Here is a 72,089-nt window from a genome sequence, read left to right as displayed (position 1 = left end):
TAAAGACCAAATGATAGTATAGCAACACCACTTTGTCAGATATAATATATGAATGGTATGCATTTAAACACTACAGACAGAATGCATGATGAAATATACGCTCTAAGAAAGGCAACTGCAAATTACAAATTAATAATTTTCCTTTTTTGATGGTAGTCTGAACAGTGACTGATTCTTTTCTGCAGCAACGGATCTGATGAACGAATAGAAAGAGTGTGCACATTTGTACACTACGTGCACTATTATCAATGTATTTTCCTGCACCGCACAGTTGCAGTACCATTATATGTAATCCACTACTACTAATCACATGTACCGCACTACGACACCACTACTAACCACATTTAGTGCACTACTACATTAGTATGAATGTATTTTCCTCATTGTCACACAGTTATAGTGATATGACCTTACATGTGATCTACATGCATTTACTGAGTAGAGCATGACAGCTCTGCCTCTGAAAGGAATCTCTATTTTTGAAATAGAGATAAAGTTATGAAGGCACTCGCGTGAGGTGCATCAAAATTATGCCATTTCACAAGGCATCGTCGTGAAACAACCGTGAATCTGTAAAACATGTCTGCATATCCCAGCACTTGCAGGTAAGGAAAAATGAAGTAATGCATATGTCATGGACAAAATGTGTTACTGTAAGCAGCATTACAAATAAATGTGTAATATTATACAAATGGCAATGCTGTCATTGTTGGCCAAATGTGTTTGAGGCTTATGTGTTAGTCATACAGCAAACTGGTCCACATTCAGGGTCTGCTCTCATCATTTCAGTTGCCATCAGAAGAGGAGGACAAGCAGCCATTACACAGTGTTAGGGCTCCCTCTGCTTGTCGTGTGCTGCATTACAATGTTATCTACTGCCTGGAAACAATTGCCCAACACTACCCAGGGCCACATGCCCACATGTTATTAAATTAGCTAAATTATTTTGCCAAGTTATTAAATTAGCTTTTGTTAATGCGCAGTGGACTTGCTCATTGCTCTGCTCATTACCAGTTGCCCGTCAGTGAAATTAGGGCCCACTGCCAGGGTTGGATTAAAGGTAATTGTACTTATTTTAAGGTACAATAAGCAAACCACTTGCTAATGATCTATGATAACTTCATCTATAAGGCTGCCATGTCATGATGAAATACTATAAAAGGTTCAATAATTACTTCTATTTTCATCCATTTGTTTATTTCCTCATAGAGGTATTCAGAAAACAACGTAGGTCATTATCAAAATCATTATTACAGGATAGGGATGACGTCATTATGAGGTTGATATCATGATGCCTATAAAGTTTCAGCTGGCCTGGTTTTCATGGAAACTGTAATCCCAAAACAACTGCTGCCTGTTCTGTAGTGTACTGTAAAAGTTAACAATTGTGCTGCATGTTCCAACCCAAAAAGCACAATCGATATTTCATGCACTGCAGTGAACAGCTTCCTTCCGCCTGCCTGCCCTGAACAGCTCTTGGAAAGTCAATCATCTTTTTCATCATCAACTGTCTGTGATCTATCCACCTTGTGACTGTCATCCTTTGTCCATTAGCAAAAGAACACACTCTGGATTTGTTTATTGTATTACCTATGAGGATATGAGAAATGTTGTGAATCATCAGTGTTATCCCGTAGAGTTGAAAGGTCACTGTTACAACAACAGGAGTGAGAGGGAGCTACTGATGAGTGTTTATGTCGTGCTATTGGTTGTCAGGTGGAATTACAGGACCTTTCGAGGGTGTCAACAGTGAAGGTCTGACAGCACCCAATTCTGAAACAGTCCCATGCTGGGCCAGGGCCACAACTATTAATCATCTGCAATGTGATCTAAGTAGTGTTCTATTATGTGATCTAAGTAGTGTTCTAATATGTGATCTAAGTAGTGTTCTAACATGTGATCTAAGTAGTGTTCTAATATGTGATCTAAGTAGTGTTCTAACATGTGATCTAAGTAGTGTTCTAATATGTGGTCTAAGTAGTGTTCTATTATGTGATCTAAGTAGTGTTCTAACATGTAAGTAGTGTTCTAATATGTGATCTAAGTAGTGTTCTAACATGTGATCTAAGTAGTGTTCTAATATGTAAGTAGCGTTCTAATATGTGATCTAAGTAGTGTTCTAACATGGTAGTAGTGTTCTAATATGTGATCTAAGTAGTATTCTAATATGTGATCTAAGTAGTGTTCAAATGTGTGATCTAAGTAGTGTTCCTATGTGTGATCTAAGTAGTGTTCTAATATGTGATCTAAGTAGTATTCTAATATGTGATCTAAGTAGTGTTCAAATGTGTGATCTAAGTAGTGTTCCTATGTGTAATCTAAGTAGTGTTCCTATATGTGATCTAAGTAGTATTTTTCATGTACTTTTGGTGAAGCTATGTATACTTATGGGAAGAAACATGCAATGTGCAGCTGGAACACTTTGGACTGAGTAACATCAAAGGAACTGACATGAATGAAAATGTCATCACATTTGCATGTAATGATGTGATCAGACAGATCATTAAAGCTTTTTTTATGAAGTTTACTCATGATAAACTCAATACTGCAATTTTTTAGCTAATTATAGGTTGAACTGTAAAGAAAACCTGCAAAATATGAAACGTTTCAATATGACAGTTGTCTGGTCTTTAGTGTTGGCGCTTACAAATTGCTCATCAAATAAGAGACCTCTAGTGGTGAAAACTGGAAACACAGACTATGTGCAACTTGATAGGAATTGCCAGGTACTGTCCCTGAAACAATTTCACAAAATTGAATTTAATACACCTCTTTTAACATTGTGTTTTTGTGTGTGTGCAGTAATCACATTAGTGGCAGAGCTTCCCTTCTTGCATTATTTTAACAAATTATGAAAACCTTTCTGTTAGTTAGACTAATAACAAATGACTTCTCTTCATCAAGTGAAAACTAAGCTCTTAGTTTTGTACATATTTTTCAGTTCATATTTTACATTGTTGACAGTCAAAGTTTGCTGCAATACAAATACTTAGTGCTGGGCTTGCTATTTTGGTGACAGCAGAAATATTTGTAACAAAAACCAAACCAAAAACAAACAAATGAATAAATAAATAAATACGTGGTGTTCTATGAATTTCAGTCTGTTTTGTGAAATGCATCAACACATAAAATGACATTGTGCTGTTAGAGGGGGAAAAAATCTTGATTTAACTGTGGGGGCATTTTGACTCACAGTTCACAGTGACGTGATGAGGCTGGCACAGGGATCTGAAGTGATTATTACTGCAGTGTGTGTGTGTGTGTGTGTGTGTGTGTGTGTGTGCCTCTGGTCCTCTCAATCCATTTGCCTAGACGTGGGGAGGCATTCATGGACTGCCCGACATAACAGACATACCTGAGCGTGTGTGGTTTTTTTTCCCTTTTCATTTGAATGGATGTGAGATATGCATCTACAGAATTAGCACATATGCATCAGCGGCCGCTGTAGCTGCTGTCGCTCAGATATTCTATATTACTGTAAACATTTGTGCCTGCCTTAATGAAATGTCGGGCTTTTTCTCATTTTGTCATCTGACAGCTACTCTCTCTCTCTCTCTCCCTCTCTCTCTGTGTGTGTTTGCATGTCAGAATCAGAATCAGAAATCAGAATCAGAAAGGTTTTTACTGCCAAGTAGGTTTTCACCTACGAGGATTTTTTTGTGGTACGTTGGTGCAAACAATAAACATACACAATACACAATAAATACAATTAACAATACACATATTAAGTTACAGCAGGAGTGTGCAAAAAAGGGATTAGAGTCCGTGTTGGGGGGCGGGGGTCCCGGGCCTTGTTGATGAGGCCAACCGCAGACGGGAAGAAGCTGCTCAGGTGGCGTGAGGTTTTGGTCCTGATGGACCGCAGCCTTCTGCCGGAGGGGAGTGGTACAAGGAGTTTGTGTCCAGGGTGGGAGGGATCAGCCATAATCTTCCCTGCACGCCTCAGGGTCCTGGATGCATACAAATCCTGGAGAGATGGCAAATTGCAGCCAATCACCTTCTCCGCAGAACGAATGACACGCTGCAGTCATGTATGTGTGTTTGTGCATGTGTGTGTGTGTTTGTGTGTGTGTGTGTGTGTTTGTGTATGTGTGTGTGTGTTTCTGTGTATTGTGTGTGCAAGGTTGTGCCTTGTGTAATTTCATTGGTCCCCTTTAACTGAATGTGAAGGGATATGGAATTTGTTTCACATAGTTGAGGATTAATATGCTCTGTAAAACCAAACATTTTCCCAGAATTCTCTCTCTCCTTCATATTTAAATGAAACCACAACACACTTCTGTCCCCATGAAAAGCCTCTACCACAATGCTTACAGTCTCCTGGATAAAGACTTCTCGGAATTCCATGGTAATCACACGTATGGATATGGGCTTTGGCAAACTATACAGACCAGCAATTTTTTTCATACACAAGGCAAATTCAAAATGCCTTACAGAAACATTTGCATAAGCATGAAAAGACACTATAGAAATACTATGTGTTTAATTAAAATGACTTAATTGATTATTATAAAGTACAATAAAGTAAGAAAAAACATACTTTTAAGATGAAAAGTATAAAAGAATTGACTGGGTGTGTAAAAGTGGTCAACAGATTTTTCTCATTGCCACTTGGCTGTCAGTTAAATTAGGGCCCACTACTGTGTTTGGATTTAATTCAAGGCATAAGGAGCAAACCTGCTAATGATCTATGAGAACTCATCTATAAGGCTGCCTTGTCATGAGGAAATACTATACAACTTTCAATAATTACTTCCATTTTCATCCATTAGTTTGTTTGCTCGTAGAGAAATATATCCAGAAAACAATGTAGTTCATTATCAAATTCATTATGAGTTTGAAATCATGACTGCTATAAAGTTTCAGCTGGCCTGGTTCTCATGGAAACTGTAATTCTGTAACAAAACAATGATTGCCTGTTCTGTTGTGCACTGTAAAACGTTCACAGACATGCTGCCTGTTTCAACCCAAAAGCACTGTCATGAACTGTCAACAGTTCTTGGAATGCCAACCATCTTTTTCATCATGAGTACTAGATAAAATAATATAATAATGTGAAGATTAGAAGATGACTTCTTCTTTTCCACTGACACAACGCAAGTCCTGAGCCCTTACTAAGTAAATAAAATATGCCTATTTGTATATGTAAGTCTATAACATTATGTACACACTGTATAAACTACATCCCTACCCACTATGAGGATAACTGCACTAGCATTGCAGGGGTCAAACTGAGGTCATACTGTTCACAAGCCTTCATCCCAACAATAGCACACATTCCATCAGTGAGGAAAAGCCGTAAAGTGAGTCATAATCTCTGCTACTTATGATGTAGGAAGAATAAGATGGGTGTTTTAGATGTAAAATGGGTTCCTCAGTGTGTATCCAAAGAGGAACCTTTAATGTTATGGAACCTGTCGTAAGGTCCTCTTCAGCTTTCTAGCTGTCTCCTTCATGTTCTCCAGTTTTAGAGATCTCACTTAGTCTTAGGTACAGTCCACAATTCTGGCGAAAGGTTGTTTTAGTCATTTATTTATTTATATTTGAGCAAATGTAATTACGCCTCTCCCTTCTGTGCTCCTGAAGCAATGTGTTGATTGGCTGGAATAGTGTATGGCTCAGTCCAACCAGTTCAATCAACTTTGTTTTGTTCCTCTGTGTACAACCAAGTCTTTTTGAGCACACACACAGAATCCTAGAGATTTCCATAGTCCTATTCTATATCTCTGTAGCTAATCTGTGTGGGCCTAATATTCTTTTTTAACAAGAGAAAGTCAAGTTCACTTTTAAGGTAATACTGAGAGATTTTTCAAAAACGGTAACCCTTTAATGAGTTATCTTGCATTTAAAAGTGGCCACAGGGGCAGTCCATAGGCGGATGAGATTATTTGTATTTGTTCCTCTTCTACTGGACGGCATCGGAGAACTGAGAGCAGACTGCTCTCGGAAGCCGTGCTGTGCTATCAGCATGGACACGCACCGTGTGGAGCTGACCCAGGAGGCTGGTGACTGTACAGTGTAGCTCGCTGGATGACGAGGGTGTGACCAGAGCCTCAGTGAGCCCTCGTGGCCGACCATCACAAACTCCACGACACAAACTTGATGCACAGTCCGGTGTGTGGGTTATTGGAGTTGTACGGGAACAGCAACCCGACATGAATCCTCCTCTCAGTCTGGCTGACAGTCGACTGACTATTCAGCCTCAGAAGTCCTTGGGCAGCAAAGGAGATAAGGACAAAGGGGTTGAGAACCCAAGCCCGACTGTCAAGCAAAAGCACCCACCACAGGGAAAGGAAGCTAAGCAGCTGTTGAAATTTTGCAATTATGGGGTGGCAGGGTGGGTATGGGCTGAGGGGTAATGGAATCTGTTTATACCCACTCTCCCTTATACAGATGGTTCTGCACTCTTCTGCATACTTCTGCCATCAATAATAACGAATAAATCCTTAAGCACACACAGAATGGACATCTAGAGAGCAATTTGCGTATTGGACTAGAATATTGGAATGCACCTTTAAAAGTGCATCACTGTGCCTCGACTGAAGCCTTGTGTGTCACTGAAGACTGTGAACGTCTGTAAATGTTTTCCCTGCTTACAAAACTAAAAAGAGAGGAATAGATGTGGTGTACGGGGGAAAACACAGTAATAGGAGAAGGATTTATTTTTACTTCAACCCATAACAAAGAGTCAAGCCATGCACAGGGCTAGGCATAAGCAGACGTCTAATAATAGCAATGGCCAAAAACTGCAAGGTCAGACTGTCGTAGCTGAATTTTAAAGACCAAATTATACCACTTTGTCAGATACAATATATGAATGGTATGTATTTAAACACTACAGAAAATATGCATGTTGAAATATGAGCTCTAAGAAAGGCCACTGCAAATTACAAATTAATACATTTCCTTTTTGATGGCAATGTCTGAACAATCTGATGACAAGAGCGTGCATCTGTACACTACGTGCACTATTATCAATATATTGCACTACGACACTAATACTAATCACATGTAATGCACTACGACACCACTACCAATCACATGTAGTGCACTACGACACCACTATAACAGACATGCTCTCCAGGTACAAACCCAGTAGATCCCTGAGGTCTTCTGGCACTGAACTTTTAACAATTCCAAAAGCCAGGACAAAGAGACATGGAGAAGCAGGTTTTAGTTTCTATTCCCCCAGCCGTTGGAATACTCTGCCAGAATACCTAAGAATGGCTGAAACGGTGGAAACCTTTAAACGTGCCCCTAACTAGGGTTGGGTACCAGTGGCGGCTCCTGAAAAAATTCTCAGGGGGGGCAATTTTTTTTATAATGATTAAGGCGACCCATTCAGTAGGTACATTAGGTTAGCTGATTAACTCATACAGCAATACCTTTTTGTCCACTATTGGCAGCACACAACAGTAATATGTCCCCTCTTGCTACATAGCTAGAGTAGTAAGTTACAGGTGGAAAGCTATGGAAGAAAGTTGCATCCAGGAGCCTTCATAAGCAAACATGATGTGGCTCCACATTAAATTATCCCACTTTTTCATTATCCACGTGTCTCAAATGTTGTATGATGTAACATAGCTTAACAGGACACATGATATGTCCAGTAACATCATAAAGAAGGGGTAACATAAGTCAAAACCAACAATATTTATTGACTGATCTTGAAAGTATTGGCTTACAAAAGCAAAATAAGTCATCACATAAAAAATTATTCAGTGTTAGTGCAAGAAGCGAACTGTGAAACACACTGTGAAACCAATGAAAAGTGACAGTGGTATATGAAATACAGACCGCGTTAGCCACTTCACGACCGCGATTTTCTTTCGTTCCAATTCTTGGATGTAGGATTTCCCTCCCTTTGTAGAAACCTGTTGAATGGATACATTTGGTCTAGGAAGTCCTAATTGTTTTGTTGTCAATTTATCTTCATTAGTACGCAGACTAAAAAGGAGTTTCTGTCAAAGTGGGAACTTAACAGGGCAGCCATCTGTCGCTACATGATGGTAGTCCTTTGGGGGATAGTAGTCCCTCACATTGCGCATGCTCAGACACAAACGGTTTACGACATAAGGCTCAACATCAACATCAACATATCTGGCTTGTCTTAACGCATAATGTAGGTTTATTTAACGTAATATTTAATAATGTTGTAAACGGTTTAAACGTCAACATATGGGGCTTGTCTTAACGCATAATGTGGGTATATTTAATGTTATATTTAATTATGTTGTAAACGGCTAACAGCATAAGGCTCTACGTCAACATATGAAACGAAACTGGGGAGAGACTTTTTGATCCTCCACCTCATCTGTTTTGTCCACTGTGACATCTTCTTTGTTTTTAAATAAATGGTCATGTTTTCAAAAAACTGCCTTTCGTCGCTTTTCTCCATGATTGAAAACGGATCTGTCGTTGTGACGCATGCGCGCGCGGCTTCGCTGTCGACAGCAGTCGACAGTGTCGCAAAATGACGCATGCGCAATGTGAGGGACGACTATCCCCCAAAGGACTACCATCGTGTAGCGACACCATCTTGACAGAATATGCCTCCTTCGAGCTGTATGACGTTCGTATAGGCTTTTACGTCCATTACTTATGTCCATTACTTATGACGCGAAGGGGCCATTTGAAGCACGACTTTAGGCTGACCGAACGACTGTTACTTGATTCGACAATGACATACAGAGGCAGATCAGACGGTCTAGTGGTAGAATCCGACAGAAAAAAAATGATTACATTTTAATTTACATGTCGTCATTTATGCAACTTACAAGGATATTGCGTTTATACATCAGGAGGTTTTTTTTTTTTTTTTTTTTCTTTTCCCCTAGGCAGTGCGTCGCCCCAATCGCCCTTTGGACAAGCCGCCCCTGTTAGGTACCGAGAACCATATATGGAACCGGTTCCAATACAACCGGTACCTACCCGGACCGAAATGCAACGCAGATTTCGGTGCCTGAGCCAATTGAACACGGTCGCTAGGCAGATTCCGTGGGGCACATGTAAAACTGCCCCAGCTCCCAATGTAAACTTTGTCCTGTGTCGCTCACGCTCATTGGTGTTTTCATAGCAACAGTCTTATGACAGTGAAGAGCAGGCAGCATTTCACAGAGCAAGCACAAACAGAACTAGTGTCGCTACACAATGGTAGTCCTTTGGGGGATAGTAGTCCCTCACATTGCGCATGCGTCATTTTGCGACCCTGTCGACAGCGAAGCCGCGCATGCGTCACAACGACAGATCCGTTTTCAATCATGGAGAAAAGCGACGAAAGGCAGTTTTTTGAAAACATGACCATTTATTTAAAAACAAAGAAGATGTCACAGTGGACAAAACAGATGAGGTGGAGGATCAAAAAGTCTCTCCCCAGTTTCGTTTCATATGTTGACGGAGAGCCTTATGCTGTTAGCCGTTTACAACATAATTAAATATAACATTAAATATACCCACATTATGCGTTAAGACAAGCCCCATATCTTGACGTTTAAACCGTTTACAACATTATTAAATATTACGTTAAATAAACCTACATTATGCGTTAAGACAAGCCAGATATGTTGATGTTGATGTTGAGCCTTATGCTGTAAACCGTTTTGTTGTCTGAGCATGCGCGATTATGTTGAGCCTTATGCCATAAACCGTTTGTGTCTGAGCATGCGCAATGTGAGGGACTACTATCCCCCAAAGGACTACCATCGTGTAGCGACAACTAGCCATCAACCTGTTAACAGAGAAAATACCGAAAGGTAAACGGTCAAAAGTGTGGCTGTATTTCGCACAAAAAGATTAAAACATCGTGACGTGCAGCAAATGCAACAAAACAATTGCGTGAAAAGAGGGGAGAGAAGGCAAGAGTCAAAGGCAGATCAGCAACCGAAGACTGAAAAATAAACGGAGATAACAGCTAAACTTCACTACGGTAGTCTCTTAAAGGGACAGTACACATTTTCTCGTACTCAGTGTGTTCAAGTAACAAGATTAACTATAAACAAGATAGAAAAGATAGGTATAAACAAATCATAAAATGGTGAAATTTCATGAAATAAATGCAAACAAAATAATACATTTTTGACTCCAAAGGCAAATACGCTCATATTTTTGCAAAAGAAGTTTGAAGCTGTTTTTTGTATTTATTTATATGTATTTAAGTATACTATAAACTGTTGTTTACAGTTAATATAATGTTCATAGTTTGAAGTTAAAAAGTTTGAAGCTGTAGTTGGAAGCCAAGTGTTTTGTATGTATTTATATTTATAATATACTTTAAACAGTTAATATATTGTTCAATTTGAAGAAAAAAATTTGCCTTGGCAATAAAAAAAGCCTTTCTTTAATGTTGTCAATCGTCGCTTTGTGCTTTAAAAAAAAAAAGTATCGGTTCTGGCACCGTTTAGGCACCGGTATCGTTTTAAAAGTATCGGTTTAGCACCGGTATCGGAAAAAACCCAAACGATACCTATCCCTACACACTCGCCCATCACTCGCTGTAATATTTATCTGTTTATTTATCTCTGGGAAATCTGTGTCTATTTACAAGTGTTTATAACCCTGAACATATAACACATTATTATTTCCCTGAAGAAATTAATTTCAGCACATGGAACTTCAATCCAAGAAGGAGCATCTTCCTGGCATTCATGGTTGTTCGAATGCAACTATGAAGTGTGGCTACATCCACTGCAATCACAAATGGTAGCTCCTCAATAAACCTAATGGAAAACCTAGTGATAGAAGACCAGAAACTGGACACACTCAGCTAAGAATTTAGCATTTCCCAACTCAGGCAGCCATGAAGTGTCACATTCTATGTCTTTTATTTTGTTTTCATCATGTGTCTTTGTTTAATTCCTTGTTTAACCATGTGTTTCTGATGTTCATTGTGTCTCTATTCACGTTCCTTGTTTCACTTCCTGGTTTCTTTGTTCCTGTTTATTGATTCATTGGTTTCACCTGTCTCTTGTTTTCTTATTTAGTCCTGTGTCTTTAAACCCTTGGTCAATGTTTGTGTCTCCACACTGTGTTTCCCATTTGTGCGTCCTGTTTTGGTCCTGTTAAGTTATAAACAAGAGTCAGGAGACTGGATGTGTAGATCTGAAGTGTGCGCTGAGAAAGATGTTTTCAAGGCCCCTACTCCTATCATTTGGGGTATTTGTGGCCAATCAGAATTAGTTTCACAGAATTACTTTTGGCTTTTGGTCTAACATCAGTCAGTCTAGGTGTCACTGCTCCTGCTTCACACACTGAACTGCTCCTTGTTTACAAATAAAAAACACCTAAACAGTTTTTTTTATGTTATTGGTGAGATGCACACTATCAATTCACTATACAGCGATATGAGCACAATTGACTTACTATGCAGCAAAGCCAACACTTATACTTATTTTAACCATCATGTGCATTCCACCCAATGCTAAGTGCTAAGAAATACCCATTACATAGCTTATCGTCTCACTAGGGCACTCCTAGATGAGCTCACAGACAATGATTACACAGCCATGGGGCACTCCCAGCTGGTCAAATGTTTACAAATCAGTGATACAAACGCACAAATGATGTGATTGATAAAATCATTTGGTGAGGTATACAATCAGACAGTAAAATTAATGTAGCAGTGGTATAATCTGAACAGTGTGGATTGCAGCTAAACTTAAACAAGGCACCATAAGTCTTGGCCGGACCTCAGGCTCCCGGAGATATGATATGATACTTTTGACCAGAATCATAAAACCTTCCCTAGACTAACTCTGAGGGAGGGTGCACTTGCATGTGAGGGCTAATACTCTATTTCCCCTAAGTTATCTACTATTGGATTGCATTGATCAACATACAATGTACAGTAGTTCAAAATCAAACAGTGCAAATAGGTTTAGTCAATGTAATGCAAAATCAAACAGTAGAAATAGGTTTAATAAAAAAAATCACAGTGTTCAAAGTCAGTGTTTTAGTAATTAAGTTGGATAGGCCCATCACATCATCACATCACACCATCAGAATAATACATCATTTTCAACACACAACGGTGTAAGGCGATGTGGGTTATCTTTATGTGTGAGTGCAAGTATGTAGCAAACAGTAGGTGACACATAAAAATCCCCCGGTCAGAGTGCTGCCACTGTACTGCTGAGTGCTTTGTCAGCGAGATGTTTTGCTGTTTCAGTGTACAAGCTGCACAGCAACCAGGGGTGGAACTTCAAAGCCGCAGGGTTTGGTGAGGTCTGTTGGCGGTTGGGTATTAAAAAGACTTTGAGTATTCCATTGCACCCCCTTAGTGAAAGTTTGGTTTTACCTCACTCTGGCAACCTAGCTCGCCATTCTCACCAGCCGCTGGTAAAGTGGCTGGAATCTGCATCTGTCCCTCTTCATATGGGCATACTGGACAGCAGGTCATGAGTCAACAAAGTGCACCATGGCAGCCCTTATGTTTGAATGTCAGCTCCAGACCCTGGTGGACTTAGTGCTCAGTCCTCCTCCACAACGGAGGTAGAGGACATGGTAACCTGCGAGAGTGGCAGCAGGAGGTGCAGGAGCTGGCCAGTTGCACACTGACAGAGGCTCGGGCTCACCAGAAGTGAGCCTGTGACCCCCATTGCTGGCCGGGGAGAGGGCTTCACGCCAAGGCTTCGAGACAAGGTATGGGTGTTTTGTTTTGAGTGTAAAAAGGGGATTTCTCCTTAATTGACAAGCCAGTGGGTCAGGCCAGGTACTGTGTTACTCAGACCGTCTGAGGTGATGTATTGACACGTCACATCAGACGGAGAACACCAGTGGTGCTCCCCTGAAACACTCTGGAACCCAACCCTGGGGCCCTAAAGGAACAGTGAGACTGTGGCTACTCCGCCAAACCCTGTTTCCCCAGCAAACAACAGCGACGCCTGTGGGGTGTCCAACACGTCAGAAACAACTCCCACAGCACCTCAGAGACTTTGTGTAGAATGTCATTTTATCAGCATGATGGGGGCTGTGGAGCGTGTGATTGGGAATGTGTGTTCCGGGTACGTTTCCTGATTGTGTTTCCTGATTTCCAAATTCCTGATTGTTCCATAATTCTTTGTGTTCTCTGTCGATGTTCATTTTGTGATTAATGTTTGAATTTGGAATGTATTTGTTCACCCTTTTTTCTGTTCATGTCTGTTAGCGCTTATTCAATGCATTGTGTGTAGTTTCCTTTATGTGTTAATGGCTTTGCCTACCCTAACACTGTAAATTGTGTTTGCATATAAGACACCTGCCATCCAGTCCTTTCTGTATCAGTTGATTATGCCTAATAAATGACATCATACCAAACATACCCCCGACTCTTGACATCATCGCTGCTATGTTGTGGCCTATAGAGAGTGGCAGTAATAATAGTAGCTCACTTTTTGACATGAAAATCTTATCCATCACTGCCCTGCTAAAAAACAGATAGCACAGTCAAGCATTCACTGGTGTTATGGTGTTCGCAGGACCATGCAGAGTTATGCTGGAAGAGAAGCATTTATTGATGTTTAGGCGTAAAGGCACAGTCCATGATTCTAAACCCATACACTTTTTGGCAAAGTCATTGAATTTCTCCTCACGGTCCTCTAGCTGTCTATTTAGCGTATGCCTTTAGCAAAACCGAAACTGAATCATGGACTCCATCTTTAATTTCAGGTTTAGGATTTTTGCAAACATCTTCTATCCAAAGAAACGTACAAAATCCAAAATCACATTCAGAATTCAGAATCGTATGTTTTGAACACTTAGAATGCAATAAAAAATGCTACAATATATACAGCATACCGCATAGAGTGGGCTGTAGGTTATGCGGCTCTATCCACCTCACAGCCAACTGTTGAGTGAGCTGTGCTGGGCTTTGACCAGCTTTGACTAGCACTGTCCAGAAAAGGCTGTGTTACACATGGGCCTGCTATATACTTTTATGTTAGTGGTGGTTTGACCTATCTTAGAAAAACTGCATGGCCTTACTAGTCTCCCTGCATAACTGAACATAACATAAGCCATCAACAAACCACATGTTTTTCCTTAATACATTTTTTTCTTTTTTTAGATACCAAGATGTGTTTGTTAATATGTTTTGGTAACAGATGGGTTTTAAATACATTTCATTCGTTTTTACCTACACTTTCATCTGCCCATAGAGTTCATTTTAATGTAATCAAATCTCAAATCCAAATGTGATCCAAATCTTGCTCAACTAATCCAGCCAGCAAGGGAGTTCTGTGCCTACAGTTACAATTAGCTTATTACTTTGGTTTAGTGTTTTTTTCTTTGCACTTTTATAAGTGCACAAACTCAGGTCATGGCAGTATGCTTGTAGGCTACTGTATCTTTATGTTGTAGAAGGAATTTTAATTGACAAAACATTGCATGAACTTGTACATTTTTATTTTTATTCTGGAAAATATGAATACATAAATAAATAAATCTGAATTTGTTGGCCAACTGTCTCCACTAGAGAGTTCCACTGGATAGAATTTGAGTAATGACTGAAACAGAAGGAGAAGGTTTTGGAAAATGAATATTCTTCAACAAAGAGAACTGATAGCTAATATCCCAGATGCATAGCCTACTGTAGCCCACATTACAGATATGAGTCTGTGTCACAGACCTAGGCCTACTTATGCTTGGATAAAGTTGGGGCCTCTACCACCCCATGTATTTGGGAAAAGTTGGAATTTACGTCAAAACTGTATGTTGAAAAGTGTTGTTTAACTGATAAATCAACAGCTTTGCATGCTGTTATGATGCTCTCAGCCTACTTATTTCCACAAATGTGGTTCTTTCCTTTCGTGACTCAATTATAGTCTAACCTATATGAATGGAAACAAGACAGGGTGAAGTCTATTCTGGCTTGCATGTTCCCCCCCCGACAGAATTGCTAAATATGTTTTTTTTTGGCTGGAGCCAACCAATGACCAGAGCACCAAATGAACACTATTTCCTGGGAAACTTTACGGTCGTGCCTCCGCGGAGCAGATTCCGTGTATTATTTGATGCATTGTAGCTAGCTAGTCAGGCGCTGCGAACTGGGAACCTGCCCTTGCATGATGGCGGATGAGCATTTTTACAGGACAGACCGCCACATACACCCTGCAAGAAGGGAAACGGTGCCCGGAGAGGCGTGTTTTGTGTATCCTGCTTGAAGTGAAGCACCCGGAGACGTTCCGGAAGAACACAAGGTTGCAGGCAAATTCATTGAGAGAATTTTGAAATCCAAATGCTCCTTCACTGCCGACAGCGCCGTCACCCCAAGGTTTGAGGAGGAGGTTTCGAGGGATCCAGCGACACAACCCGAATGAGCCGCATCATTTTGGGAGGGAACGACACACGGTACTTACTTGGGATTGACTGATTTTTTAGAAATCTCCAATTTAGAAATTTCCTCTGGCCACACACTCACGTAATCAGTCGAAAGGGTTGTTTCTGAACGAATTCATGTTCGGTAAGCTTGCACCAAGCTAACGTTAATTCAGCCTGTTTCGTTGGTAACGAGGGAAATGTTAAAACCTGTGTTGAAAGCTAATCTGTTGAATTTTTAAAGGATTGTTGTAGTTAAAGTTTCAATAACCATTTGTAGTTTGTTTGGCACGTCACCGAGTGCTCAGTGTATTCCCCGATGCTGTCTTGTACTGCCTTTGAAATGAAGTTGAATGTTCAGAGAAATGTTCGGGACGGAAAAAACATGAAGGGTAGGGACGAATCTGAAAACACAAAACCCACAAGCAGCCATGTTTGGAGAATTTTCACAGAATTTCTGACTAATTCGTCATTTGAGGCAGCAAGGTGTTCGTCTGTGGTATATTAGCCCTGACATATGTTTACTTGCTCAGAGTGCTGGTACAGTTTGAACATTTCTGCTTGACACGTCTATATTTTTTTGGACAAATTGTGTACAGAACGTCTCCTAGTTTGTTTTAGTTTAGAACTTTGCGCCACCTGTCGGCGGATATTCTTTCGAAATTAAGAAATTACAATTAATTTGATTGTCGAATTTAAATGAAATGTACAATCGAGTCTGTAATGATTTAGAAAGAAGCCAGTTTGCTTGAGGGTCTTAATGTTGAAGATTCCCTCATCAGTTGAAATCTACACCCAGCTATATCGGTGTTTTTCTTTTTTTTTGTGTTTTTTTTTTTTTTTTGCTGAAGGAGGTAAAAAAAGAACTGCATTAAGAATGTGCTTTGTTTGTTTTTAATTAATTTTGTGTTATTCATGTCAGGCTTTAAAGTACACAATGCATTTAATGACCATATTTCTGATGTGATGTGCATGTCATCACGATGATTTGAATATGATGTGTTGAAATATCCTGTTCTCTTTGGAGCTATTGATTTTTTCCCACCCTCATCTACCCGATGAAATGATAATAGCTTGCTGCATTCTACACACCAGTCATCATGTTTCTGAAAAGCTATGGAAGCCACAATTTTAAACCTTTTTCTGTTGCTGATACATTGTGGTGGAATCTGTTTGGTTACCTCATTCTAGATTTCATTTAGGCTCCTCATTGTTGGGAAATTTACAAAAGGAAGGACACTCCTATACAGTTTAGGCTCATGCACAGGATGTGGGCTTGTTACCAAATTCTCTTCTAAATTTCCTTAGAAAAACAGTACAGTGAGTGTCCGCTTTATTTTCTTCCCTTGTGTGTTTTGAGAAAGCGAAGACAGTGCAGATACAGTCCTACATTTTATAAAATGACATGCTGGCAAACCTCTTTTGTGCTGAATCTCAAAACAAAAAATGAAATGTACTGACCAAACTTAATATGCCTACCAACAACAGCCCTACCATATGCGGTGAAGGGCCTTTTTGTCGGCATCAGCAGTTTCTATGATAGGGAGGGGGGGGGGGGGGGTGTGTGTGTGTAACAATCCTAGATGATTTCACCGTTGTTTACATTAGTCTTTCGTTCACACAAAACAATTTCCCGTTGGGGGAGGCTGCATTTTTTTATTTTCAGTCAGCAATCCGATCTGGCGAAGCCTGTTGTCATTTTTTGTGGTGACCTTCTCCATCTGCTTGAATTTCAAAGGTTGGCTTCAAATTTTTTTCTCTGCCGCAGTCGAATATGAATTTGAACTTTGACCTCTCCTGGTTCAGCTCTCTGCTGGCAAACTTGCTGCAGATATTGGAAAATTAAATCAAAGCTGGAATTATTTTTATATAGGCTGAGATGTGGAGGCAAGAGATTGTGAAAAACGTTGAAATGTTGGGTGGAGACAGAATATTTGGTCAAGATTGTGCTGCGTGATGTATTTTTTTTTTTCATAGGACATATTTATATTGCCTGCAAGTGTTTATTTCTGCAGCTTGGCATTATGAAAGTTGTCATGAAAGATAAAGGTGTATTGCCACAAATCATTTACAGACGTGTGCAACCTTTTTGTGCAAGAAGAAAGAAGAGAAGTTTATGCTCAGGTATAAGGTTCCTTTTAGCATAAAGTTGCCATCATTTTGTTTTCCTTCCTAGTAAATGATTCACTGGAATTGCCTGCTATCGGAGAGAAACCATTTAAAATCGTTTCTGTTAAAACGAGGAAGGCAGGAAGACTCCTGTTTTAATAAACACTGCGCTGAATTTAGACTCCTCCTGACGTTTTATTTTTGCCCACAGTAACATACAAAATTGCCTGTGTGCCTTTTTTTTTTATTATTATTATTTCTTTTTTTTTACACATTAATGTAAATGTATGACTTCTGCTGTGGAAAATGTTTCCGCCTTAAAGGAGAAAACACAAAATGGTTGAGTCTGTGACAAAGTGTGGAATTCAGTATGCACCACTTTGGAAATAGATGCCTGACTGTGTGTGGCATTCTTGGCTGTCCCAGAAGAATAGTCATTGTTTGTAACATGGTTGCAAAATTAGGCCTCAGTTGTGAATTACCCCATCCTGGGGAAGAAAGAGAGTTGTGTAATTTGTATAGTTTATTTCAGTGGCGAGCAGTTTCTTTTGTGTAATCGCCTCAGTAGAAAAGGAGACTGCGAAATTGGCACCAATTTGAAACATTCTGTTGAAAGCTTGACATTGACCGAATGGTGTAGGCCCAAGCTAAAAGAAACAGATCCTGAAGTAGTAGGACTGTTCCCTAGGGAAACATGTTGAAGTAAGAGAGTAGCTAAAAATACTGCCTTCATGTTCTTCAGCATGAAGACAAAAGGATTTTTTTTTTACTTTAGATTTTGACCATGGATGTTTGTTTTTAAGCTCAAGGACACCATTTACATAGAATACACCATGTTTAGGCATTTGGCTTGTTGTGGAGGGCAGGCAAGCAGAGCTAGGGTGTTCGCTCTCTCTCCACTGGAAGTGTTGTCAGTGCCTGCTGGAGACTGTGATATCTCTTACCGTGAGGGAAAAGCACCTAGCTTACACTGGAAATTTCTGCCCCCGACCCCCCCCTCCACCTTCTCCGTAAATTCTTGAAACTTTCCACGAGTGTACATTTCTGCTGTGAACTTCCAATGCTCCCAGCCGTGTTTTAGTGTAGCATGAGGTTAAATGGCTAATTTTATCCCCATCAAACTCTCTCCCTCTCTTCAGATCTTGCTCTCCGGCTCCGGATCCACGGGAAAGGCGGTGGAGGCAGACCGAACGGAGCTCTGACCAGACTCTTTCCCTCAGGCTCGGACAACGGAGAGGTAGGCCTCCTCGCCTTCCACTCACGCAACACTGAGAAGGAAGCCTCCAGTCAGGCCGAAATTTCATTTCCTGTTTTATTAACCGGGAAAGAGGAGGAGGAGGAGGAGGAGGAGGAGGAGGGGGAGGAGGGGAAGAGGGGGGGAAGAGAGGATGATGTCATTCCAGCTACCTAATGTCTGTTGTGTTTTAATAGGAAACCATAACTCTTATCTCTGGCCTGTTTAAAATTAACTTTCTTCTCGAGTCACCGCCTGTCTGTGCGTGTTTGTGTGTGTTGGTGTCGGTGTATGCGACCTTTTTGCCAACTTTTTGCCAACTTCCCTCTCTTCTGCCACAGTCTCTCACAGAAGATTTCTTTCTTTTTTACTTTTCTTTTCTTTCTTTCTTCCCCCTCCTCCGCCACCACTAGTCCTCCTGCGTATCTTATTCCCTTCTCTCTTTCTCTGAGACTCTCTGTCCGTGATGGATGGTTGATTTGATGCTCATAATTTTCAGATCTGATGATATGGCGTCAAGCCTGTAATATGAAGGATATGAGTATGCTGGCCCTGAGCATGTTTTCTCTGCTGTGTGTATGTGTGTGTGTGTGTGTGTGTGTGTGTATAATGTGTTGGACTGACTATAGAAATATGCCTTTCTGGTCTGCCTTTTTTTCTTTCTCTGGTGATATCAAATTAAACCTTTGTTGGTTTCATGAATTTATGTATGAACCGAAAGAATTGCTGCTGAAAACAGATGCTGAAACACCCGCCCAAACTAACCCATAACCCAGTCTCTAAAAGTTCAGGCTTTCTAAAAATGAAAACGTGCAGGTTAAGGTATTATTTATGAATAGTGTGTGTATGTGTGTGTGCATATGCACATGTGTGCCTGTGTGTGTGTGTGTTTGTGGAGGCATTGTAAGGCAGAGAAGTCGCCCTTTAGTTTAATGGATCTATGCATCACAATAGGGCAGGTCTAGCCTGCTCCCACTGCACAGCAATTTTGATTTTCATCAAAAATTTAATCTGGCAGTGTTCGAGGGCTTAGCGGCCGACCGGATGCTGCCCTGAATTTCTAATTTTAGGCTGCTCTTTCAGGATTTATTTTTGTATAATTCAAGTCTGCGTTTCGTTTCAATATCTTTATCCCCCCCCCCCCCCCCCCCCCCACACTTTATTAAAATTTAATTCACATTTGCATATAAATTGAAAAAGGTTTTATGGAGATTGCAGTGCCTTTGGATTGGAATTTTTAAGACAAAAAAAGAGAAAAATAGGATTTTTTTTCTGGGATGTATATTTATTTGTATTATTGCCACCGACAATTTTCTAAAGCAATCATTGGGATGTAGGAAAAAAAAAATGTTGAGGCTATTATTGAAAATGAGAAATGCTGTAATCACCTTAAGCCTTGTGGTATGTTATAATGATAGTGCCCCATTTAGTAAAGAAATGTTTGCAAGTCATTACCCGTACTTGCATTATATGTACACTGTATAGAATATGCAGATTTAGCACGTATACACATTGTCACATCATGTTTCCAGTTAGAATGCCTTCGCATGAGGAACATGAAGAAGTATGTGTTTGCTATATAAATCAAGCTAGAAAGTATTTGAACCTTTACCTTTGTGTTGTTGTTTTATTTTAGACTTGCAAGCAATACAGCAAAAACATTTTTAGATATGAGAAAACTCTGTTCAACAAAGAAAAATTGAGCTATTCTCGTCTTTGATGTGTAGTGCTAAACAGAGATGAGGTGGACCCTCTTTGGTAGAACCAGGACCCTCTCGCCTAATTGGGAGTGAGTAGGAAACATTTGCCTCCCAACAACCTACCAGAAATGTACCGTGTCTGCATGTGCAAAGTTCAGTGTGATTTATCTCTCCGAAGACAATTAGCCACATAATTTAGTCTCTTGAGACTCGAAAGAGAAGCCCATTATCAGTATTTTACTCAGGGTAGCAACAATGCCCTGCTCTTCTTATGGCCGTCTGAGTAAATGTGTTCCTCCCCCTTCTCATTATTGGAAAAGGTGTTGGGTCTATGATTTAACGTTTTTATATTGGACCAGTATGAAGCGTAATCGGTGGGTTCAGTATATACCCATTTGGCCGTTGATTGATTGCTTTCATCTCTTTTGAAATTGTAGAAGGAGAGAGGGAGGCAGAGATCAATAGCCCTTGGCAATTGTTTTTTTTATAATATATATTTATAATCATCCAACCTGTGCAGTTAGTCAAAATTGAGTTATAAAACGGATATGTCCAGTTCTGAAATATGATTGGTTGAGCCATATTTATTTTATTAAGTCTGTTAAATTCATATGTGATAAACTCACACATATGTGACCACACATAAATTGGATTTAATGCAGCAAGAACTGCTGGCTTTTGCAGTTGTGTTGCTAGGCAACTGAAAGCTACACCAGATGAGTTTGTTTGTAGGTTACCGTTATTGATAAGTATGAATGAATATATTGATTGAACATCGGCCTATTTTGTCAGATTGCTTTGAAAATATATATTTTTTATATATAAAAAGTCGATGCCATGCCCTTCAGTTAGATTATCATAGGTAGGGTTTTGAAAACATTTTACTTGTAAAACTTGATGAAATATACAGCAAAGTACAGTGAATTTGGTCATAATGTCAATTGGACTTTAAAAAAAAAAAAAATGCACATTTCTTCTTTAGATGTCAAAAGTACGTATTAGCCTATTGCATAAGTCCTAACCTTAGACTTATAACCGTAACCTTAACCCCTAAAAGGACGTATAGGCCTACTGCAGTTGTTAGTCAGATAGGTGAGTTAGACGGCTAAAAAAGTGAAGCACTATTATCTTCATAGCTTTACAAACATAAATATCCAGTATGTGACTTCTGTCAGGATCCATTTCTTCTTTGTGGTGGGAAGTTTGTTGTTGCTCGCTGTGACGTTGCCTTATATTCAGCAACCGAATGCAATGCTTGTAGCTTAGCCTACCTCATACACTACTGCCTAAATAAAACAAGACTGCATTGCCCTTGTTTGGAAAGGGAGCGTTTTTGTGTGTAGATCGTGAAAAATCAATTTTAATAATAAGTCCTTAGAAGCTGGGATGAATGCCTGTGCTGGATGATCCACAAATACATTCAGAACTTCACACACAAAATTTACGAATGACATTTCACAACAAATGCACACGCAAAGAATGATGTAATTGTACAAATTTTGAAGTATATGATTACAAATCAACATTCATTTGTACAAATCCTAGTACGGTTAGTCAAATGAGAACTTAACAAGTCAAAAGTAAGCAGTTCTGTCTGTCTGTTGTGGATCATGATGCGTGCATTTACAAATGACTGAGACATTTTTCTCTCCATAAAAAAACCTTCACATGTGCACATACACAAAAAACTGACAAGCTCCAGTTTTGTCTCATCTGTCCAAAGGACATTCTCCCAGAAGCCCTGTGGCTTGTCAATATGCATTTTGGCAAATTCCAGTCTCGCTTTTATATGATTTGCTTTCAACCAACAGTGGTGTCCTCCTCGGTCGACTTTGGCTCAAACAGCGACGTATGGTGCGATCTGACACTGATGTACCTTGACCTTGGAGTTCACCTCTAATTTCGTTGGAAGTTGTTCTGGGCTCTTTGGTTACCATTCGTATTATCAGTCTCTTCAATTTGTCATACATTTTCCTCTTGCGGCCACATCCAGGGAGGTTGGCTACAGTCCCCTGGACCTTAAACTTCTGAATAATATGTGCAACTGTAGTCACAGGAATATCAAGCTGCTTGGAGATGGTCTTATAGCCTTTACCTTTAACATGCTTGTCTATAATTTTCTTTCTAATCTCCTGAAACAACTCTGTCCTTAGCTTTCTGTGGTCCATGTTCAGTGTGGTACACATCATGATACCAAACACCACAGTGACTACTTTTCACCCTTTAAAAAGGCAGACTGACTGATTACAAGTTTGAAGACACCTGTAATGCTAATTAAAGGACACACCTTAGTTTAACATGTCCCTATGGTCAAATTATTTTCAATCTTTTCTAGGGGTACCATCATTTTTGTCCAGGCCAGTTTGATTCTTTTTTTTTTTTTAATTATTCTGTTGAACCACAATTCAAAAGCAATGTCTGATTTTCATTAGTTAACTTTCAGTACATTTTTATTTATTATTACTTTTGTCAGTTTCAAGTTATTTCAGCGACCATTGTGGCTTTTTCTTCCTTTAGCGTAAGGGTACCAACAATTTTGTCCACGTCTGTATGTGGTGCCACTGTGTTGACAACGTTGACTGCGACTGTTTGGACAGAACGCGCTAATTCACCGAACAAATACTTTCATATTAATTTCCCACCACTTGTTAGTCATGTCATCCATTCATATCGATGTGAATCAATCAATACTAATACAACTTTAACTGTGTAGTAACTTGAACAACTTTATGTTCAATCTGTTTATTACCACGTAATCCAACAATACAGTTTCATGCAGGTAGCTTTATCCAACTGCTAGCATGCAGGTAAACTTCCAACTCACACCCAGACCAACCACCCACTCCAGACTACTGCTGCCACCTAGTGGCTTGAATGCTAAAATAGTAAATACACTTTACTACAAACTGTGATGTGTTTTTGTTTCATTTCACAACGTATTTACTGTATAATCAACGATAGCAGGTGCCCGCTTGTAAACAGTACACATTTTATTTGCTTAAAACACACAGCAGTACTGTCAAATCAGAAAGCAAATCAGCTGTCAATCGGCTGTTACCTGACCAAATACCTTTCAAACTCGGTGATAGAATGAAGAACAAATTAGTTGTGAATACTATCAAATCGGATGAAGTGTGGTCTGCGACGGCCACAAGTAAATTATTGCGACATTTCTAACATACAACTCAGAACGAAGAGAACACAGCCAGTAGTAGCCTAATCTAATAAAGAGTTGCCTAATCTATTAACAAGGTCATGGATTGGTGGCTTAAGACAGGAACTATGAAAAGAAAACTAAATGAGAAAGCCTCTGACATAGACAAGGAGAAAGTGGTTCAGCCTCATTGGGCATTATCTCGCCGCGGAGTTGCATTCAGAACACTGTGTTTTTCTCCCGCTGAGACAGCAAGATGATAACTAGGCTATATTCTGTGTTGTGTGACGTTGGATAATGACAGCTCTTAATTATGAAAAGTTGACTACTAGGATGGCTGTATTAATGCTAGCTAGCCTACTGTTGGTAGTGAAATACTGCGGTCAGTATGCGCATTGTTGTGTTTTGTGATGTCTGTCTGAGTGTGTGATGGGAGTATGAGGCTGTGAGCGAACTATAGTTTGTAACATAACCAAGTCACGCATGGAGCAGGGTTCCAGGTGCTTTGCCTTGCGCATTGTCATATCTATAACTAGCCTACTGGTACGTACAAAAGGAGAGCCCACCCGCGAAAATCATGTGTGCGCTAACAATTGTCTGGCGCCAGGTCTTGGGTAGGAGGCATGTTGTTCCGGGGATATTTACCGTAATTTCTGGACTATAAGCCGCTACTTTTTTCCCATGCTTTGAACCTCGCGGCTTAAACAATGACGCGGCTAATTTATGGATTATGATACCTGATACGGTGGCTTTGTGGAGCTAGGATGCTAGCATGGATGCAGCCGCATGGATGCTTAGCTCCACGCGATTTCTCAGTATCTCTCAATAACTTAACTAATGTCAAAATAACCACAGTCTACCGGCATAGACAGAACACAACTCAAAACACTTTAGAAAATAAAAGTTTACTACAATACAAATCCAGTCTTCAAGTTGTTTAGCTCACTGGTTTCAAACTAGTGTCTTTCTTCTATCTCTCTGTCTTCAATCTAACGTTCTAGCTTCTGATTGACTCTTGCAACTGTGCTCTCTTAAAGCAACAGTGCACTTATCGTAACTGGCAAAACTAATAATATGCATCACTATTGTATTACTTTTGATATTAATTTTAGCCTGTGTAAAGTTCATTTGTTTCAATGTACCGGTAGGCACCTGCGGCTTATAGACATGTGCGGCTTATTTATGTTAAAAATAATTATTTTTGAAAAATTCAGTGGGTGAGGCTTATATTCAGGTGCGCTCAATAGTCCGGAAATTACGGTAGTTAAATGGTCCGCGAATTTTTTTTTTATTGGCTAAGTGGTCCTTGGTCTGAAAAAGTTTGAGAAACACTGCTTTATAGACAATAACGATCATACACTCCCATTGCACTCAAACAACCACACTCAAACGAGGAGATATTGTATCAATTAGCCTATTAAGTATTGTATTTATTGATTGCACAGAGTTCAACGTTACAGCAACATAACTTTGCTCCGGTCGCTAAATCTGATATATCCGTGTGCATCATCGCTCTTGCTCTCTGCCACACCCACCCTGTAACCTACGTGTTTATACATTATAGAAGCAAGACCATTATATTCTTATAAATCACGGAAGCGTGGTATATTTGTTATGGCTTTTTATTAAACACTAAAACACAACACAACACAGGCTTTATGCCCTGGTGCAAGTTACCACGAACAGACTGTGCTACCGTCACCCACCTGTATAACCTCTGTCCCAACTAGGGATGAGAATTGATAAGATTTTAACGATTCCGATGCCTTATCGATTCCTGCTTATCGATTCGATTCCTTATCGATTCTTTTATTGATTCTTATTGGGCAAGGGGTGAAAAAAGAGCACAAACGGGTTTATTTACATTAATTTTCTTTTATATAATTTTCTATAATGCTGCACACACCATATACAGTATGTATATACACATTAAAAACAATTGAAATAACCAAAAACATTTATACATATTCCTCTTGAACTTAAAATAAAACTTACATAACTTAAATAAAATGTATTCTGTTTAATTTAAACATGTTCCTAGAAATGAACCTAACGAAAATCTGGAGCATCTACCGTAGTAAAAGGGTGCAAACCTTTCACCACAAACTTAGTCACTGCTCGGTGACATTCGTTGATCCTCTCCTCGGTAATTTTATTTTTCCCTGCCTCGAAGAAAGGATGGGCTAGAGGTGTACATGACGTGCTAGCTGTAGCCTGTGACCCAGACAGACTACCAGCCTCTGAACCGGTCTGACTCTGAACGTCATCAGCTAAATTGGATGGAAATGGAGATTATCTATATAGTGAAAGCTGGTTTACACAATGAAACAAATGGCACTAACAAAATCGCTGAATTTGCTGAGCTGACATAAAGCCACATTAAGAGGGGAGGCAAACACTACCTCTGCCTCAATGTAGGGGGCTGAAAATGGAAGATTCTATAGCCAAGCTAGCGTAGCTATGCTAAGTTTAATAATGGATTAAAAGACGATATGCTCAGTTTAATAATGGGTTGACACGAAAACGCGAACGTTTGCTGATAACACACGCCCTCCGATAATTAACACCGTTACGATCAAACATTTCTCAAAACTGGACTTTCAATCCAAACGTGAAATGATCAATAATGGGAGACCAATGCCGGAGCTAAAATGTATGCTTCAAACGAAGGGACAGAAGATAACTTGATCGACTACACACAATAAAGGCAAATTGCTTCACACAGTGAGTGGTTGTGATCACTTTTGAAGAGTTCCCCTTGACAGAAAGAGATGAAGCGCCGACATTAGCTGAGCTGCTGCATGCATCGAAGACATGACATTCCTGTAATTTAATTCCATGCTGTGTGTTCAAATGCTTATTCATATTTGTTGTATTTCCTCCCTTCAACGAAATAGACTTTTTACACAGGTTACAAGTGGCGTAGGTGTCATTTTTGTCGTGTGAAATAGAGCCAAACTTTAGAACGCTTCTGCCTAGTTGCCATGTTTGCTGCAGTCTGAAGAAGAAAGAGGAAACTAAAGAAGTTCGCGCATGCGCAACGCCACAAAGGACCGATAGAGAACCGTTAAAGAATTTGGCTGACGATTCCAAACAATCGGTTCACTAGGAACTCGGTTCTAAAAAACTCGGTTCTAAAAAAGAACCGGTTCTCGATTCTCATCCCTAGTCCCAACACAGAACAACGACATGTACTTAGAACGGTAAGGAACATATAGGGAACATTGTTGAGCGCTAGTGCATCACATAGAGTATAACAGTATGCGCCCGCCGCACGGCATTATGGGGCGACTATGCCGGCACGTTACAATATTAACATTAGATGGGGGACCGGGATGAAAATGTGACCTGGAATCATAGTGCGAAAATAGACCTGTCAGAGAAGGAACACCTGGCGATTCTCTCGCCTTTTATCTTTCACCTTTGAATTATGTAACTTATAAACACGTCGGCCGGCAGAAACAAACAGACAACGCGATGGGCAACCCAAGAGGCAACACTCATTTCTGGACCGATGAACAGACGCGATTCATGCTCAATCAACTGTTGTGTTGCTGTTGGTAGCATAGACATATATATTAGGGATGCACCGATACCACTTTTTTACAAACCGATACGAGTACGAGTATTTTTATTTGTGTACTTGCCGATACCGAGTACCGATACCGATACTTCTTAGATTTGGTCTCCATGAAAGTGCAATTAATTTGGAGGTAGATTTTATTTTATCCTCTGCAGATTATGTCAAGCCTATAGTACAAAATTAACAGAAGGCTATCCCAAGCCAAAAATAAACAGAGCTTTCTGGTTTTAAAACACAAAAAAAGCCTTTAAACAGACAACATCATCACATTAGACAAAATGCTAATATAACCAGATAAAGGCAATTCAATTTGCTGCATAGTTAACAACACAGTCTGCTTAACAAAAAGTGAACAGAACTATTACTGGATTAGCACAAGAGCACATTTCAGTTACAAAAGGATCAGAAGAATCTCCTGCTCAAGTACACAAACAATCACTTAACCTATGTGGCGCAGTCTTTCTCTCTACCTCTCTCTCTCTCTGTGTGCGTGCAAGTTTTTTTCTTTTGCAAGACGTCAGTTAAGATTGGTTGCTTCGGTCTTGCGCCACTAGCATCAGTGAACTCTGTGTACTTAGCACTATGGTGCGTCTTCAGATGTTTAATTGCTTTTGTTAAACAAAGTACTTTCCTTTCCGCCCCTCGACACCGTAGCAGTGCAGATCTTACACTGTGCCTTACTCCTGTCGTCGTCATTTATCTTAAAATGAGCCCAAATCACCGTTAAGGCAGCACAACGGAATTGCTAATCGCTAACGAGATGCTAGCAGCTAAATTTAGCGAAACCTGTATACTGAAATACTTTGACACTATGACAAACTTTCCTAACACAGTCAAACATCAAGCAAATGCAACACAAGACGGCAAATAAGCTACTTACTAGTCTGGCAGAGAGTGGTAGGACAGGTAGGACAATAAATCACATTTTGTGTCCGCATAGCCCCGCCAGTTTGATGCAGTGAAATACTGATGAGTGGTATCGGTGCTTGGTATCGGCAATTCAAAAACGAGTACGAGTACGAGTATTTTAACGAAGTATCGGTATCGGTGCATCCCTAATATATATGTCTATGGTTGGTAGTGGTGAACATAGACATAGTATATAGTATAGTATATAGTAGGGCTGAACGATTTGGGAAAATAATCTAATTGCGATTTTTTTTTACCAAAATATTGCGATTGCGATTTAATATGCGATTTTTTTTTTTTATCCTCTTTTTTTCCCCAACAAAACGTAATGAATGATTTAAATATGACCAACACAATATTAGATACATTTAGTGTAAAATCTTCTTTCCCACATTTAAAATTTTTATTTAACTGCTCATTACAGAAACAAGAACAACAAATCGGTGTCAAAAAAGTCATTTTAAGTATGAACACTAGGCATGCACTTAAACACTGTGTGCAAAATGTATCATCTTAAAAAAAAAAAGACCAGGTTTTTTAATCGCGAACGTTGCGGTTAGAAAATCGCGTTCTATCATATCGCGATTAAATCGCAAATGCAATTAATCGTTCAGCCCTAGTATATAGTATACTTTGTCTATGGTGGTGAAGAGGTCAAGCGGAAACGGCTGTATCACCACTAGTTGTAATGAAAACAGCGCCACCTATCGTATCGGATATGACATGCTTTCGGCCAATGATTCGATTTATTCACTGCCATGTATATTGGGATAATAGCAGTTGCCCCAAAAGATAGCATAGTCCGACTAAGCAAAGATTCGAATTATACCATCATGTAAACACACTGATTGTGAAGTTCTACATTGGTAATGTAAATGATTAGTTGTAGTTTGTTTGGTTTGCCCAGACTACACAAGACTACAACATTGCATTGCTGAGAAACTTAACAGTGGTCTGTTTTGTGCAGGTAAATGTTAATGAACACACACACACACACACACATTCTTTATTTGTTGTTTGATTTGCAGCACTATGTAAATGAATTTGACCTTGTGTCCTGCTCATATTGAGTTAATTTGAGAGGGCTGTAATTGTGTTAGACAGAGGGCATTCAGAGAACGAGAGCGAGGCCAAATTAAGCTGATTTAAACCAAACCAAACCGATTCTGAACAACCCTGTGTCCAAACCTTTCTGTCTGGTGTCCTACATGGGCCTCGTACTCTCCCATACCATACCTGTTCAACATGGGCCTCATACTCTCCCATACCATACCATACCTGTTCAACATGGGCCTCATACTCTCCCATACCATACCATGACTGTTCAACATGGGCCTCATACTCTACCCTCCCATACCTGTTCAACATGGGCCTCCTACTCTCCCATACCATACCTGTTCAACATGGGCCTCCTACTCTCCCATACCATACCATGACTGTTCAACGTGGGCGCAAAGCTATATGTTCCTGTAGCTTTATTGTAGATTGTATTTGAATCACTGCCGTTTTCGTACAAATTGTTGTTGCATTTCAACCACTGTGACGCAGATTGTTTTTCCCCACTAAACACTACACTCACATTCACATCTCTCTCTCTCACACACACACACACACACACACACACACACACACACACACACACACACACACACACACACTCACACACACAGACACACACTCTCTCTGCCAGAGACCTGCATTATTTTTGTTATGTTTAGTTTTTTGTTTTGTTTGTTTTTTTAAAGCACACTGTCAGCACACAACTCCCCAGCCCTCCCAGAGTTCCCTGTACCCATGATATCAACATCCTCAGATTCATTAGGCGAAACCCTTAGTGTAGCGTCCAGAGAATAAATGTGTGATGAAGGATTGTATCGATCCCTAATACCAGGGATCTTTGCCAAAGCTCAAACACCCTCCCCTTCTGAGTCTTTTTCCCATGCCGAAAGAGGGAAGGTCTCCCTTTGCTCAATTCAATTCATTAGAGATTTGTTTTTGTTGTTTTTGTTTGGCTATGTCGTACTTTGGCTCCTCATAAAAAAGCACTTACACTAGACTACACGAAAAGCACTACCTCTAGTGTCCTTTCCCAAATTGAAAAGCTTGAATTCAGAGAAACATTTGTGGCAATGTGAGATCTCATCTCGTCTGAAATTTGCTGTATGTCCAGCCAAAATGTATACCAAACTTTATTTCTTACTAATGAACAAGCCATCTCTCTCTCTCTGCCTCTCTGCCCCTTCCTCTCTCTCTCTCTCTCTCTCTCTCTCTCTCTCTGTTTCTCTCTCCTCCCTTACACTATTGTCTTTTCTTTCTCTCTCTCTGTAATATTAGAGCCAGTTTTGCTCTTAAAAGTGTCTGTATCTACATGATTAACTGAATGTATTTATTATAATGTTTTTAGTGACTTGGAGTCTTTCATCAAAATGTGGGGGATTGAGGAATGTATTTGCAAGGTCAATGAAGAGGGTGTGCTGGGTTGATTGATCCTCAATTGATAAATCCGAAGATTTTTTTTCTATGTGGGTGGGGTGGTTTTTAAATTTTTTTCTTTTTGGTTTGGTTATTAGTATGTCTTGTTTTTATTATTTGAGTGTTTTTTCCTTTTTTACTGTTAATAAAGTAAAGTCTCTCTCTTTCTCCCTTCTTCTCTCTCTCTCTCTCTCTCTCTCTCTCTCTCTCTCTCTCTGTAGCTGGACCAGTAGCAGCTCTGGCTGAACGTGTCCGGAGCCATGAGTGCTCAGGAGGTTCCCAACCCTGGACTGGACCAGGGGGAGGCCATAAGCACCCAGGACACCCCCATCCCTTCTCCCTCCCCGTCCGCCGTCAAGACCGAGCCTGGCACCACCGAGCCTGGCACCACCTCCGTAGCGCCCGCCAGCAACGGCAAAGTCAGCGAGGGCAACACGCCGGCCGAGATCTGCGTGGTCATCGGAGGGTCGCGGAGCTCTCAGGCTCAGGGTATGGCCGTGGACTCTGTGCTATGTGCTGTGTCACCTGGGCTATCTGCTCATAATAAACTGCACATATTAAAGGTGCAGTCCTTGATTATAATCCATTACACTTTTTGTCGAATTCTCCTCAAGTTCCTCTTGCCGTCTGTCCAGTGTGTACGAGTATGTATTCTTACATTTGTCTACGTTCCTATACAGAGCACAGATATAAATACTTAATAATTAGCCTTTGTCGGCGTTCTATCAGTTTCTCCTACCCAACTGTTTCTGGTATGCGAGTTAGATAGGACAGCAAAAAATAATAGAACACCTCCCCACTGCAGCCTTAAAGTTTACCTAATGTTGCCATGAAGTTCAGTTTGTGGAGAATTTCTATGAGTACGAGTATATGGGCACAGTAGCGGTGATTCCACTATCGGGCCAGTGCGAGCCAGGGCTAGGTTAGCTAGGCTAATGGCCTGGGGCCTTAAACCGCGAGAACAAAAAACATTTTGTTGTTCTACTGTTGGGCCTATAGCCCTGCAGAATTGGCCCATAACATGCTGCCTTGGTGTAAACATCACCCATTTCACAGTCAAGTGGGAAGTTAAAGTTGAGGTTTCATGCAATAAAGTCTGGATGCCAGGCACCAACGACCTACAGCAAGATAAGTTAGAAGAAGGTATATAATGGAAACCGGAGTGCCCATTTCTTATCGTCGCTTTGTGGAATGTACAGTTAACACTCAAATAAAGCATATCCCCATCATGGGTAAACAGACCAATCAGACTCCTCTATTCATTAAAACTGTCACATACTGGAATAGTTTAGCAATCCACATCCAAGACGTGGCTCTACTATAAGCCAGCTATTGGCATAGTTCACGTTAGGTAGCAAGCTAGTCTCAATTGATTAAATTGTTGCATAAGTGAAGTTAACGTTAGCCTGTGTTGAAAGTACACAATCGTTCATTGCAATGAATTAGCTTCAACAAACATGGTAATTTGATGTTAAATAGACATCCATACATATTTTGTTGAGTTGAGTCAGCTGAGTTGTGTACTGAAATATGTTGAAATTAGATCCATAAATCATTACACACTCTGTCGCACCATTTCAATAGCGTATAGCTGTTTCATGTTTGCAACACGGGGCAAGCACACTTTAATTTGTTCATTTCTAACCATAAGTTGTAAATGGTAGTAGTCTGGTAGTTGTGCAAATCGAAATTTGTCTGCTTTTATGTTACTGTATGTTCAACGTCATTAACAATTAATTAAGCATTATAAAATAGAAATAGAAAACGCAAACACAAGGTTATTCATAACATGGCTTGGACAGCAGTGACTTGCGTAGGCTAACAAATAATTGTTCTTTGCAATAAATGAGCGTTTATGGTCATCCAATCTGAATTTGATGGTAATTAAACATCCATACATGTTGTGTTATGGGCCATCTGTGTTTTGTGCTGAACTATATTGAGATTTGATCCACCAGTGTTATGCTTCATGACATGCACTGTGTGCATAGCCTTCCCGTGTCAAGTCAAGTTGAAAAAGACTTGGGTTGTAATTTATGCGTACCCTGTGTTAGATTTTGGTGAATTTCATATACCAAGCCATATCAGACAGACCCCCACTCTCAGTTTGAATAACACCAGGGGTCTGGAGCCGGAGCCATCAGACTTGGTTCTTGGCTTTTGTATGTTTTGGAGCAGAGCAATTAGACTTCATTTGTTGGCTTTTGGGTACAGCCACGACAAGATGGTTGGAGCCAGACATATTAGCATATGACCCCAGAAACACCCACCCTCCTCCCATATGTTTGCCATTGTTTTTACCTTAAATAACCAACGTATTTCTGTAAGATTATTGAAGGATTCAAAAAATTCAAACCAGGTATTCTCGTGACCCGTTATTGGAACGTCCGAGTTAACTGGGCAAACGCGTCATATAAAACTGAAAAACCCAAGTGCCTTAATGCCTCCAAGCTAACTTGAACCAACGTTGGCGTTTCATCAAGGATTCGCCAAGAACAGCCTACTCTTTCACCTAGTAGTCATTAGATTAGATTAGATTCAACTTTATTGTCATTGCACAGAGTACAGGTACTGAGGCAACGAAATGCAGTTAGTATCTAACCAGAAGTGCAAAGCAGAAGAGTGCAGAGTATGTGCAAATTGTAATATAAATATAGATAAATAGGGTATATACAGTATGACATAAGATATAAGTGGTATGAGCAGTAAGAACATGAGCAACAATAAAGGTGATTAGTGCAGATGTGAAATAGATATATGTAAAGTGCAGGTGAAGTACAGGTGAAGGTGGCAGTAGAAGTTATAAAGTTATAAATGAGGTAGGAGACATAAGATATAAGTACGATGAGTATGGATATGACAACAATTTAACATAAATAGATATATACAATGAACAATTTAGTGCAAATGTTAGGTGTGTGGCAGTCAGGCCAGGGTAGAGAAAGCCGTCATGCAACTCGAAATGTCTTAACTTTTATGCCCATCAACCGAGTCAGAAAGGACACCGATCAAAAGTATTACAATCTTGGTTGTTCAGCCTCATCATATTGGGAAGTTTTTACTGTCGTGATGATCTAAATTACCAGTAAATGGCATTCCTCTAGAAACACAAAGCCGTGTTAACAATTCCACATTGGTCTATTCCAAGACATTGTTTTTAATGAGATTGCTCAAGCCAGACGTCTTAATGAGCAAAAACTATCTTCTACAATTTCCTCATTATGACACTTAAACAGAGACCTAGAACCCTGTCTGTGGGTGTCGCTTGTGTATTTGTGTGTGTTTTTCAATGCACACACACACAGAGCACATTTCATTAAAGGAGGTGAATTCTGTGGTATCCAGGGTAGATGGCAGAAGGTAATAAGAACCGCTAGCCTTAAGATGGTTGCTCATAACAAATGTAATGGAACACACAACAATTCTTGGAAACGGCAGTTTGCTCCCACACATGAATTTATAAAAGATGCATATTTAGTTTTTCCTGGAAACTATAGTGTATACAGTGTAATATAATGACTGTGTGGTAGCTCAGTGCAGAATATACTCGTTGAGAGTGTTTGGTGTTTGGCTAAGTCACAGTGATGATGGTTAGAGACCTCTTAAAACCACTTCACCTTTGCATAGCACTGAAAGGTGTAACATGCAGCAGAATTGTGTTGGTTTATTAGTTTGGTGTTTGGTACACGTTTTTCTGGGAGAAGAGAGATGCAAACAGATGTGTTGTAAAATGCCTGAAATAAAAGATTTTTGAATTCACAGGAATGTTAAAATACCTTTGCACAGGTGATTCATCTCGGTCTCTGGAGGGGCATTAGGTTCTAGTTTCAGGACTGCAGAAAGATTAACTACTTACGTTGAAATGCAGGCAGATAAAACCACCATATGTTCAATCTTTTGGCTGATTTCTATGACCTAAGTATCTACCCGTGAAGCCCAGATTTCGCTCACTAGCTGTACTCAAGGGACATATAAAGAAAGTAGGGGGAAAGTTTGTGTTCTTGTTTTTGTTTTCTTTTTCTTTTTTATTCTCCTTTTGTTGTTGGATCACTACACTGCACATGGACATGGCAGTCTGAACCCTGGCTACCCGGCCACAGATTCACAACTCCCAGTATGAGAGATGGCAGCCCGTCTGTGAAACAGCATGTTAGCTCATGCAGGGAAAATGCTAAATGCTAAACTCTAGCAGCTCCTTGGCATGTCTGCTGTGGTTGCCTGGGTTACTCACTAAACCAGTTGGCCTCAGTGAGCTCCCCCTAAAGGGACTATCTGGCCTCAAAAGGCAAACAGGAATTGCTTTTAGAATGACGTCATCATAGTAATATAAAAGAAGCACCCTTTATGTACCCTAACAGTAAAGACAAAATATCCTCACAGACTTCCTCTTTTGGTTTGTTTTTGTTTTACACAGAATTGTATAAAGTTACAAGCACAACAGTGGCTAATGGCATTCTCAGCAGATCTGAATCCTGTAAATGCTGATCGTGATGACTGTTTCCCCATTCGGGGAATTTAGCATTCCTCACGAGTCAGCGATTAGTGGGTTGGTGTTAGGGTGATGTAGTGGCTGCGGTGCACATTGCTCTGCCATCTCAATACATGAGTTTAAGTAATTCAGTTTTAAGTAACTAAACTTAACATTTTCTGACAAGTGATTTTAATACCCCAACAGCGCAAGCGATCATTTTTACGGCACAAATCGGCACAAACAAACTGCAAAACTTGTATTAATTGTATTTTAATTTAAAAATGGTAAATCGATTAGTTAGTCATCAAGGAATGATGGCACGTCTATTTTGAAAATCTCCTAACGTATTGCTATGCAAACTAATTTGGCATCGACGGGTAAACTGGGAAAGGACACCCAGTGTCCAATAGCCGCTTAGCAAGACGGAGGTGATGGGGAGAAAAAGAAAAAAAACTGTCGACAAGCAGGCTAGGTTCACAGTTGGTTACCATGGTAACTGACCCAAAGTTTGAGTTCCCTTTCTGTGGAATGGAAAATCCAGTTTCCCCAATTTCAGAGTTAACAAAGTCAGAGTTTTAACTAAACCGGGATTTTGGAATACCCCCCCTGGTCTATTAGATAAACTGGACTTTGAATAGATTAGCTGTACAAGTATTTTACTGTATTTATGTGTTATTCTCTGCAGGTTCTTATGTGTGTGGGATCTGTGGGAAGAAGTACAAGTACTACAACTGCTTTCAGACTCATGTTCGCGCGCACAGAGGTGAGAAGCATACACTGCCACACAATAACCACAGCTGTCTCACAGCATCCATCAGAGGCATGTTCACCTTTCACAGGGAAGAACAAGAACAGATGTGCCCGTCCAACACAAGTTGGGCCCAGGTGCTGAACACAGGTAAAGGTGAGCTCGAAGAAAAAAACGGAACCATTGTGATCAAGAGCGCATCATCAACGGAGAGCATTGTAGAAAACACAACGGCAGTGAGCCGTAGTAGCAGGATGCCGGATTGCATTAATTACCTCCAAGCGTACCGTGTTGTTATGCACTGGTGAAAAAAAACTACTTTCTTTTGTTTTTTTTAGCAGACCAACTTTTCAGGTCCTGAAACAATTTATTTTTGGTCGAAATGCTCCGAATGTCTCCAAAATTGGTGGGCAAACCAGAACGAAACCCATTCCCTGTCGGTAGAAAAGGGGTAAAAGTGATCAAGTGCCTGTTATGAGCCAGTATAATGTTGTTGTTGTTGTTGTCGTCATCCATCATGCAGGTTATAAAGTAAAATACATTTCTCTCCCTGCAGAGTCTGAAAGTGCCTCTGGAGAAGGCGCATCCCCACCTGCAAACAGTAAGTATGTGAGCGCTGAGGATCTGTGGTCCATATTTCACCATCTAATTACAGACAGTATACTCTATAGTAAGACAGGGAGACAGTGTGAAGATTGAGCATCTCTGGATATTATCACTGGTACACCATGAATGAGAGAATCAGGCCTTCATATTTACTTACTTCATTCCTTTGTTTAGGGTTGGTCCTTCACCAGATATAGGCATACATATAGAGTGGGGAAAATAAGTATTTGAACCCCTGCCGATTTCGCAAGTTTGGCCACTTGCAAAGAAATGTGTGATCTATAATTGTAATAGTAGGTGTATTTTAACAGTGAGAAACAGATTATCAACAAAAAAATCCAGAAAACTGCATTTTATAACATTTATGACTTAATTTGCATTTGATGCAGAAAATAAGTATTTGAACCCCTAGCAAAACATGACTTAGTACTTGGTGGAATAACCCTTGTTGGCAAGCACAGACGTCAGACTTTTCTTGTAGTTGGTCACCAGGTTTACACACATCTCAGGAGGGATTTTGGTCCACTCCTCTTTGCAGATCCTCTCCAAATCCTTAAGGTTGCGTTTTCAATATGAGGGAATGAGGTTCAAACCCAATATTCCACGTTACATGGCCCCATCCATAGTCCCCTCGATGCAGTGGAGTCGTCCTGTACCCTTGGCAGAGAAACAGCCCCAAAGCATAATGTTTCCACCTCCATGCTTGACGGTGGGGATGGTGTCATATTCAGCATTCTTCCCCCTCCAAACGCGGCAAGTCGAGTTGATGCCAAAGAGCTTGATTTTGGTCTCATCTGACCACATCCTGTCTCCCAATCCTCCTTAGAATCATTTAAGTGTTCATTGGCAAACTTCAGACGGCCCTGTACATGTGCTTCCTTGAGGAGGGGGACCTTGCGAGTGCTGCAGTACTTTAAACCATTACGGCGTAGTGTGTTGCCAATGGTTTTCTTGGTGACTGTGGTCCCAGCTGCCTTGAGATCATTCACAAGCTCCCCCTGTGTAGTTCTGGGGTTATTCTGCACCTTTCGGATGATCACCGATACCGCACGAGGGGATATCTTGCTTGGAGCCCCAGACCTAGAGCGATTGACAGTTGTTTGGTGTTGCTTCCATTTACGAATAATCGCACCAATAGTTGTCTGCTTCTCACCAAGTTGCTTGCCGATGGTTTTGTAACCCATTCCAGCCTTGTGCAGGTCTACAATCTTATCTCTGACGTCCTTGGTCAACTCTTTGGTCTTGACCATGGTGGTGAGGTTGAAGGTGTGAAGTATGATTCTTTGGACAGGTTTCTTTTATACACGTCACTGGTTGAGATCAGGTGTACCTTGTTAGGCCTAATGAGGACTAATCTGTGTGCTTCTTGGGCACATAACTGGTCATTGGGAGCCAGAATTCTTGCTGTTTGCTTGGGGGTTCAAATACTTATTTTCTGCATCAAATACTTATTTTCTGCAACAAATACAAATAAAGTCATAAATGTTATAAAATGCAGTTTTCTGGATTTTTTTGTTGATATTCTATTCATCACTGTTAAAATACACCTACCATTACAATTATAGATCACACATTTCTTTGCAAGTGGCCAAACTTGCGAAATCGGCAGGGGTTCAAATACTTATTTTCCCCACTGTAGTTATTATTTGTCTGTAGGGTAGCGTTACTAGGAAAACAACTTCAAACGTGTCATTAAAATGGCTCATTTAGGGCCATTTCAAAATCATTTTTAAAGAGGTAAAATCTCCAGCTGTTATAGCTAGGAATTTAAAAAAGGTCAAAACGATTTTGTAGTTTCTGCCAATGCCAGCAGCTACATTTTGTTTTGCAGATCTGGGCTCACGGTGTGAGAGGCAGATTTTTTTGTGTGTGTGTGTGTTTCTGGTGGGTCATTATGTTATCGATTAGTAATTACCTTGTTCTTTGAACGCAGACTCCTTCCGCTACACGTGTGACGTCTGTGGGAAAAAATACAAGTACTACAGCTGCTTTCAGGAACATCGTGACCTGCATGCCGTGGATGGTATGGACCACCTCCCCCTGCGCTTGGAAAACACACACCAATTTGTGTCCTGAGATGTCATGGTGAACCTGACCTGAGCCCCCCTGCTTCTCCTAGCTCTCTAGTCTCTAATGGAGGACAAATCAGTCTGCCAGTCAATTACAAAACTATTTGAAATATAGTTGTGTTGTTTTCAGTAATTAGTCATTCTTTCATGTTTTCCTTTAAAACCAATCACATTTATATTTGGAAACAAATCACTCAAAAATAGATTGCAAATAAGGTTGTTGGTTTTAGTTTTTTTTTTTTTGGGGTGTGGGTGAGGGGTTGATGTGTTTATTTTGAACAGTAGTAGTTACACTAGCTACACAAATACACACATCTCTGACATCAGCCTCTTTGCTTTAGAGCAGGGGTTTTCAACTGGTTTTGTCCCATGGACCACCATTCTGACTAGAAAGTCATTTGCGGCCCACTGATGTGCCTGCACGCGCGTGCGTGTTTGTAACCGCCGCTGCCACGCCCCCTCCCCCTGCACAGATATTCTGCCTATAACACTTAAATATGTGAAATTATCAGGGTACATCGCTAGCCGCTGCCACGCCCCCTCCCCCTGCACAGATATTCTCCCTATAAGACGATATTTTCACGATATTCAAGAGTAATCTGGAAATGTTTTGAAATATCAAAGCGAATTTATACAAATAAAAATATTCAATGGTAAACTGATCAACATAGGCTTATGTCGCGGACCCCCTGCAATGCCGTCGCTGACCACCAGGGGGCCACGGACCCCCTGTTGAAAACCCCTGCTTTAGAGGACATCAGCTGTTATTCCAAAATCCAACAATCTTCAGTGCCTTTGTATAATGATATACCTTATGCTTTATATGATGAAAACCTGTGCAATGAAGTGTTTAGGCTGAATCCTTTGTCTCGCGTTTGGCTGTCTGAACAGAATAATTGCAGGAGTCTTGCAGCAGGTCTTTTGTGACTTATTCTTTTGTTGTGCCTTTTGTGAATTTCATCAGACCCGTATGACCACGTCATGCCAGTGGAAGAGCCAAAGGACGAGGTGGAGGGCTACCAGAAGATCGGACCGAGTAAGAGCAGACTTTAGAGACATTAGCTCTCGGGCTGTTGCAGTATTGAAAGGAGGGCTTCCAGTACAGACCAGACATTGGTAGCCAGGAAAGGGACATTGTTAATTCACGTCCATTGGGTGGATTTGTGAACTTTTTACATCCTCTGTCATCAGACACTTGGAAAGCTAGATTCGCTCACCGAGTGGATCAGGCCTTTGTCATTCACGGTCTCGTGGGCAGACATTGCCGTTATGACACCGCACAGAATTTGAGCATGGTGACCACCACTCATTCCTCTGTGCTGGACAATCAATCATAATGACATAGTCTTTAAAGAATCAAATTTAAAATGACTGAGCCAGAATAGGTGCAATGGTTTGTCATCAGCTTTATAATCTAGTCATCTTCTTCACTCTCTCCTGCAGAAACTGGGAGCTACACCTGTGAGTTTTGTGGAAAACAGTACAAGTACTTCAACCCCTACCAGGAACATGTCGCCCTGCACACTCCCCTAAGTAGGTTGTCCACTCCAGTGCCGATGAGAAAATGGCCTCTTCTGATTGGTTGATGTGAATCTCTGTTCTCTCTGATTGGTCGATGGGAATCTCTCTTGATTGGTTGATGTGAATCTCTATTCTCTCTTTGATTGATTGGTGTGAATGCTCCATCTCTCTGATTGGTTTGTGTGAATCCCTTTGGCAAAGGTGCTATGTTTCTCTTTTCAACAGATCATTCATTTGACCTGCAGTCACCTCGTTCCCAACAGAAGAAGAATGTCAACAAATACACCTCAAACAAGTCTGATCGTGGGCCTTTAGGTAAGACATAGGTGTATACATAAGTGAATACTCTACAGATGTATACATAAGTGTATACTCTACAGGTGTATACTCTAAAGGTGTATGACATAGGTGTGTACTCTGTAGGTGGGAGTACATTTTACAGGTATGTGTAGGTGTGTACTCTAGAGGTGTGTACGTAGGAGTGTACTCTACAGGTGTACAGTATACATAGGTGTGTATGCTACAGTGTATAGTGCAAATAGTTTCAGAAGTTTTCTGGGCTCTGATCTTATTGAGGACATTTACATGCGGCCAATGCATTGGATTTGTTCTATACATTTTTACTAAAAGTGCTTGTGATCTCACATGTGGAAGAAAAGAAAATACCAAGATATTTATTGTGTATTGCAATTCAGCTGAAGAATCCTCATCGCCGATATGGTCCATAATGCCCAGCCCTAACAGACACAGAGACACACACACAGAGACACACAGACACATACCCTGGTACCCTGATCTTAGGAAGAATTCATATGTTTAATTCATATGTGAATATTCTGGTCTCAGCTGACCATATACTAATTAACTTCACCTTCTCAGTTTCTTAGAGAGAAGCCTCAGTGTTATCAGTGAGCTCCTTTGAAATAATGAAAATGATGTGAAGTTTTTAGATGAACTAGGACTGGAAAGTCTCTGGAGTATTCATGTGAGCCACATCTTTTGCATCAGCCTCCATTGTTCATGTCTGGTTGGTAGATGAATGACATGATGACAATGCCAGTAATTATCAAGCTCGTTAACAACGAATGGCAAGCATAAATAGACGTCTTCACATTACTGGGTGCATTATTATAAAAAACGGCATCGTTCTTCTCTTGAAATGTGGAAATTCGTTTTTTTGAGGGAGGGGGTTTAGACCCAGAGTACCCTACTTTTGTAATGTGTAATGGCGATGCATTAGCCCCCTAACAGATAGGAAATATAACTGAAACAAAAGACTTCTATCCATGTGTTTTGCATTTCTGAAAAGGAAAATGGCAAGAAAATTCAGGGATTGAATTGATGTTCCACTTGTTGGGTGTGTGTGTGTGTGTGTGTGCGTACGCACGTGTGCACGCGCTGAAATGCCTGGTTTTGTGATCTATTTAAAAAGTGGCACAGACTTGAAGTAGGTCAGGGCGGCTGCTTGTCTGTGTCATGGCCAACTCTCATCAAAAGACCACCTCACATTTTGAACTAATTTCTGTAACCCTTCAGTGATGCCAACCTCTCATCGTTTCCTACCCAGTAATGTGTGCTGTGCTAAGTGTCTACTCTCCCTGCCTCTTTCTTGGCAAGGAGAGTCCAATCACCTCATCTAATTTCTTGCTCAATCTCTGTTCCAGAAAGTTCCTTCGTTCTAAAAATGGAGGGAAAAATTAACCCGTCCGCAGTGGATGGCAACAACTCCCACAACTCAAGCGGTGAGTTTTTATTTTTGCCGTATGGTTTGACACAGTGATGCTTGATGATTTATATGAAAGGTCACTCTCCATTTTTGTCATATAGTTTAAATATGGAGTGTGTTTTACTCGTCCTCTTTTGTTAGCATTTCAAGCCCTCTCCTGATTTCATGAAGTCCTCTCAAATTAGTTTGAAGCTACTAATGAACATTCCTCCATGTGATGGATGATCTGTGGTCGATGATGTTTCGCATTCTAAAATTGTTCTTGAAAGTGAGCATTACACTTCAGCTTTCAGTGGATATTCTGAATAATGTAAGTGTGTCAGAAAAGTTATTCTATTTCTCACCCTGTTGTCTCAGTTGAATGACCCACAATTACCCAGCTCTCAAAAAATGCACCAACCTGGTTTAACCTTACCATTGGTGTTCGCATTTTTCCTTTCCAACAAAGGTTGACCAAAGTATTCAGGTTATTTCTTTCCGCATAGTTTCCAAAACCCACTTTGTGTCCTTTTTACACTCCTAGTCTGTTCCGTATAGGAGATGACCAGAGGCTGTTCCGTATAGGAGATGACCGTCATTGATTTTGGTCATATCAGGGCCACGTGTGTCCTAGAATCAGCGGTCACCAGAGGTGATCCCCTGCCTGTGCTGGTAAATAAAAGGCCTTGGGTTGGACTGTAAAGTCATCCCTGCGTAGTGATTCAGAAGCGGCCGCACTGGCACAGTTAGGTCCCTCCGATGTGAGAATAGCCGTGCCGTGAGGGGCTGTGGATGGAGTTTCCTGCTGAATAAATCAAGCTAACATGTCGATCTGTAAGAGTAAGAGGACACTCTGAAGCAGAATGATGCTCTCCCCTCACAGGTCCCGGCAGTCCACTGATGACCGGGCCCTTCAGCGCCACTCAGAGTGAGTATGAGCCTTCCTCCTCTACACACACACACACACACACACACAACAAACACACACACACACCAACCACACACCCACACCATTTTTTCATTCCCCCACTTTTTATTTTTTTTTGCTCTTGCTGTTTTTTTTTTATTTGATTATTTACGTTGTTTTTTTGTATTATTGTTTCTGAACACGTCTTCATTTGTCCTTCCTGTCTCGATAGCCTGATACACTGCATCGTGACATAAATAAAAGGTGTGTGTGTGTGTAGTCAGGAAGTGTGGGGGGGTGGTTTGGGAGTAATCCGTGGAGAGACACGAGAACAGACAGAGCTATTAAGACGACCTCAAAGACTCCTGAACGCGGACAAAAGCCGAGCAGTCGGCCGTAGCAATCCTGTGTTCTCGATTAAGCATTAACCATTGTGCCAAATGGGCAAGACGAACCAAGCCGTAAAGCGACTACATGGCTCCGTGAGCGATTGCATTTCCCTTTTGTTTCCTCTGAGATGCCTGAGCCTTTTTTCTGAAAGCTTGAGTGGATGGGAGACGAGTAGCCCATCCACAGTTGGTTAACACAGTTAGTCAGAGGCACAGACCTACATTTGTAAATTGTTTCACGGCGCAGAGCAAGAGTAGGCGGACCAGCCTCTTAGACTGCTGCTTCTGCTGCGTAGGAGTTTGTGTGTGTGTGTGTGTGTGTGTGTTTGTGTCGCTGTGTTCTGAGCGAGAACGTGGCCCTTTTGTTCTTGTTTAGAGCCGTACACATGCGGAGCCTGTGGCATCCAGTTCCAGTTCTACAACAACCTGATGGAACACATGCAGTCCCACGCCGGTGAGTGAGCTGTGCAAAGATGTTCATACAGAGCTCATACAGAACACACACACACATAGAGAGAAACTTACATACAGTCCCATGCTGGTGAGTGAGCTATGTTATGCTGATGGACTTATACAGAGCGCACATACCCATACATGCATGCGCACACACACGTCACACACACACACACACACACACACACACAGAGAGAGACTTACATACAGTCCCATGCTGGTGAGCGAGCTATGCTATGCCGATGGACTAATACAGAGTACACATACCCATACATGCATGCACACACACTCACACTCACTCACACACACACAGTCCCACGCCAGTGAGTGAATGGTGCAGAGACGCTGAGACAAAAGTTGTCCATACCAGTCAGCCATACCAAAACTCTCCTCCCTTCAGTTCAGTTACAACAGGTGTGTTGTGTGTCAACACAGGTGAGCCTTGCGGGTAACCCTCCCACACTCCACCGCCACTATGTTGGAGAGAGTGAGTGTGTGTGTGTGTGTGTGTGTGTGTGTGTGTGACTGCGTGTCATCAAAATCACATACAAATCCACACGGCCACATACACAGTCCGATGCCGATGACCTAATGCAGAAGACACACACACGCGCACACGCGTAGCCACAGTGTCATGCATATGTCCTGACAATCTAGTTCATAAACAGCCCTATCTCTTTAAGCCTCTCATAAGGTCCATACATACATACACACACACACACCCACACCCACATGTGTGTGTGTGCCTGCCCTGGCAATCTAGTTCATAAACAGCCCTATCTCTTTAAGCCTCTCATAAGGTCCATACATACATACACACACACACACCCACACCCACATGTGTGTGTGTGCCTGCCCTGGCAATGTAGTTCTCAAACAGCCCCATCTCTTTTAAGCCTCTCATAAGGTCCATACATGATGGAGGTGCAGCTATTCACTGCCCTATATAGGAGCTGTTAGTATGGGTATATCTGACTTGGAGGCAAACCTGTGGTAACTCTGCTAGTGTTCAGGGAGGTGTGAGGAGTCCTTCTGTAAAGGCCATACTAAGGCATGTACGTGTGTCAATTGCCACAGGCAGTGTTAGGTGAAACGATGAAGGTTAAACTTGAGGTGTGTGTGTGAGAAATCAGAGAACACACTTTGTTGTAACCCGAGAGCTATACTCAGTAGCTTGCTTAAAGGCATACTCATGACTCATTACTCAAAGTCACCTTCAGTTAAACCCTGTAAGGATGACTCTGCATACTAAATAATCCACAAGCATCTAGGAGAACTCTTTTCCTAGATCAATCCCTGGATTGGTATTTTCCCGGGCTCTCTGGAATTATTTAACAAATGTAAATCTAAGGTTGTTTTCCTCCCGGGCACCGGAGATTTTAATCCCTGCCCTTCACCATGATGGGTGGTCATCATGTACATTTTCTGCATCTTATAAGTTATACTAACAGCTTTATTTTTTTCATAAGATTTGTCTTTTTTTAATAAGTTTAAGTTTTTTGCTCTTTGTTAGTTCTTGTCATTAATTTACACATATGCTGTGTATGTGTGTGTATATTTCTCATGTATGTGTGTGTGTGTGTGTGTGTGTGTGTGTGTGTGTGTGTGTGTGTGTGTACATTCTCTTGTCTCTACACAGCGGACAATGAGAACCACACCAAAGCGGAATCTCCTAAGAGCGCTGCCCCAGTGGCTCAGGACCAGCTGTGGAAGCCTCCTCAGCCCGCACAGAGGAACCACACAGCCCCTCGTGAGTGTACACACACACACACACACACACTCACTTGCTCTCTCTCACACACACACACACACCACTCTTCAGTGCTCTGTGTTTATAGTGGTTATTCATCAGCATGAGTGTACAGTCACGGCTGGCTATTAGCGAAACACTCAGGCACTTTTTAGTATCTTGTGTTTCTGCTGATTGTCAGCGCTAGCTAGCATTATTGTTCAGATTGTGCTGCCCATCAGCTGAACACACACAATCCGTTTTTAGATCTGCATTACTGTTGGTGATTAGTCAGCACTAGCCATTGGGACTGTTTGAGCAGCCCATCACCCGAAGGCACACGATGAGTTAGTAGATATCTGAACACTCACAGTAACGCACAGAGAAGCACAGTCACTGTGTTAGGATAGGTTAGGTCATATGGTGGCACTGACTGAAAGGTTGAGCTTCAGTGATACCTGTTACCTGATTGGTTGAAAAGACAGGAGCGCTGACCAGAGGATGGCTCGCGGTCGGCCTATAGTGACTGTCCAGTAAGAGCAGGCCATCTGAAAATGGGTCACCTTAGTCCTGTGTTACTGGCCACTCACAATAACTAAAGCTGACCGTTTTAAATAAGTTGTCATCAAAGTAAACATCTTAGGCTTTCTGTATTTCACTTTACTGTCAGTCATTCTGGCAGCCTTCTTGGTGGTCTGCACTTAAATCTATTATTCATGCTGTGACTGTGGCTGATGGAAAGTAGATTAACTGGTCATGGTGTGACTCCGTGGTTAGACGGAGGCATGGCGTGTTCTTACATTGGCCATTATTGAACATGGAAACAAAGGTTTTTTTGTTCAGTTGAATGCTGTAGTTGGAGAAATCCTTACTTTTTTGAATAGAATAGTAATGCCCTTGACATCTGAATAGTAATGTCCCGACCTCTGAATAGTAATGCCCCCGACCTCTGAATAGAAATGCCCCGACCTCTGAATAGAAATGCCCCGACCTCTGAATAGAAATGCCCCCAACCTCTGAATAGTAATACCCCCGACATCTGAATAGAAATGCCCCCAACCTCTGAATAGTAATGCCCCCGACATCTGAATAGAAATGCCCCCAACCTCTGAATAGAAATGCCACTGTTCCGTCAGTCACTCTGTATAGGGTCTTCATTCCTCCATGTTTGTCTGGTTTTGTTGCAGCAGATTTTGATGTTTGTTTCTTTCCCTTTTGTCTCTTCTGCCTTGATTCCTTTCTGATCCTCTCTCTATCCTTCCCTCCCCCTCTGTCTCTTTTTGCCTCTTCCCTCCCTCTTTCTCTTTCCCCTTCTAACCCCTTCCCCTCCTTGGTCCTCTTGAACTCATCCATCCTCCTCATCCACCCTCTCTCTCTCCCTCCCTTTTTCTCTCTCGCTCTCTCTCTTTCTTCTTCTATCCTCTTGAACTCATCCATCCTCCCCACCCTCTTTCTCTCTCTCTTTCCTCCCTCTCTCTCTTTCTTCTTCTATCCTCTTGAACTCATCCATCCTCCCCACCCTTTCTCTCTCTCTCTCTTTCTCTCTCTCTCTCTTGCTCTCTCACTCTCTTGCTCTCTCACTCTAGCAGAGAACAGACTGTTACCAGAGAAGGAGCGTCAGCAGGTGTCTGAGCGCCTGCTGAGACTGATGTGTGCCGACCTGGGCCTACTGAGCGCGCTCAACAGCAAGGACTTCCTGAAGTTGGCCCAGACGCTGGTGGACACGGGCGCGCGGCACGGCGCCTACAACCTGCGCGACGCCCTGGGCCCCGACCTCAGCCTCCTGGCCCTCCGGCAGCTGCCGCGCATGTACAACCAGGTGAAGGTGAAAGTGACGTGCGCCCTGGGCTCCTGCGCCTCCCAAGGCATCGCCGTCACCTGCCACTCCCAGGCGACGGGGCCGGACGCCTGCTACGTCCTCACTGCCTACCAGGTGGAGGGGGGCCGCCCCCGGCGCTACGTGCTGGGCGTGAAGGAGGCGGCGCTGAGGGAGGGGCCTGAGCAGGTGCACCACTGGGTGCAGAACGTGCTGTCGGAGTTCGTCATGTCCGAGATGCGCACGGTGTACGTGACGGAGGGCCGCGTGTGGGCCTCTGCCCAGGCCTTCAGCGGCCGTGGTGGTGGAGGCGTGAGTCTGCGCTGCGCCGGGTGCTCTCTGGGAGCCGTGGTGCAGGCGGTGCTGGGCCGACGCAGCCTGCAGGCCCGAGGCCTCCACGAACTGGGCGAGCTCCTGGCCACTTGCCGGGACATCGCCAGCACCACCAACTTCCTGCACGGAGGAGGAGGAGGAGGGGGTGCGGGCGGAGGAAGCGGGGCGGGAGGGGATGGGAAACCCTCCGAGGAGCCCCCGCCGAGCCCGCCGTGCTGGGACACGACCGCCGAGGCTCTGCTCAAGGTCCACGAGAACTTCGAGGCGATCTGCGAGGCGTACGGGCGCTCGAAGAGCACGGCGCCGCTGCTGCAGGGCCTCAACAAGCACCTGCTGGGCACGCTGGCATGCCTGCTGGCGCCACTGCGGCAGGCCGCGCTGGAGCTGGGCAGCGAACGCCGGCCCACCCTGCAGCAGGTGCTGCCCGTCTACCTGCGCCTGGAGAAGCTCTTCACGGCCAAGGCGGGCGAGGCGGGCACCGGCAGCAAGCTGTGCCACTACTTCCTGGAGGCGCTGAAGGAGCACTTCAAGGTGGAGCGCGCCCACCAAGTTGCCATGGTGCTGGACCCGCAGCTCAAGCTGCGCCCGGCACTCGCCTACCAGCACGACGACATCATGATCCGCGTGTGCGAGATGGCCGCTGTCATAAAGGAGCCCGGGGAACGAGCTGGTGGGGGAGGAGGAGGAGGATCCAGAGGAGGTGTTGCAGCGGGCGCTGGAGGAGGTGGGGCAGGTGGAGGGGGAGGAGGAGGAGGAGGAGGAGGAGGAGGAGGAGGTGCGGGCGCTGAGGACGGGGACTGCGACGGGTCTCCGGTGGCGAAGCGTTGCCGCCTGGGAGTGGACGGGGCAGGGGCAGACGGGGCGGAGGAGGCACGGGTCAAGAAGGAGCTGTTCCAGTACCTGGCAGAACCGCTGTTCCACGCCACGCCAGACCTGTTCCAGTACTGGAGCACCGCCGTGGACAAGTTCCCCAGGCTGGCACGTCTGGCACTGTGGCTGCTGGCGGTGCCCGCCGTGGGGGTGCGCAGCGAGTGCGTCAGCATGTGCCAGCAGAGCCTGGCACTGAAGAGGAAGAAGCAGGTGACCGCAGAGGAGATGAACAAGCTGGTGTTCCTCAAGGCCAACACTGCCTGACCATGCAACCAGACACAGCAGCATCTCTCCGCCCTCCTCCCTCCATCTCTCCCTCTCATCATGACCTCAGTCTGTTGCATCATGACTGTTCCAGTGTTACACAGACTGCCACTGAGGGGCCAGGCTCACGAAAGCAGCAGACAGGTCTCAGATCTGCCTGGATCCCCTCTGACCACAAACTCTGTTTGATTAAAGACTTGACAGTCTACAGTGGGGCCCTCCACAAGACAATTGTGGTACATGACCTAATTTTAGGTCACTAAGTCACTTTTAACAGAAGAAACACTTTTGAGAACTTTCGTTTCCTTACGGTATCATAATCTCTTATTGTTTACCAGCCTTTGGATCATATGTTTGGGTTTAAAGTATGTGTACGAAAAGAACGCCCGTGCTGGGCGTGTTTCTGGCATTTCTGGCTTTCTCGAGACGTTCACCAGCCCCTCCCCAGGGGCTGCCCTAACAGAAGTACTGCACTGAGCTTTACTAGGCCTCGTCCTGGCCCAGGGCACTTACTGTAGATACAGGAGGATGGCTAACCTATACCTCACAGCTTCTCGTGGGTCTCTGACCCAGGAGTCCACTGTCTCTCAGTTCCAAAACCTCTCTGAGTTTGTAATCTTGTAAATACACTTGCGGATGTGGATGAATCGTGTTTTTGTTTCAATACGAAAAACAAGCCAAGTTTGTAAAGTTTGAGTCGACAGGACACTATGAGGGTTTTAGCTATTAGTTAGCACCAACTGAAACAATGAAGCAAAACAGGACATTGGGAAGAGATCAGGAACTATACATAAATGTCGCATGATATTTATTTACATAAATATATCTATATCCGTATGTAGGCTATGAATCGTAGTGATAACCACACACTAAAGCCCCTGGTTTAAATAGTAAGGACAAAAAAAGCGCAAGTTTTGACTGAAATGCCTCAGCAAATATTTCATTGGATTTTTCCTGCGTTTGTTGCTAGCAGCTCATCAGTCATTCCTTGATGTTGTCCACGACCTTGATTTGAAGGGACGACATCCTCTTCTGAAGCGTCCCCCGCTAAACTAGTCTCACACAACCAGATGTACATTAACACATCTCTGTGTTCACAACTCGGATTAAATGTGGTCTAAATGTCTTTGGGAACAGATATAGCATTAAAGGTGCAGTCCTCGATCCTGATTGATATTGTTGCTATTTGAATACACCAGTCAAACAGACCCCCTTCAGTGCTCCTGAACAGAGACGTTACATGGAGGAGACAAATCGCTGACAGGAAAATGAATGGGGAATCGGGGAATTGGTAACGCTGAACATGTATTACAACATGGATCACATTGTTGGAAACGGCTTATCTGACTTTTCAACTCACCTGAACGTTATGTTTGTTTCCACCGTTACTATAGCAATAGGCACACTGTGAAATTTGGTGCATGTGCAGTGAGCAAGTCAAAATTAAGAGTTGAACAAGTCTGTTTTCTAGACTTATTTAAGCATTTGGGAGAAAAACAATTCACACTGTTTATGTCAGATTTATTATTATTAATAATAATAATAATAATAATACATCACATTTATAAAGCGCTTTTTAAGGTTAAACGCGGATTCTCATGTTGTCTTCTTTTTATTGTCTGTTTTACCATCCTATACGGAATTACTGATCTCTCCCCATCCATATAGATAGGAGCCTGATCATGCTTGCCAGAAATAGCGTCTCGGAGGGGTTGCCAAGCTGGCTACCGAGTGGTGAGACTAGCCCAAAAGGACTTTGTCCTGTAGCAGCAGTGTTTCCCATTTACAGGATGAGCACCATAGTTGTTTTGGTGCACACAGAACAGGCAGTCAGAGGACCATGAGGATTAAAATCGAGGCCTGCACCTTTAATGGCATTTCAAGTTTCTAAACCCATTCAAACACCTCCAAAGTAAAGAGACTGGAAGAATGTGGAATTTAGGGGTGAATCTTGAATGAAGAGGAAGTCTCCCCACACACTCTAATTCCATAGTTAATTGTGTGAGCTCTCGTCACAAAGTGCTGAAGCCCCCACTGGCCCAGTGAGACTGACGTTAACCCTGCCTGGCTGTCGGTCATGCCTTCACATTGTTTTCTTCATTTTGGCTCACCAGGATGGTGCTGTCAATGCAGTATAGAAACATATACTGTATACACATTCTTTCTTTTTTGGTAGGAAGTGAGAGGAGTCTTATTAGGCAAACACAGAGTCCTGCTGAGGTCACAAATGTCTGTTATGTTAACTCAGTGTTTTGTTTTGTTTTTTAAATGTTTTAAAACCCACCAGCTTTGCCATTTCACCATGCTATTTATAGCTATATAGCAACTTGAAGGTTTCAGATGGGATGGGGTGTATCCACTGTAGTTCAGCTTGTTTTAATTCTTGCTCTCACCTCATATTTTAGTTGTTAAGCAGGTGTCTGTGTGTGTTTGTGTGCCATCTTTGAGCAGAAATCAAAGTCTTCCTTGTCCAGCAAGTGTTGATCTGCCTGGTTCATATGTGAGTGACAGCATTTCACTGCTTAAAATGCCTTGCAATTGCAATCCTTAACCTATTTATTTGTATTGTTTCCATGTCCACATTGTCCTGTATTGTCTACTTAAGGATCATTACTTGGTGATGAATAATGCTGTTGAGATATCATTATTGCCTTACAGGTTTTTTTTGTTTTGAAATAAATGTCAGCGATGCGTTACCGATTAATTGGCTTGTAAGCATGTGGATACCTAAAATGATATTACCAAAACTCTCTCATCCCATGTACTCGAGAAAAACTTGATTGTTGTGAAATCTTTCACAAACAAGTAGCCCAAAGAAGAAAGTTGAGAATGGCTGGCTTTTTGTCCCCAAGTTCATGCACTGGATTGCGCTAATGTTGCCTCTAGGCCTCCTCGCTCCTTTTGTTTTGGACAGGATGGTAACTTGGATTTTGGTATACCTGTCTGATTATATAAAGTGCTCAGCCTCAAACATGTAACAGTCACATGATGCACTGTGCACTAGTTCTGCTCTCATCTCTTTCTGCACCTGAACGCTAACTAGCATCCCTGGTTTTCCCTGAACCAAACTTTTCTGCACCTTAACTCTAACTAGCATCCCTGGTTCTCCCTGAACTGAACCTTTCTATACCTGAACGCTAACTAGCATCCCTGGTTCCCCCTGAACTAAACCTTTCTGCACCTGAACGTAACTAGCAACCCTGGTTCTCCCTGAACTGAACCTTTCTGCATTGGAATCTCCTCAGCTTTACCTTATTCTCCTATCCTACTTTCAGTCGAGCCCTTCTTTGTCAAGAGTTATTGTAGTTCAGCTTTCATATAGTGCACTTGTTCATGGTAAACAGAAAATGTTTGCGCTTGAATAAGGGTTCGAGTTATTTAGCATGGTATGACCTACTTACAGCATAAAGGGACTGCCAGTCTCCCGGCGCCGTTAGCTTGACGCAGTTCTTTTTTTCCTTTTAAGTTTTGTCAGTGTCATCGTGTCAACAATGCTTTTGATATTTCAGTGGATGAAAATCTCCAAAGGTTCCTGTGAATTCAAGTGTAAGAGCCTAGTAATGGTGGTAGTACAAATCCAAACTGCATCAACATCCATCACAAAAGAAGTATTACTTTGGTATTTTTGGACCTGTGATGGGTGTCATTTGATAAATGGATGTCAACAAGCATCACAACTCTCTTTCTTTACCTTCTCCATTGTTTCAGGGTACATCCTTCACGCCTCTGTGATTATCTATGTCCTTGTAGTATCTCCATATTACATAGCATTGCTATGGACGTGACCCCAAACCCAAGGCAGGAAGACATGGGGGAGAAAACCATCCTGGGGGATGTGCCTGGCTCCTGGGCTACAGTATATATGCCAAGCACAACATTTATTTTACACAGACTGGGTATTCAGACAGTCAGGACTAAATATTTAAAGGTCTTCTCAGTCTACTACTCTTTTTAGTAGATAGAAAATCATTCGTGCTTCAGCAGTTATTTTGCTCTGTCAACAGAATTTGGTTTTATTACATTTTTCAAACACTTGAGGTTACAGCAGAGAGATGCATGTGGTTGGTATATGGCCATATATAATGATTGGATAGGGCTTTTCAACTTCTTTTCAGACTGGATGAGTAGTGGGGAGGTTCAAGGGAGAGATGTTTTTGTCTTTGGCCACCAGAGGGCGCTATGGTGTAGCGATGTGGAGCATACGACAACACAGGGAGTGTCTGGACACCATACCTCTTTTTATAGTAGAGTATTTGAAATGTTTTGATATGTGCAAATTGAGCTAACTTATGAGGTACAGAGATGTATTCTGAATGAACTCTTGGCTAGGTCTCCTCTCCTGGCATTGGAGTATTACATAAACATGGCTGATTTTTAAATCCAGAGTTCTAGATTTTGGGAAGTTGAACTGTGGATGCCCGTTCTGTTTCACCAGGTTGGCTTTTGGCAGTATATGACTTCCATTAGTACTGTGCTGTAGATGAATGTGCATAATGTTCATCTGTTTATTTATGCATATGGCCACTACAGTAATTCATTAATTAATTAATTAATTATGTATGTTTGTTTTTTTTTCACCAATTCTTAATCAGCTTTGCAGGTGTTTTCATGCTTCTGTGTGTTTGATTTGTCTGAGCAGTAGACCCTAATTTATACTTTTTTAGCAACACTATTTTTATATATTTGCCGATAGGATTTGAGAGGATCACAGTGCTGTTCAGCATCCTCAGAATCGATGTACTCTCTGTAGTATGTGCTGTGTGACCATAATAAAAAAAATGCTGAAATGGAGACTTGCTGAATGGTGTGCTTCATTCATTGGCTCCTGTTCTCTGTCTGCTAATACACTCTGTTATGCCATTGCCGTTTACAGCGCTTTAAGACTCTGCTTGTTAATTAAGCCTGGTATTAAACTGTGCTTATTCCAATGTGTGCCTTGTTTTTAAGCAGTAGGCCGGGTAGGCCCTGTTCCAGTTGAAGGCCTACAGCAATGTTAAACTGTGCTTGTCTAATGTGCAACTTGTTTTTAAGGAGTAATTCAAGTAGGTCCTGTTACAGTTAAAGGCCTAGAGCAATATTAAACTGTGCTTGTTCTAATTAGGGAACAACCAGTGTATTGGTTTTGCCTATATATCGGCCAATTATTGGTCCATATGGATATCGGCCTCCTGGCATCAGTGTTGCTAAAAATGGTCTATGCTATGTATGGCAGATTTACTTTCACATTTAAGCTGGAGCAATTTCTATTCAATTTTATTATTTTTTGTATATTTTTATATTCTATTCATTTGAATTAGGGATGTCAAAGTTAACGTGTTAATCTATGAGATTATTGTGGCCGAGATTTAATGCGATAAAATATTTTAACGCAGTAAACGCAACTTTGTTTACTTCCGGTATGCATTGACACCTGACACGAAACCGCCGCGTGCCTGCAGTCAGTTAAATAGGAGAGACCGAGACGATCGTTGAAGATGGAGAGAGCAGAGGGATTGTTGGGCCGAATGTTTCTGTTTAAGAGTCAAAATGACGAAACAATCGACAAAACTAAAGTTGTATGTAGCATTTGTCAAGCTGAATTTAGCTATCACAGAAGCAGCTCGTCTTTAAGTTATCACCTTAATGCAAAGCACCCGACAGAAAGCAGTCCCCAGGTTAGATGGTTGCCAACCCACACTCCACGACTTCTCTAGGAAAATAACTAGACCAGTCCGTGAAAAGGTTACCAACGCTTACGCAGTTTGGGTTGCCGGTGACCGCGGAGAACTGTGCAGAGGAATTCCTCGACGTCTCAAACAGATGGGAGATAAGTGGCAAATTGACCACTTTAGGCACTGATTGTGCCATAACATGTTGGCAGCTGCTAGGCTACTTCCATTTTAACATCTACCCTGCGCAGCACACAGTCTGTTCCTGGCTGGCACTTTATAGGTATTACTTATAGGCCTGAGCTGTGTGTAGTTTTGTGTTAAAAAAAAAAAATACAATTAAACAACAGTGTCTAAAATACACGCTGTCTGAAAGTGATTACTCGTTAATTTATAAGATTTATTATTAGTCTTTAGAAGTAAAACAAACTTTTAATCGCGATTAATCTAGATTAATACATTTCAAAATGTGAGATTATTTAGTTTTTTATTTTATTTATTGACAGCCCTAATTCTAATATACTTTTAATGATTACAATAATATCTGCATGTTGACTGGCTCAGGGTCAAAAGAAAGCGAAATACAAAATACATTTACACTATTTATTAATTTAGCATACATTTTTATCCAAAGCGATTTACAGTACAGATTTTTGAGTGTGTGCTCCCTGGGAATAATTTTAGTTATACACAGGAAAAGATGTTAAATTCCTTGTGCTATTGGTTGGGGACTTCCCACAACGGCCAAACCTCTCATTCACATGCGAGTACCAATACCCAACAACCTCGCTTAAGTATTATAACAACAGAGGGCACTATGACCATCATAACAATACTTAACAATACTTAACTTCTACCTTCCAAAGGCTTCCTCAATCATATATTCAAAGGGAATCGTTAAAGGACCAATATGAAATGGATTTACTGTAATGGTAAACTGCACGTAAATAATGGAGATGCATTTGAAAGATGAGGACAGCTAAGAGCCCAGAAGGATTTTAAGAGTGATGCCGAGTTGGCAAATTTTCTCCTGAACAGGTTATTTTTCGCTGCTACTAGTGGACATGGGCATGTTAAGCAGTTGTTAACATTCAAGTACTTGCATTCATACCATAACCATTTACTCGTTTTAATAGACTTGATTCAATTTTGTGACAACTGATGGATGTGGTCAAATTTCACCAGCATTAAACTCTCTTCTCTCTCTGTCTTTCTTCCTCTGGCTCTTCCTCTGTACTCTGTGTCTTGGACCAGGACCATACCTGTCAAGTCTCGTTTTATCCATGAGACATTTAACATTGCTCATGTCTCATGTACACAACATTAAATCTCCGGGACTCTAAGTCCATTAGAGTGCTGTACAAGTGGAAGACTGCCATGTTCGCAGTGTGTGACACTACGTCTGCAGTTTTAGGCTACTATAGTCAACAAAGTTTCAACAGTCAGTATTACTGAACAACTTCTTATCTCGAGGCAAACCAGAGGCAAAATGCTTCACAAATGTGATAGTGATGGGTGATGGGGATGGCAGAGTTTCACGGATTTCAATCACTGTGTGACGGACCGTGCCGTGTTGCCGTGAAAAATTACCTTCTAAGCCTCTCCTTAAACAGAGGACAACAATCCGCAGTCTAAAGGTCAACATAAATGCACATACCTGACCAGACAAAAACTCAAGACTCTAGACAGAACAATGAACATATACGAGGTGGCCAGCACCATTTCTAAACACAAGGGGTAGACACCCAAAAAAAACAATACACAATGACAAGACAGACCCTGAAACATAATATTCCTCAGTGTTTTAAACTACAAAGAAATAACTAGGTAATAAATAGCCACTTTTTCCAGGTATATAAAAACAGACACCTTATCAAGGTGATTTGGCCCAGAGCATTTCTCATATCCACTGCCATAACAGGGAATCAGCAGTCAAATTAAACTGGGAACCAAAATAAATGTTCAGTGTTTCAGGCGGGCGCTTCTTTGTGTCGGACTGACCAGCTAGCTGAGGGAAAACTCCCAACCAGGCGGTAATCCATTTTTCCATTTTATGAAACTCAGTTGGTGCACCGCCTTAGTTCATTAAAATAAATGGTTCCAACTTTGTGGAAGTTTGTGAAATTAGTTGTATGTTTGTATGTGCAGAACCATGTGTGTTTGTGTGCACTAGCGGTCGCTAATACAGGGTAGGAGTGTGATGTTCATGTACGCTATTTTTGGAGTGGTGGGCTTGTTTTTCAGAATAACAGGCTGGGCTTTGGCTAACGTACATAGCCAGCCATGCATCTAGCTAACTGACCGAGTATAAAAAATCATGCTCTCCTGCAATGTAGCCTTACCCCATGCTTTCCAACTGTGACCTAACCCAAACCCTGCTCTGCAACTCTGGTCCTGTCCAATGATACCCCTATGTTCTAATGCATCTTGTGCGTGTTGAACCACTTCTTGTGGATTCCAGTTCTTCTCTGTTTTCACTGTTGGAGCAGTGTTCTTAACTATTGTATCATTGTTACTGAGAGAGTCATCTCCAGGCTGGTCTTAGCACATTCAAACACCTCCACTGAGCTGCTCATTGGCTACTCCAAAATTCCTTTTCCATACAATACTACAGTACTTAGACAATCTGGCAACCCAAGCTATTTCCTAGCTGCCTTATTCATGATTCTCTCAAATGTATCAACCTCTGAAATAGCAACTTCATACACAGTCAAAGGCCACCTTGTGCGTAGCAAAAGTCCAAACTGAAAACACTATAATTTAAATGTACCAGGCAACAAGGTCTTACCAATGGTATTGATAGCCTTAACACCTGTCCTCGATCACTCACCATCTTTAACTCTTTACCAGGTTTCTCTACAATAGAGGGAATCACTTCACCATCAATATACAAATAGTCTTCCACCAGTTTTCCTTTACAGATAGATACACTTCTACATTTGCTAGTTTCACTTCCATCCTTGTCCATTTCAGATTGTCATTCATCTTGGCTAACTGTGAGCAGTTGTAAGCATTGTCATGTCATCCTGCAGCCTCTCACCACAAACAACCTATTTAGATGCCCTTACAGTTACATCCATTGCCATGGTGAAAGCCAACAGTGAAATGGTGCATTCAGCCAGGGCCGGTCCTTCCTACAGGTGACATAGGCGGTTGCCTAGGGCGCCCCTCAGAGGGGGTGGCAAAAACTGCGCCCAGCTAAAAAGTTAAAAATTCTTATAATTCTTTTTTTTTGCTGGGCAGAGTTTTTTGCACCCCCTTCTATATCTCCAACCAATATTTTGACATTAAAAAAATCAATCCAACATAAGGGGAAAAATTTGCCAAAAATCGAAAGAGGAAGCACATTGAGGGTATGGTTTGAGTGTGTGTGTCCAAGCAACGTCGACGAAAGAAACTATGAAGAGGCAAAAGCCATCCGGGGCGCAATTCGAAAAGAAAGGAAGAAGAAGAGAAACGTGCCAAGGCGAAATGTAAATCCTTAAATCCTGTTCTTAGCCAAGAATGAATCCCAGATAAGAAAACTTTCATGAATGCCAGAATTGCCCCGGGCACTTTAGTGGAGTTAAGAAGAAAAGATGTACCTTATCATTGAACGCCTTCCTACTCCCTGTCACATAGTTCTTTAAGGATTTTACAGAGGCGGGTATATCAAAAATAATATGTCCATTTATTATACATGTAGCGCCTCTCTAGCCGGGTTAGGCCATCATGAGAGGTGGCTAACCTGAATTCTTTAAATAATCAACTTGGGGCTTCTTATTTATTTATCAACCTATGAAAAATCATTACACACAACTGTTTATAAAAACGAACTATTTACTTAGAAAACCAATTCAGTAATTAAATTATCAAGGTTCAAATACACATGACATATAATTTCAACACTGTACAACCCATGGGCCCAAACAAAAATAAAATAGCCGGCAACATGAAACAGTTCAACGGTGCAGACCTGAACGTCGCTTGGGTTCGGAGTAGCAGAAAACAGGATGGCTGCTTGCCCATGAGGACAGAAAGAAAAATGATATGGTACCTTGCTTCAATGAGCCTGTGTGTAGCCACACACAGCGGAGGAAGGGCGGCAGCAGGTGGAGACCAACCGAAGATCCGGATGACGAGAAGAATCGACTGGTAGCGTCTGTCGGCAGGGAAAACGCATGCCTAAGGAATGCGTGTTGAAACCGGATATCGCCACTTTACTCCGGTCTCTGGTTGGATAAAACTTGTCAACAGAAATGGACAACGACCTTTGATTTATTCTTTAGGAACCATGCCGATGCCGGACTTTTAATGTTGTGTGACGTTGTTGAAGTTCAAGTTCAACATTAATAGCGATTTAATTACCCTTGTGTCGTGTAATCGCTAGCGGTAAATAAACGTTAATAACTTGAATGACTGATTAAGGATATATGTTACACATCACAAACACACGTAATCGATGGGTTTTGGGGGAAATTAGGTAATTGGTTAGCTTAAATTGCAGTATCTTAGGCGAGCTAATTGACCTGGCTAGCTATAGCGGAATTAACAGTGCTAGCTTTGTGTTTGGTCATATAGCTTCGTAAAAGTTCGGTTAACAAGTCACTTGTGTGTTTAGTTGTATGACTTCGTAAAAGTTCGGTTAACAAGTCAATTGAGCATTAAGCCACCTGACTATAATGGGTCTATTCATATTAGCATGCTGACGTTATACTTATTAGCAGCGAGGCTAGCTAGCTACTATGTGTTCCAATGGATTGTTGGTCTAAGCGTTAGCTTCAGTTAAGTCCTACAATACTCTGCAACATTCGTGTACCACATGAACAACTAACCGAGTCAATGTAGACATAGGTTAACAAGTCACTTGTGTGTTTAGTTGTATGACTTCGTAAAAGTTTGGTTAACAAGTCAATTGAGCATTAAGCCACCTGACTATAATGGGTCTATTCATATCAGCATGCTAACGTTATACTTATTAGCAGCGAGGCTAGCTAGCTACTATGTGTTCCAATGGATTGTTGGTCTAAGCGTTAGCTTCAGTTAAGACCTACGTGTACCACATGAACAACTAACCGAGTCAATGTAGACATATAAAAAGTTGTGTAGATAGCTTTATTCACATAAGCCGTATAACTTCACAAAAATAATAATAATTTAAAGAAAACCGATCGTTTGCATGTCAGGCGATCAACACAACTTCTCAACTAAAAAGTAAAGGTCCTAATCAAACGGAGTAAAGTGACGACTTCCGGTTTCAACACGCATTCCTTAGGAAATGCGTTTTCCCTGCCGACAGCGTCACCCGATGCAGATGACAGATGAATGATGGCTGAATGATGGCTGTTCCACAGACTTCACTACTGAAACGTTAGCTAGTCGCTAGCTTGCTAGCTTAACCTAAGCCTGAAAACTAGCCACTTGTCCAGCAGCTAAACTCTACGTATCTAACGGTTGAGTTATCCACTTAACTGTCTTAGTATAACAACCAATCCCAAAGTATTAAGAGACCTAGTCGAACTCGTTAAACTATACTGGTTAATACTTAAACTAAACTCTTCTTTTCACTATACAGTTACAACATTCTTCTCTATCCACCTCCTCTCTCACTGCTCACTCTCCCGTTCTCCTCACGTCAGTCCCACTCCACCCACTTCCCTGTCCTTTGACCTCAGATGTAATTCGCTCATAATCAAACATTCCAGCAATAAAATACATTCACAACACATTTTCACAAATACATTACACAACAAATAATTAACATTTTAAATCAATTAACTTTTAACCGTAATGCTATTTATTATATCATTACCTTATTTATTCTAACTTATACTATTTATAAACCTATTCTATTTATACTATTAATAAACTTTAAGCATCTAGCCTACTTTTCCAAAGGGCTACATACATTATACAAAAAAGACATGATTAAAATATTGAGGGCTAGCCAGTCATGAATTACACCAGGGGCGCACAGATAAAGCCAATAGCTAGTGAAACAACACTACAAATATCTCACTCGTTGCATAGCACACCCATTAAGGAAGACAAACACGGCAACTTGTCAACAAGTGAGGAATAATGGTGAAAATCCGAGTATTGTATTGACAACTTTAGCGAATGGATTGTATGTAATTTTGCTAATTAGTTTGAATTAATTAATTAGCTAACGCTAGCTAGCCAGTGACGTGTGACGTTCCTTGTTATTGCCATTCAGTCAAAACTGTCATCAGGCTATCTTTAGCAAAACATAGCGCAAGTTCAGCTGTACCGCAATTTGCGTAATTTTCGTTGTGTCATGAAATAGAAATTTGAGTAATTATAACAATGTTAGTTTTGGTGTAGCGAGCTAGCTGGTTTAATTAGACATGATTCAACTAATCAAGAGCTATGCATCTTGGAATGAAAAAAGTATGTCCAAAAACACCAAAATGCTTTATTATAATGCTTGGATTAACGCCAGGAGTGAAGCTTGCCTAGGGCGCCAAATGTGCTAGGGCCGGCCCTGCATTCAGCCATAATGCCAATCTCCAAATGCTGTCAGGATGTGGTGTAGTTACTTGTGTTTAAACACAACTGAATATCCTCACAATGTGCTTTGACTTACGCTGAAATCTTCTCAGGGACCTGAAAGTAGCTGAATGCCTTTCACAACAGACTGTGTGGAATCAATCAAAAGGCATTAGCGAGGTCCAAAAATAACCGCGCAGAGGTCTTTCCCTCTTGTGCTTGCTTCCTGAATTTGATGCCAAATCATTCTACTATGTTCCAAACATGCAGAAGAGCCTGCCACCTGCCCAACGTCATATCCTCGGATTTGTTCCTTTTCCCCATACTATCACCATTAACCTCCATAGATACTTTAAATCAGGCTGTCCTTTATAGACACAAGGCCAGGAGCCGATGCAGACCTTGCACAACCTCTTGCACCTCTTCAACTTAAGGAATGTATCACTTATTGTCAGTATGTATCCTTTGAAGATACTCCTCCAGGTACTTTCTTTCAAATCTCAAATTTCCCGTTTACTGAATTCAGCTCTAGCCTTTTTTTTTCTTTCTTCTTCGTCTGAGGCGCTCTATCCTTCATAGTTATAGCCAGTCTACTCTTCATCTGACTGCAGTACACTAATACCTTCTCTCTGTTCACCACCTGACTGCAGTACACTAATACCTTCTCTCTGTTCACCACCTGACTGCAGTACACTAATACCTTCTCTCTGTTCACCATCTGACTGCAGTACACTTATACATTCTCTCTGTTCATCATCTGCTTGTTTCCATTGCTTCTTCAGCTGCTTCCTCCCTTGGATCCGCCTTTCTGTTTCAACCTGTTGTCTTGACTTGGCTTGACCTTGCTTTTCTTTCATAGCTTTTTGACAAACTCCATATCTTTCCATTTCATAATTATAGCTGACTAGACCCAAGCAATTACATTTACTCTCTGCTGTACCCTTCCAAAAGTCCTTTTAAATCATCATTGATTCAACTCCATTCCTTAACTTCAGAAGCCCCTTGCCATCTGACCTTTTGGTTTGTCTACCGCATGTTTCCTTCCTAGTCTGCCTAATTTGTCCCTGCTGTTTACCAGCTGACTGATGTTCACCATTCTGTGCAAGTGTGTCAGGTCCTAATTCAGCTGTAACAGGGGTGCTCATATCCTGTGGTCTTTGGTGCTCAGCCTGCCGACTGGACTTAAACCAACTGACTTGAGCTACTTCTTAACAAGGTGTGCTCAATGTGGGGCCCCTGTACTTGAATCCAAAGCCATGTGAGTCTGCCGGTGAGTCATCTTCCATCCCTGCTCTCACTGGCTGTAGAGTTATTCTGTCAGTTTAGTTCTTCTGTAGCTTAGTTGGGTGCTTCTACCTGGCTGTATTTGCAATATGATGCTGCTACCGGTTGCTAGCCCAAAAGCAGCCCCAGTGGGCTCTATTCCGTCCTGTCAGCTGCCCTAATAACACTACTGGGGACTCGGTAATATAATGATACTCATTTATTTCACACTTCAGCAAATCTAAGCTGAATTGCATTACCAGCAATTGAATTTAAGGCGGATAGCTAGTGCTTTTGGTCATTAGAGGGCAGAGAAAGCTATAGGCCTATTATAAAAATAATCAACACCAGTCGTTGCTGTAGATTGACAAAATGTAGAGATATTTTCTGATTTTGAACAGATTGAGCAATTTTAGCATGTGCCACAGCAGACAAACCTAACAAACGTTTATATTCGCATTGTGCAAAGGCACACCCTATGGAAGTAAACACCTTTAGGGATGACCTATAGACCCATCACAGATGACAACAAAGAGAAAACAAAGATTACGCTGACTGTGTACTAGAGTTACATTACTACTAGACTCTGCAGTCTGTAGAACGAGTAGGTGATTAACCGTATCAACTTCCTTCTGAGCTGTGAGAATAAAGTGTAATAAAGTATTAAATGAATGATTTAAATTGAACTGTAATATTACTGTCCTATCCATAAAAATGTAAGTTGTTTTGTTAGAACAGTATTGTTTAGTCTTTTGTGAACACAATTTTGAACTTTGAAGTTTTTTTGTTTTCTACTTTTAAGTTCGTAAAAGAATGATAATTTACTGGCGATCATAGATCTTTAGAATGCCTGTTTCTCATAGAAAGTATTCCTACATAAACTCATAATTCCCTTCATGTATTTTCTTTTTACAAACAGCTAAATATGATAAATTAATATCGACCCAAATATCGGCCATCCTAAGCCATTAAATATTGATATCGGCATTGCCCCTAAAAACTGAATATGGGTCGATCCCTAGTTGTAATGTGTGCCTTGTTTTGAAGCGGTGCTGTACTGTTGCTGTGCCCTGTGAAACGCAGTGCGATAGCATCTGGGCTCTAATTTGAATGTGCTCTCCGTGTGTTTGTGTGGGTAATTTCATGCATGCATGCTGTAGGGGTTTGTGATTGACGTCACACGTGTGAGTGTGCATATGCTTGAGTCCCTCACATCCTGTTGGCGTACACACACAGAGTAGTGGAGAGAAATGCCCGCCAACCCAACAGCTCTAATGGTCACATTATTGTGTGTGTGTGTGTGGGCAGGAACACGTCCGTTTCCCCTGTCTTTCTGCCAGCCCTGATCTTTCGGAGGAGGCGTGTGTGTGTGTGTGTGTGTGTGTGTGTGTCTAACTGCAGCGTTGGCCTGGCAGATCTGACTTGGAGAGAAAGACTCCAAGGAGAGGTGCGTGCAGAGACTCTCCAGGGAGCCACTGGAGAGCTAGAGGGCTGCAGTCATCACTCTCTCTCTCTCTTTCTCTCTCTCTCTCTCTTGCTCTCTCGCTCTCTCTCTTGCTCTCTCGCTCTCTCTCTCTCTCTCTCACGCACGCACACACACATACATACACACACACACTCTCTCTCTCTCTCTCTCTCTCTCTCTCTCTCTCTCTCTCTCTCTCTCACGCACGCACACATACACACACTCTCCCTCTCTCTCTCTCTCTCTCCTTTGCTCTCCCCCAATTCAATGTGTATTGTTGGCATGACTGCAGTGTACAATATTGCCAAGCACAAAAACATACATAAAAAAGATAGACAAAAGAATAAATAAAGCAAAAGGATCAAATCAAACTAATAGACTATAGACTGGTATGATTTTACTTCCTCTTAAACACACACACACACACTCTCTCTCTGTCACACATTCTCACACACACACACCTTTTCTCTTGTCTGCCTCTCTCTCGCTCCCTTGTGTGTGTGTGTGTGTGTGTGTGTGTGTGTGTGTGTTGAACACACAAACACACACACACTTAGAGGCCCACACAGTCATGAAACTATGCTTAAATGCATAAATAATAATAATAATGACAGTGTAGTGAAAGTGTGGGTTTACTGCCACAGCCACAAGTTTCGCAGGAGTGATTCCGCGCCCCTGCCCCTATGGAGGCCTCCTCCCCTCTCTCCCTCGCGAAATGCTGAAGGTAAGCTTTTCCACACCATTAAACCACATGTCTGGGTGTAAACCGTTTGTTTTTGTTTACAGTCTAAATGTTGGGGCAGCCCTCATTACAAGTCGTTAAGGAAAAATGTGAGTGTGTGTGTGTTTTGAGAAGGGCAGGGCCATGAAGTGCGCACATTTAGAAAGCCTTATTTGTACATGTTACTTGCACAGGGTTGAAGCATCGAAGACCGTTTTAACATCTAAATACTGTGTGTAGAAATGTTTTGTTTTTGTTTAAAATGCCACAATGTTTCAAACTTTTAAAGTACACAAGCCTCATTTTAATGACCCAGCACTTTCAGTAACCCACTGTGGTGATGAAGTTTCAGTACTTCCCACTAGGTGGCAGTGAAGGGCTTGCTCATCACCTTGCTGAGTGATACTCTGGCGTAGACTGGCGAATCGTCATACGTGTGGTAACCCCTCTCACTGCTGTGTGCCCTGTGAGAGGGGAGCACCCTGTCTCGCTCCCACTTCTCTGCAAGCCTCCGCGCCGACTGCTGCCGCCAGTCACACACTCACCATTATTTTTAGCAGCCATCATTTTGCAGTAATCCGTATGGACATTCTACAGGTTTCGTGTCCTCACACACAAGACAAGAGCGGAACTGGAACGGCACTGGGACGTCAGCTGTGCTTTTCTTCAGTGTGATTACTGATTCATGACATTTGAGACTCAGTGTGTGTTCTTTTTCTTTCGTGTGAGAGTGTGTGTTTATTGAACATTAAAATCCAGATGCCTTTACATTCCTCACTGAGGAAAATGCTTCCCAGATAGTGACTGTGTATGTCCAGGTGTCTGTCTCTGTGTGTGTTTGTGTGTGTGTGTCCTGGTGTCTGTCTCTCTGTGTGTGTGTGTGTGTGTGTGTGTGTGTGTGTCCAGGTGTCTGTCTGTCTGTGTGTGTCCAGGTGTCTGTCTGTGTGTGTGTGTGTGTGTGTGTGTGTGTGTGTTTTGAGTCTGGTTCTGCTGATGGCTCTCCATATTTAGTTCTATTTTAACGATAAAAGGTCCCATTGAGACGCCCAAGTGAAGATAGGCTCCGCCTCTTCTCCCATCACACAGGTCACATGACCCCAGTGTGTCCTGGCCCGGTGTGCTCGTGTGGAGGAGGGCCTCCCTGATCCCAGACTTATCCGCTCTGACAAGCTGGGACTGACCTGCCAGCATGTATCGGAACCGACCCGCTCAGGTGTCAGGCCTGGTCACTCGTCACCCCGCCCTTAACTCACCTCATCAAATCACAGCGTGCTCGGCGCAATGCCCGCTGTGCCACCCTCTGGGCTGGCTTTGGTGTCACCGTGCCAGGTTTCTCCAGGGTCTCCACACCCCCTTTGTGTCCCCCAGTGTACCTCAGTGTCCCTGCAGAGCCCTTGTCTGTATGTGTTATGTGATGGACGTGGTGGGGACAAACTCCCAGTGGGGAGATCGGAGCACATCACATATTCACACTTTCCTATCACTGCACTACCTCTGCACATGTAATCTGCACCACATCTATCTTCAATTATATTATATTAGCTACTTTATCACTGCACTATATTTACATACCTACTCGTACTGTAAAACATATTTACTAATATTAATTGAGTCACTCCTGCACTTTATCTGTCAGTAATGCTACTTCTTGCACTACTGGTTAGATGCTAACTGTATATCTGCACAATGACCGAGCTTCTCAGTGCATGTGTTATATTTCAGACTTCTGTTAGAGTCTGTGGTCCGTGTGAAGTGGGGTGGGGGGATATCTGATTCGTTTTTAATGGTTGAAGGAGCTGGCAGACTGAAGCTCCAAAAGCCATGCAATACACGGGATATGTGTGCCACAAGTCTCTCAAAAGTGTGTTTGACACAGGCGTGTGCTGGAACTGTAGAACAGTTTCTCAGTAATGAAAGAGCTGTGTTGGATCATTTTGCTATTTATGCAATTCAGCAACTGAAACTGTTTCTTTTTCTACATCCGAGTTTCTTTCTTTTCTTTCTTTTTTTCTTTTCTTTCATTGTTTCCTCGTTCCACTGTCTTGGTGGTGTCAGGCTGTTTTGCCAGCCAGCAGGACGTGTGATGTCTTTAGCACATTGGAAATGGCATCAGGATGCCATGCGGTCTAGACTATCTGTGGCGGTCGAAGCGGCTGAAATCATTCCACCGTAACTTCAACAACTATTTCTCTTCAAGCCCCCCCTCACTCCCCACTCTCTGCTCCCCCTACATTTCATGTCTTTGGAAAGAGGAAATGCCTTCATGATGGATTGAAAGATTTATTGCAGAGAAGATTTATGGCATAGACTGTTATCCTTGCAACCATTCTATTCCATTTTCAGACTTTCGAAAACGAAGAGAAACTAACTACGAAAAAAAAAACCAATGTTTTTTACAACTTGGAATTGTTCTTGAAATCCTAAGCAAACGATGTTTGCTGAGTGGTCCTGCACTGTTCTCTTTTTTTCTGCTCTTTAAATGCCAAATTTCCCGTCCATGGCCTGGTGAAAAAAAGGAAAGCGGTTCAACGGCAGTGAAAATAGAGAGATGATTTCAGTCCCTCTGAACAGTGGATGCCTGCTGCAGTTGTAAAGTCAGTTTAGTTCAAAAGAGTGGTGTGGGGGGGGGGGGGGGGGGGGGGGAAGAGAGAGAGAAAAAGAGATGAATAGTGTGTGTTGTATATCTGTGTGAGGAAAAGAGATGAAGAGTCTGTGCGCGTAAGTGTTTGTGTGTGTGTTGTGTATATGTGTGAGTGAGAGAGATGAAAAGTCTGTGTCTGTGTGTTGTATATAAGCGTAACTGAGAGAGATAAATGTGAATACGAGTCTGTGTGTGTGTGTGTGTGTGGGTGCATGTGTTGTGTATATGCGTGAGTGAGAGAGATGTAAAGTCTGTGTGTGTGTTGTGTATATGCGTGAGTGAGAGATGAAGAGTGTAAATATGATTCTGTGTGTGTGTGTGTGTGTGTGTGTGTGTGTGTGTGTGTGTGTGTGGGAACGTGTATTGAGTATATGTGTGAGTGAGTGAGATGAAAAGTCTGTCTGTGTGTGTGTTGTGTATCTGTGTGAGAGAGAGATGAAGAGTGTAAATATGTTTCTGTGTGTGTGTGTGTGTGTGTGTGTTTGTATGTGTGTTGTGTTTATGTGTGAGTGAGAGAGATGAAGAGTGTGAATGCAAATCTGTGTGTGTGTGTTTGTGTGTGGGTGGGTGTGTGTGTTTGTATGTGTGTTGTGTTGTGTTTATGCGTGAATGAGAGAGATGAACAGTGTGAATGTGAGTGTGTATGCTTGTGTTGTGTATCTGTGTGAGTGAGAGATGAAGAGTGTTAATGCAAGGTTGTGTGTGTGTGTGTGTGTGTGTGTGTGTGTGTGTGTGTGTGTGTGTGTGTGTGTTTTAAGCTTCAGCCAACTCTGGTCTGGCTCCCCTCCCACTGATGTCATCCCCGTGGCCACTGTGGACTCAAGGTAACACAAGAACGTTTCTCTGGGCTTCAGCTCTGAGCAGCGCACTCATTTTGTCATCCCCTCCTAATGATTTGTAACTATAGCACAGACCCACAGGAATTAATCAGTTGGAAGGCGAATTTATTCCTGAATTGAGCAGCTCTTCCAGATACAAACCTGGGCCATTTCTATTGGCAAGGACATTTAGAACAGCACCTACCCCACCGCCTACCCCCAACAACACCACACACACACACACACACACACACACACACACACTTCTGAAGTCGTTTTTATAATTAGGAACCGCTAACGGGAGACATCTGCTAACCAAACTTTAAGCCTCTTTAAAACCCCCTCCATGTTCAGTAGTGTCATCCTCCCTGTTTGCTGGATGTTGTATGACCTTGTCTGCAGTGAAATCCATGAGAGAATGAGAGTGTGACTCTCTTGTCTGGCCGTCGCCTGTTTTGGGTAACCCCTGACTCCTAAAGTAGTTGGAGTCAGACATGGATTCAGTAGGAACCTGGATGCTGGTATTCCCAGTGGGATGGGGCCTCGGTGTGCTGCAGATAGGTTGGCATTTGTTTGCGGTTTCTTGGTTGCTTGAGGAAGTCCTGACTGTATGGCTGGACTGGATGAAAGGGCCAGCTGATCGATCACACATAGCTGTATTGATTACTGGTGGGTGTGGGTGGAAGTGTGTGCGTGTGTGCGCGTGTATGTGTGTGTGTGTGTGTGTGGGTTGCTCTTTTGTTCTGCAGAGGTGGATGGAGATTTTGGGTTAGATGGGGTTGGGTTTCAGCAGAGCTTCCTTTACCCCTGGGCCTTTGGAGTCGTTTTACATGTATGACATTATTTTACATGTATTTCATTTCATTTTCACCCACGGATATAGAGTGGGCTTTCTTCTATTGACAAGTTAAGCTCAGCACAACACTGAAATGAAAACGACAATGACAATGCATTTATTTCCTCACATCTCCACGTCTTCACGTCTAACAGAAGGCATCTGTGCCAGAGCAGCTCCCTATGGGGGCCAGATCCGAGTCAGTGTCAGGGGCTACCTACTGTATGCTCCCTCTCATGAACATACACACTCCCCCCGGGGGGACTCTCTGGAGGGTTCCACCTATCTCTCTTATCTCGAGCAGCACACTCCCCCAAGTTCACCTCCACACTCCAGACACACTCCTCCAAGTTCACCTCCACACTCCAGACACACTCGTCCAAGTTCACCCCCACACTTCAGACACACTTGTCCAAGTTCACCCCCACGTTCTTAGACACACTTCAGACACACTCCTCCAAGTTCACCCCCACACTCTAGACACACTCCAGACACACTCCTCCAAGTTCACCCCCACACTCCAGACACGCTCGTCCAAGTTCACCTCCACACTCTAGACACACTCCAGACACACTCCTCCAAGTTCACCCTCACACTCTAGACACACTCTAGACACACTCCTCCAAGTTCACCCCCACACTCCAGACACGCTCGTCCAAGTTCACCTCCACACTCTAGACACACTCCAGACACACTCCTCCAAGTTCACCCTCACACTCTAGACACACTCTAGACACACTCCTCCAAGTTCACCTCCACACTCTAGACACACTCCAGACACACTCGTCCAAGTTCACCCCCACACTTCAGACACACTCGTCCAAGTTCACCCCCACGTTCTTAGACACACTTCAGACACACTCCTCCAAGTTGACCCCCACACTCTAGACACACTCCAGACACACTCCAGACACACTCCTCCAAGTTCACCCCCACACTTCAGACACACTCGTCCAAGTTCATCCCCACACTCTAGACACACTCCAAACACACTCCTCCAAGTTCACCCCCACACTCTAGACACACTCCAGACACACTCTAGACACACTCCAGACACACTCCTCCAAGTTCACCTCCACACTCCAGACACACTCCTCCAAGTTCACCCCCACACTCCAGACACACTTCAGACACACTCCTCCAAGTTCACCTCCACACTCCAGACACACTCCTCCAAGTTCACCCCCACACTCTAGACACACTTCAGACACACTCTTCCAAGCTCAACCCCACACTCTAGACCAGACCTGGGCAAAGTGCGGCCCAAGGGCTATTTGCGGCCCGTTGGCTGTCCCTGTGCGGCCCGCAGAGGTCAATTGTAAATTAGGAATCAAACTTAAATACCTGTACTTATTATACGGCTCTTCAGAATGTTCCAAAAAGTTCTGTTGATTTGAATAGGCCATCCCAACGTTGGCAGGTCTGTAAATTCACTGCTGCGAAATATGTATGACTGCTGTCATTGTCAACGGGTTTTGTGCTTCTAATTCACATCTTTCATATCATTCCGCAACGCAAGTAGTCCGGTCATTTAACGTAACTGAAAGTCATTGAAACTTGAAGTCAGAAGGTGGGTTGCTTCGCATTTGCGTGAAGAACTAAACGGCAACAAAATCCTTAAAAAGAGGTATTTTGGAGAAATGTCTTCTATTGTTTTGGCAAGTAATCGTATAATAAGCGGGATATTTTTTTATTTCCGTAGGCCTACATTCGTGCGTGTGGGCGTGCCTGCGACCATTTGCGCTGATAAAAATTGATAACTATTAATTTGTATACTTATACTATTGCATTGCAAGCTTGCTCTCGTGTGTGTGTGTGTGTGTGTGTGTGTGTGTGTGTGTGCCATGTGTATTGATCGTCTGGGAACACCTTTAATACTGCAAAAACATGCTCATTTTCAAAATCGTTTAGGTGAATGTTGATTAAATAATGTTGCCGTTTTTTACTATGCCTGCACCAATTTTTTTTGATAGCCTAAATGTAACATCTACTCTTACCAGTAGCAGTTAATCTAAACCATACAATTTAATGTTTTTTTATAAAGAGATACAACTTATATTGAGCAGAATTGAGTTCAGCCTATTGGTCCGGCCCTCCACAACAGTCCCACTATCTCATGTGGCCCCTTGGGGAAATTAATTGCCCACCCCTGCTCTAGACACACTCCTCCAAGTTCACCCCCACACTCTAGATACACCCTGCTGCATTCTCTGAGACACACAGCAGCTGCAACCACAGTAGTTTAGTCTTTATCCTCGGCCCCTTTGGAGTGCTCCAGAAGTTGGAGTGCATCAAACACGGGTCTGGGCCAAATGAAGGCTAGGTCCGTGCCAGAGGCAGATGTTACCTGTGCTTCTCTCACCAAAGTGAGGGAATGTGATTTAAGGTACAATCCGTGATTCTATTGCAACACGCTTTTAGTGACATTCAGCGCATTGCTCCCCACAGTCTTCTAGCTGTCTGTTCAGTGTCTGCACTAAAAAAAACGACACAGTCCTGGCTCTGTGATTGGGATGCGAACATAGTGGCTCAGACTTGGCTGTAAACAATTCCAGCCAACCAACACGTTGCCTCAGGAGCATGGAAGGGAGGGGTGTTGTTTGTTTGTCTGTTGTACTCAAACGTCAACACCCTTTAACTGACTCTCTGACTGGCTGGTGGTTCCACCGACCCACAAGCCAGCACCTCCCTGTGGTCTTAACACATTGCGTTAATTAAGCACTAAATCATAGCTCTACCTGTCCACCCACCTGTCTGTCTGTCTGTCTGTCTGTCTGTCTATTATCCTGCTTGTCTGCCTGCCTGGTTCTCTCTCTCTCTGCCTGTTCTCTCTGGTTCTCTCTCTTTCTCTCTTTCCCCTCACTGAGCGCGGGTGGAACCTGATGAATTCTCCAACACAGATGTTGTGCATCGCAGAGGATAACTCCCTGTGAGAGAAGTTCTAATTGCTGCCCAGTGTGGGACTGTTGTGTGGAGCCCGTCTCTATGCTGAAGACAGGCTGTCTCTCTCACACTCCTCAAAGCCAGACAGAGTCACACCAGTCATCAGCGTGCCATGCTAGTCATCTCCCCAACACCGTCCCCTTTAGTAGTGTGACTTGTGCAAACACAGCAATACACACACACACACACACACACACACACACACTCACACACACACACACACACACACACACACACACACACACACACACACACACATATATACCACATACCTCAAGGCCACTTAGACTGAATCAGACGCTTTGATAATTGTTGCCAAACAATTGATCTTCATGTTATAAAAGCCAATGCAAATATGAACTCCCACTCATACTCTTGATCACCACAAAAGACTTGTGCAATCGTGTGTGTGCGCAGTGTTTTTTTTTCCTACAAAATTAAAAGGAACGAAATGATCAGAGTTTATGTTGGAGTGGTGTGCAGACAATGGACGCCCCCCAGCTGTGTTGAGTGTTTGGCATGGCTATGCGGTACACCCTACGTCACATTTGACTGGGGGTGTGTTGTTCTTACACTTCCCTGTTCTCCTGCGACACCCAGACCCGTAAAAAGTGTGTTCACACTCTCACTGAAGAAGATCCTTCACTTGCCATACACACCACAAGGATCTCTCCTGGGCGAAATAATAGCTCCATTAGCAATGTCAGAGCATGGCTCTGTGGTCATGTGTGCTGGCTGGTGAAACAGTGTTAGTGCTGTAGCTCGGCCAGTAGTGGATGGTCAGGATAGTTTATGGAGCCTGTTATTAATTGAAATGGCTCCTGTGTGAGACGCTAATTGAAAAGGACACATAATGCTGTGTCATGACACATTCCTGACCCTGGCAGGGGAGCTTGTTTTAGTGCTCGGGGGGTTTCTTTATTCCACTCAGAAGCG

At 42.3% G+C, this 72,089-nt stretch overlaps 1 protein-coding gene across 4 annotated transcripts; it reads left to right on the top strand.

Annotated features, from left to right (window-relative positions):
• Nucleotides 1-14,853: 14,853 nt before the first annotated feature.
• znf618 (zinc finger protein 618) lies at nucleotides 14,854-49,179 on the top strand. 4 transcript variants are annotated; one of them, XM_031577386.2, is made up of 14 exons: nucleotides 14,854-15,321; nucleotides 18,537-18,634; nucleotides 30,671-30,938; nucleotides 35,606-35,683; nucleotides 36,225-36,269; nucleotides 38,208-38,297; nucleotides 39,308-39,379; nucleotides 39,787-39,876; nucleotides 40,090-40,179; nucleotides 41,529-41,606; nucleotides 42,453-42,497; nucleotides 43,242-43,319; nucleotides 44,958-45,068; nucleotides 46,637-49,179. In XM_031577386.2, exons 3-14 carry the CDS (start codon nucleotides 30,710-30,712, stop codon nucleotides 48,328-48,330), a joined length of 2,700 nt encoding a protein of 899 aa, XP_031433246.1. In that variant the 5' UTR covers nucleotides 14,854-15,321; nucleotides 18,537-18,634; nucleotides 30,671-30,709; the 3' UTR covers nucleotides 48,331-49,179. The 4 variants fall into 4 exon arrangements, with proteins under 4 accessions (XP_031433246.1, XP_031433247.1, XP_031433244.1 ...); XM_031577384.2 differs by having other exon boundaries at nucleotides 14,855-15,321; nucleotides 46,634-49,179; XM_031577385.2 differs by having other exon boundaries at nucleotides 14,855-15,433; nucleotides 46,634-49,179.
• Nucleotides 49,180-72,089: the final 22,910 nt, after the last annotated feature.

The sequence above is a fragment of the Clupea harengus genome, chromosome 12 (assembly GCF_900700415.2).
Source record: "Clupea harengus chromosome 12, Ch_v2.0.2, whole genome shotgun sequence".
NCBI classification, from domain to species: Eukaryota; Metazoa; Chordata; class Actinopteri; order Clupeiformes; family Clupeidae; genus Clupea; species Clupea harengus.
This window is presented reverse-complemented; position numbering and strand designations above follow the sequence as displayed.

Coding starts and splice junctions, on each gene's coding strand:
- znf618 (XM_031577384.2), top strand. CDS start 30,710: ATGAGTGCTCAGGAGGTTCCCAACCCTGGACTGGACCAGGGGGAGGCC. Junction 30,939..35,605: donor GCGGAGCTCTCAGGCTCAGG/GTATGGCCGTGG, acceptor TATTCTCTGCAG/GTTCTTATGTGTGTGGGATC. Junction 38,298..39,307: donor TGACCTGCATGCCGTGGATG/GTATGGACCACC, acceptor GAATTTCATCAG/ACCCGTATGACCACGTCATG.